We start from the raw sequence: 60,948 nt of genomic DNA, 5'->3' as shown, positions 1-60,948 counted from the left end.
GAATAGCTTCTGTTTGAAGGTTTGTTTTGTGCTATCCGCTACATTTGTAATGGTTTCCGTAACAACAACATCATGTTCTGGAAGTGTTTCGCCTCTGTCGTTTTCTGCATATTCGACCGTGATAACAACACCAGCATCTTGAAGCACGTTATCATTGTCTTTATCTGGGGCTGGAAAAAGCAGCATTGATAGTACCAACATTTGGTGGTTTGTTCCTGTCAGCATAACCAGACTTCCACGTAAATCAAAGCGGTCCACGAAAAATTCAATCAGGAAGGGCAAACACATTTGTCCAAATCCAATCCCGGCCATAATAACACTTGACACGAGCAGGCGGTGTTTGTTGAAATGCAGCCCGGCTAATATGTTAGAGGACATCAGCACAATTCCAAATCCTAACCCTAAAATGAATGATATATGTAGCAATGATGGATATTGAACTCATTTTTACCGGGTTTCTATAAAAGTAAAAGTAAAGCGGCAAAATGGAAAACAATCTACATTTTCAGCCTATGGAATCGCAGATGGGCAATCATGTAGTTCTAGACTTATTCATTACGAATTTCGACTGTTGCGGATATATACAGGTCCGCCCACTGCCACTCATCCGATATACATCCCCTGTGGCAGATTTGGCGTTGACAATGTGTTATCCAATGAGGTTGTATTCAAGGTCAGTTGAAGTAATATCTTAATGATTAAGAAGGACTCGTTCTCTACTCTCCCTACGCCCCTTCTTAATCATTACAATTTTACACCATTTCATCTCACTAGCACCTGTATATACCGCGGTTATATTTACATCAGTTAAATATTAATTTAACAATTATTTAGAGTATCATTACCCAAATAAGGCATTAAAGTGATCGTATCAATGCTACTGGCAAAATTTTAAACATCCCTTTTTAACAGTAAACTAATGACATACAAGGGAGATAACTAGTCGACTTGTGTTTGAATTTGTTACATAGTTTTTACCACTTAATCCGCCATAGCAAAGCGTCACAACGGCAATATTTGGTGCAAAAGAAGCCCCAAAGAAACCAATATTTACAAGACAGGCTCCAACGACTGCAACCGTCCTGTGACTCCATTTCCGGAAAGCCATCCCAACAAGGGGTGCTGTGTGTTAAAATAAAATGACACAATTGTAGGAGGATGTAACTTATGGCACCTACACGCTATGTTATTTCCGAATCCTGCATTACAAATAATATCCAACTCGTTTTAGTGTAAGCGTACTGAACAATGCCAAATATTGCATTTCTGAGTCAAGATTACAGTTAAAACATTTGAATACCCCGGTCCAAAAGGGCTGGGGTGGGGTGTCGGTATTAGTCACATCCTCTTTATAACAGTTGACATGAGAGTAAATTGTCTTTTATGTACAGGCAACTAAGCAAGTGTTTATTGGCATTAGGAGCACGGGAATCAGCATGGAAAATGTAGTTATACTACAATTAAAACCGCAGGGACTGCACCAGCAGTCATTAAGTAAAAAATAAACCTATTTTGACGCATAAGGCAATGAATGACCCAAACGACACACGCTTCAAAAAAGCTTTACCCAAAAATGATGACAATATCACCGTGAAACGGTCAGTTAAAAACATGTTCACTGGAGCATGCGTATGCCTGCCCTCGGCGTCATTCTACAGAATATAGAGGCTTTCTGCGACCAAACGTTCTATATTAACTAAAAACACATGTTTCCAGATAAATTCCCAAAATATGAATTCTGAAAAGAAATCATCTTACAAGGAAATAGTGATGTTCCTAAGCAGACTGCTCCCAGTAAAGAGGCCGCTGCTGAGTTCACGTCAAAAGCCTCTTGGAAATGAAGGTTGTAAATTCCCATTGACCTTGTTGTGCCCAAAACTATTGTCTGAAAATATATGTAATAACATCGATTTAATAGCCCATACATATTTTACTTGCGTTATACCATGGGTTCTATTCAATTTACGGTTTCTTTCAGAAAACTGAGAAAACTAAATTCTTACATGGTAAGAAGTAAACGGTGACAAGTTTTTAATTAAAGTCACAAAACAATCTACATTTTTAGCCTATGGAATCGTAGATGGGCAATCATGTAGTTCTAGACTTATTCATTACGAATTTCGACTGTTGCGGATATATACAGGTCCGCCCACTGCCACTCATCCGATATACATCCCCTGTGGCAGATTTGGCGTTGACAATGTGTTATCCAATGAGGTTGTATTCAAGGTCAGTTGAAGTGATATCTTAATGATTAAGAAGGACTCGTTCTCTACTCTCACTCCGCCCCTTCTTAATCATTACAATTTTACACCATTTCATCTCACTAGCACCTGTATATACCGCGGTTATCTTTACATCAGTTAAATATTAAACAATTATTTAGAGTATCATTACCCAAATAAGGCATTAAAGTGATCGTATCAATGCTACTGGCACAATATTATTTTAAACATCCCTTTTTTAACAGTAAACTAATGACATACAAGGGAGATAACTAGTCGACTTGTGTTTGAATTTGTTACATAGATTTTACCACTTAATCCGCCATAGCAAAGCGTCACAACGGCAATATTTGGTGCAAAAGAAGCCCCAAAGAAACCAATATTTACAAGACAGGCTCCAACGACTGCAACCGTCCTGTGACTCCATTTCCGGAAAGCCATCCCAACAAGGGGTGCTGTGTGTTAAAATAAAAGGACACAATTGTAGGAGGATGTAACTTATGGCACCTACACGCTATGTTATTTCCGAATCCTGCATTACAAATAATATCCAACTCGTTTTAGTGTAAGCGTACTGAACAATGCCAAATATTGCATTTCTGAGTCAAGATTACAGTTAAAAACATTTGAATACCCCGGTCCAAAAGGGCTGGGGTGGGGTGTCGGTATTAGTCACATCCTCTTTATAACAGTTAACATGACAGTAAATTGTCTTTTATGTACAGGCAACTAAGCAAGTGTTTATTGGCATTGGGAGCATGGGAATCAGCATGGGAAATATAGTTATACTACAATTTAAACCGCAGGGACTGTTATTAAGTAAAAAATAAACCTATTTTGACGCATAAGGCAATGAATGACCCAAACGACACACGCTTCAAAAAAGCTTTACCCAAAAATGATGACAATACCACCGTGAAACGGTCAGTGAAAAACAAGTTCACTGGAGCATGCGTATGCCTGCCCTCGGCGTCGTTCTACAGAATATATAGTCTTTCTGCGACCAAACGTTCTATATTAACTAAAACACATGTTTCCAGATAAATTCCCAAAATATGAATTCTGAAAAGAAATCATCTTACAAGGAAAAAGTGATGTTCCTAAGCAGACTGCTCCCGCAAAGAGGCCGCTGCTGAGTTCACGTCAAAAGCCTCTTGGAAATGAAGGTTGTAAATTCCCATTGACCTTGTTGTGCCCAAAACTATTGTCTGAAAATATATGTAATAACATCGATTTAAAGGCCCATACATATTTTACTTGCGTTATACCATGGGTTCTATTCAATTTACGGTTTCTTTCAGAAAACTGAGAAAACTAAATTCTTACATGGTAAGAAGTAAACGGTGACAAGTTTTTAATTAAAGTCACTTTTAAACCATAAACATGGGAACCAATCCTTCAGTATAACTACAAAGAAAATTTGGTGACTTACTGTTCTTACATAGAAATTTAGAGGCTCATCAAAATAAGCTTCTAGTAATGGATTTAATAACGAATATTAACAATTATTATTTGAACAGTTTATAATGCGCATGGTTTAATTATCAATTATATGGTCATAAGAAAATGACGACGCCCTGCACCTTAGGACGCGCAGCAAAATTCGTGATCGATTTTATCTGTTTAATACAAAAGTTAGATTTATAATTGACACTGTAAACAATTCGGAGCAAGTGACAAAACAGAACTACTTTGTTGCTATGATTATTAAGTTCAATTACCCAGATTGAAAATGCTGCAAAGCAGACTGTCAGTCCTCTGAAGTTAGTTTTGGAAGTAAGGCACACCATCTGTAAAACAAAGCTAATATGTATTGAGTTGTACACAAATCGTACGCCTTTTTTTGTTTTCCATTAAAAGCAAATGCGTTCCACATAGTAATGAATTGAATAAATACGTTTAAATGCATTAAATGAAAATTTCTTTTGTGCATCTACTAAGTATTAAAGTTTTGGCACTATTTTTCCCGCCTATGCATCTGAAAACTGTACTGTCATCACAATTTTACTATTTGATATTGAAACTTCAGAAAAAAATAATACATTTACAGTTTGAAAAAAATATTCTGCTTATAGTGGAGTGCAAACCCACGTAGGTACATTCAAGGAAGCATTCGGAGCTCCTCGGCCATTTTTATCGAAAAAAAACCCGGATGTATGCCGGTACATCGGTAGAAGTAGTTCGTAAAATTTTGAATAATATTGTTAATTATATGTAGTGTTTTAGCTCGTATTTGAAGGTCTGAGTTTAATTCGATTTCCAGTGAAGTTTATTATTGCAAACATAATTAAGATTCCGAAGGGTAATGCCATTAAGTTTTACTGCTAAGTTGAAATTACTACGCGATCTACTTGCAGCGTAGTTTAAGTGTACTGATTTATGAAATTGAATGCCGTCACATCCGAGGTTGTTATTTTATGAAAATGGCCGAGGAGTTCCGAATGTCAAGTTAAACTTAAAAAACTGACAACAGAACCTCACGCTGCGGATTGACTCTTGAATGCCACTGACTTCTAGACAAATTCCCTATATTTTTTATATTCTATAGACAATTGACAAATTTACACGCGGATTAGCACTGATGTCTTGTGCTTTACGACCCCCAACACCATGTATGAGGGTAGCCATTAGATCCAGCATTTTAAGTCGTTTTAAAACCATAAACTATTAAACTGTTCATATAGCTGCCTATACGCGAGTACGCGGCTGTATCCGCATGATTCTGACAAAAACAATTAAAAAAGTTGCAGTATATGCGTACATAACTACATGATACTTAATCCAGTACTAAATAAAGCACCTAAGAGCCCTCAGAATGCACCAAATTGCACAGTGGTTTTCAAACATTTTCGAGGGGGCATGCACCCAAACCCCACTAGCACAAATATGACTCTATATGAATAGAGAGCTAGCTACGCCACTGCGTGCTTCTGCAGATGGTTACGACCTCAACTCCATAAAGCAAAACGTTTCCCTCGAACATTAAAATTTTATTTGAAAGGATCAAATAAAAGCAAACTCATAAGATGATTATCGTTTGTTACAAAAAGAAAACCATATTGTAAATTTTAATGTAAGTATAAGGAGATGAACGTACAAGGGCGTACGTTTGGGTTAGTACCAATATGCTATATGTGGTGGCAGTTGGAGAATGTCATTTTCGAAAGAAAAAAACAACAACACATATTCATGCTCTCTGAACGATAACATTGAGTGAAATTTAGAAAAACTTTAACTATATAAACAATTCATGTATGTAATACCACTTACCTTTTCAATATGTATTGCTGATTTCAAGCTTTAACCTTTAGTTTATTGATTGTACGCCCGGGCAAACTGGTGTATGCCTAGGTACCCTGCTGACCTGGAACTAAAGATGACATTATAAACTTTATTGCAAATTAGCATTGAACATGGCGGTTCTGCAACAATTGATACAGAGTCAGTAGTAAATGGTTTATTGCGTCACAAGTTCTCTAAAACTAGAACGGCAATGAAAATAGAACATTAACTGTACGTTTAGGTATATTTGCCCTTATTAAACTAAGCTAACCTCTATTGCGAAGAAAGCTGATAAATGTAGATCACAGAATTGGTGTCGATTATGAAAGGCCATACCCTAGGCGGGGATCAAATCTCAACACGGCCATTTAAAACAAAAGATCACGTTCACAACCCGTCACCTTATAAAACTAGATCACGTTCACAACCCGTCACCTTATAAAACTAGATCACGTTCACAACCCGTCACCTTATAAAACTAGATCACGTTCACAACCCGGCGACTTATAAAACTAGATCACGTTCACAACCCGTCACCTTATAAAACTAGATCACGTTCACAACCCGGCGACTTATAAAACTAGATCACGTTCACAACCCGTCACCTTATAAAACTAGATCACGTTCACAACCCGGCACCTTATTAAACTAGATCACGTTCACAACCCGTCACCTTATAAAACTAGATCACGTTCACAACCCGGCGACTTATAAAACTAGATCACGTTCACAACCTTCACCTTATTAAACTAGATCACGTTCACAACCCGGCACCTTATAAAACTAGATCACGTTCACAACCCGTCACCTTATAAAACTAGATCACGTTCACCACCCGGCGACTTATTAAACAAGATCACGTTCACAACCCGGCGACTTATAAAACAAGATCACGTTCACAACCCGTCACCTTATAAAACTAGATCACGTTCACAACCCGTCACCTTATAAAACTAGATCACGTACACAACCCAGAGACTTATAAAACTAGATCACGTTCACAACCCGGCGACTTATAAAACTAGATCACGTTCACAACCCGGCACCTTATAAAACTAGATCACGTTCACAACCCGGCACCTTATAAAACAAGATCACGTTCACAACCCGTCACCTTATAAAACTAGATCACGTTCACAACCCGGCGACTTATAAAACTAGATCACGTTCACAACCCGTCACCTTATAAAACTAGATCACGTTCACAACCCGTCACCTTATAAAACTAGATCACGTTCACAACCCGGCGACTTATAAAACACGGCGACTTATAAAACTAGATAATGTTCACAACCCGGCGACTTAAAAAACTGGATCATGTTTACAACGGCGACTTCTAAAACTAGATCACGTTCACAACCCGGCGACTTATAAAACTAGATCATGTTCACAACCCGGCGACTTATAAAACTAGATCACGTACACAACCCGGCGACTTATAAAACTAGATCACGTTCACAACCCGTCACCTTATAAAACTAGATCACGTTCACAACCCGTCACCTTATAAAACTAGATCACGTTCACAACCCGTCACCTTATAAAACTAGATCACGTTCACAACCCGTCACCTTATAAAACTAGATCACGTTCACAACCCGTCACCTTATTAAACTAGATCACGTTCACAACCCGTCACCTTATAAAACTAGATCACGTTCACAACCCGGCGACTTATAAGTTATAAAACTAGATAATGTTCACAACCCGGCGACTTAAAAAACTGGATCATGTTTACAACCCGGCGACTTATAAAACTAGATCATCTTCACAACCCGGCGACTTATAAAACTAGATCATGTTCACAACACGGTGACTTATAAAACAAGATAATGTTCACAACACGGCGACTTATAAAACTAGATAATGTTCACAACTCGGCGACTTTAAAAACTGGATCATGTTTACCACCCGGCGACTTGTAAAACTAAATAATGATCACAACCCGGCGACTTATATAACTAGATAATGTTCACGACCCGGCGACTAAATAAACTAGATCACGTTCACAACACGGCGACATAAAAACAAGATCACGTTCACAACCCGGCGACTTATATACCTAGATCACGTTTACAACCCGGCGACTTATGAAACTAGATCACGTTCACAACCCGGCGACATATGAAACTAGATCACGTTCAGAACCCGTCACCTTATAAAAATAAATAACGTTCACAACACGGCGACTTATAAAACTAGACCCCGTTCACAACCCGGCGACTTATAAAACTAGATAATGTTCAAAACACGGCGACTTATAAAACTAGATAATGTTCACAACACGGCGACTTCTAAAACAAGATCACGTTCACAACCCGGCGACTTATATACCTAGAACACGTTCACAACCCGGCGACCTATATACCAAGATCACGTTTACAACCCGGCGACTTATGAAACTAGTACCCGTTCACAACCCGGCGACTTATATACCTAGATCAAGTTCACAACCCGGCGACTTATATACCAAGATCATGTTTACAACCCGGCGACTTATGAAACTAGTAATCGTTCACAACCCGGCGACTTATAAAAGTAGACCCTAAAAAAAGAATAAGTATTAAAAGATAGTTAAGTGGCGTGAAGGGTGGATTTTATGACTTGGATAAATGATGTATATAGGTAAAATATCCACCTACGCAAATAATATTCATCAATGCTCAAGTTAGTAAAGGTACCTAACAAGAATTTGCATTTACAGTCAAAACTCGTTCTGTAGAAATCTACTACCTCAATGTTCTTGTTATTTCGAACATTTTTCGATTTGTTCTGCTAATTTATAAACTGTTTGTATTTCGATTATATAGAATTTTCGTTGTCTCGAAGCATTTTCTGAGGTACAAAAAAAATCGACATAGCGAGTTTTGACTGTACAATTAATGGGACCGACACACAACATGTTTGACCAACTTTGTATATTTGTTGAGATGTTTTACTTACTTTTAAATATAATCCCCAAGCACCAAACAACAACTGCTAGATCAGAGTGGTGTCCACCGCTCACTCAAGAGGTCGTGGATTCGATCATCACCAGCGGTTCGTTCTCAAGGCCTCTCAAAACAGACACCAGTACTCGTTTCTACCCAGGAAACGGACTCGAGAGTTATTCTATAAACAATCGGTTATAGTCACAGTTGATCTAAAAAATAGTATAAACTATAAGTGCCAGAAACTTATTTGAGGGGAATTATGAACACAAAAGCTGGAAATAATATTAATTCAATATCGTTACTAAATGGAGCTCGATCGGTCAAATTTATAAAGAATCATGAAAAAGAGCTCTAATTTGACACGAAATAATACTATCGATGTATATCCTATAAAGCGGGAATGAGTACCTTCCAAAAAGCACGTACAGTAAAAAAACCAACTATTTTTATTAATACAAATGTGTTATCAATAATTATTAAGACAATATAATTCCACAGAGACATCGAACTTCAATGAAATTCTTTAATGCCAATTGTATGATAGCGGTGAAAAATAAGTGTGTCCAGTCGTTATTATTGTAAGTATTGCCAATATATACATACATCTACCAGAAGACGTTATTCTTACAAAATGGTGAAGTTTTACAATTAGATTTGTTCTATATACCATGCATTTAGTACTTCAACCTATATACACAATAAAAACAATAAAGCACAATGCAATAAATGCCAACGGGTTGAGCAAAGGTTTTGCCAATTTAGGTATTCTTCTATTCGGAAACATTTAAATACGGACAGAAACCCAAACGATTGTAGAAGCTTTATGGCACGAGGCAGATGGCACTGAAATACAGAAAAAAAGCGCAGGGTTAAACAATGAATTGCTCACATTGATATTTCTTTAAATTCTTCTCCGAAGCAAGTACTAGTTGACATATGAATTAAGAAATAACTCAGTAATTCACCGGTATGATAAATGTCGCTCAGATCTAATTGGAAGAACTTCTTCCCTGAAGTAACAAATCACTATGATTTTAAAGGAAAATATGAGTTTAATTTAGAGGAAACAACTTTCGAGAGATGGTGCACTTAACGAGTGTGAGTCAAGTTCATTGCCTTCAGGATTACGATGTCCATCTTGTAGCCATAAGGTCAATCAGTCATATCTTAAATGTTACAATTATTTCCCAATTGACAGGAGCATCCTTAATGAATGTCATTATTGTCAATAACGCTGTTCACTGAGAGAATTGTTTGAACATGGAAATTCGTCGCATTGAAACCCTTGTCTATGGAAAATGTTTCTTACTCTCTCGAGCTGCTTATCATCGAAATGAGAAGGCTTATGCTGTCGGAGGTATTGCCAAGATCATTTCTATTTAAGCCAAAAACTGTAAAGCACAATTCTTCATTCTGGAATTTTGCCGAATTTGATATTTGATATTTCTTGGACTATTTTTAAATGAAGTTTGCTGGCTTCAATTAATTGTTTAATCTGTATTTGTTCTAACTTAATATGCAAACAACTTTATATATAAAAAACTAAGGGCACAAAGAAAACAATGAAATGACTATAAACAAATCAGATGTATATGACAGTAAGTAAATCAGATACATATGACCATTGAAATATCAGATATGTCCAATATGCATGACCATTAACAAATCAGATATATCAGATATATATGACAATTAATAAATCAGATATAAATGGCAATTAATAAATCAGATATATCCGATATATGTGGTCATTAAAAATCTGATATACTTGATATATATGACCATTTAAAAATCAGATATATCAGATATATATGACAATATTATGACCATTAATAAATTAGGTATATCATATATATATATATATATATATATATATATATATATATATATATATATGACCATTAATACATCAGACATATTAGACATATATGACCATTAATACATCAGACATATTAGATATATATGACCATTAATACATCAGACATATTAGATATATATGACCATTAATACATCAGACATATTAGATATATATGACCATTAATACATCAGACATATAAGATATATATGACTATTAATACATCAGACATATTAGATATATATGACCATTAATACATCAGACATATTAGATATATATGACCATTAATACATCAGACATATAAGATATATATGACCATTAATACATCAGACATATTAGATATATATGACCATTAATACATCAGACATATTAGATATATATGACCATTAATACATCAGACATATTAGATATATATGACTATTAATACATCAGACATATAAGATATATATGACCATTAATACATCAGACATATTAGATATATATGACTATTAATACATCAGACATATAAGATATATGGTTGGGATCGAGCCTCCAACCAAATTAGGTATCAAAGAAGTTTGAAAATGAATGTATGCATATTGCATTGAAGGCGATTTGACTACGATTTCGTTTTAAATTATCAATGTCATCATGATTGAAATAAAAGTCATTGTGTAAATTTCAAATGAAAATGATATTAAGTTAAATAGAGTAAAATCCGTCAGAAGCTGTATTCGATTACATGTCATTTAGGTGTAAGGACATGGACACATCCTCTGTACCATAATGATAGTTTTTTGTGCAAGGTTTTATTTTACATGTAAACAAACCTTATAATATCGGAGATCATTTTCCCCCACCAATACCTGAATATCTTGTAATTTTGCACATGAAAGAAATATTAAGTTTTCTACCGTCCCTGATAAAAAGGTCAAAATATTTGGCAATGCAGGATAAAAAACACTCTAAAGTGTGTCAATGAAGTAATATTAAAATACAAAGTACAGTATTTAATATGATATCGTATTTACGTAATAAGTGAAACAAAAATGCCTTCGTAGGACGAAATATAATACTTTCTGTCAAAAAAGTTACATTATCCATGACATTAATATGTAACCATTGTTTGTTTAAGATTTTATGTGTTTAAACAGGTGGGCTGGATTGTTAGACAAGACTCAATTAAATAATCGAACAGGACTTACCAAGACTAGTGAAACTGGCTATGCTATATTGAGGTTTATTTGCAAAAATGAGTTTTTATATGTTGTTAGTTCAGCATGATCATTTCTAAATCAATATAATAATACATAGTGGTGAAGGGTTTAAAGCGCAGTGGTTAGTGTACGCGCTCTTGGTCGTTTCCTGCCTGGGCGCATTTGCGTTGAGTTTGTGGTCACCAAGCCGGACAATCGAGTTTCTTCCGGGGAATCCGGTTTTCCACACAAGACAAGACCACTTCTCAAGTAACATCGTTCCAACGAGAGTAATAAATATTATCATTTTTCTTTGTAGTAACACTTGTTCTCAACGTTTAATATTACCATGAAGCTTAAAAGCTGTTCTTAAAGTGAACAAAAATATGATGTTTACACACACAAGTTTTAGTATTAGCCTTTTGGTTGTCGCTGTACGCCGTACCGAGCACAAAATTATATAAACTACAAGAAAGGTAAGTACATTTCAGTAAGATCAGGTCACGCTCAGGTACAATTGAAATGGGTCTCAGGGCGACGACGATAATATCAATAAGCACCATTCAATGCCAAACTGTGTGTGTGTGTTTTCTGACTATGACTGGTGTTAAAAAAATTCTACCGACTTCGGATTTTTGGCGATATTTAAATTTATTTTTCCCGAAAAGACAAAAAAGGTTTGAATCTATTATCTAATCTATAAAGTTATCAGATTTTAACGAAGTGTGGTTTACCAGGTTAGTCTTTGTGTTTTAATGTAGATACAGTCTGAGAAAATGAACAAGCAAACCTACCGTGAATTTGTGTGAGAATATAAACAAGCAAACCTACTGTGAATTTGTGTGAGAATATTAACAAGCAAACCTTTCCATGATAAGTGTGATAAAATGAACAAGCAAACATTTCCATGATAAGTGTGAGAAAATAAACAAGCAAAACTTTCCATGATAAGTGTGAGAAAATGAACAAGCAAACCTTTCCATGATAAGTGTGAGAAAATGAACACGCAAACCTTTCCATGATAAGTGTGAGAATATGAACAAGCAAACCTACCGTGAATTTGTGTGAGAATATGAACAAGCAAACCTAACGTGGATTTGTGTGAGAATATGAACAAGCAAACCTACCGTGGATTCGTGTGAGAAAATGAGCAAGCAAACCTACCGTGAATTTGTGTGAGAATATGAACAAGCAAACCTTTCCATGATAAGTGTGAGAAAATGAACAAGCAAACCTACCGTGGATTCGTGTGAGAAAATGAACAAGCAAACCTACCGTGGATTAGTGTGAGAATACGAACAAGCAAACATTTCCATGATAAGTGTGAGAAAATGAACAAGCAAACCTACCGTGAATTTGTGTGAGAAAATGAACAAGCAAACCTACCGTGGATTTGTGTGAGAATATAAACAAATAAAACTATCCTAGATAAGTTTCAGATTATGTACTCGCAAAACTACAGTGGATAAGTGTGTGATTATGTACTGGCAAACCTACCGTGGATAAGTGTGAGATTATGTAATGGCAAACCTACCGTGGATATGTGTGAGATTATGTACTGGCAAACCTACTGTGGATAAGTGTGTGATTATGTTCTGGCAAACCTACCGTGGATTAGTGTGTGATTATGTACTGGCAAACCTCTCGTGGATAAATGTGAGATTATGCACTCGCAAACCTCTCGTGGATAAGTGTGTGATTATGTACTGGCAAACCTACCGTGGATAAGTGTGAGATTATGTAATGGCAAACCTACCGTGGATAAGTGTGAGATTATGTACTGGCAAACCTACCGTGGATAAGTGTGTGATTATGTACTGGCAAACCTACAGTGGATTAGTGTGTGATTATGTACTGGCAAACCTACCGTGGATTAGTGTGATATTATGTAATCGCAAACCTACAGTGGATAAATGTGTGATTATGTACTGGCAAACCTACCGTGGATAAGTGTGTGATTATGTACTGGCAAACCTACCCTGGATAAGTGTGTGATTATGTACTGGCAAACCTACCGTGGATAAGTGTGAGGCTGTGCACACGCAAACCCACGTTATGAACTCGCAAATCTATCATCAATAAGCGGAGAGAATGTACTTAAAAAACTATCATGGATAAGTGTTAGATTTTGTACTCGCAAACCTACTGTGGATTAATATGAGGATGTGATCACAAACCTCTCGTGGATAAGTGTGAGATTATGCCCTCGCAAACCTACCGTGGATAAGTGTGAGATAATGTACTCGCAAACATACAGTGGATAAGAGTGAGATTATGCACTCGCAAACCTAACGTGGATAAGTGTGAGATTATGCGCTAGCAAACCTACCGTGGATAAGTGTAAGATAATGTACTCGCAAAACTACCGTGGATAAGTGTGAGATTATGCATTCGCAAACCTATCGTGGATAAGTGTGAGATTATGTACTCGCAAACATACAATGGATAGGTGTGAGATAACGTACTCGCAAACCTACCATGGATAAGTGTGGGAAATGTAATCGCAAACATACAGTGGATAAGTGTGAGATTATGTACTCCCAGATCAACCATGGTTAAGTGTGAGATTGTGTACTCTCAAACCTACCTGAGGTAAGTGTAAGGTTTTGTACTCGCATACCTACCGGAGATATGTTCGAGGTTGTGTTTTCGCAAACCTACCGTAGATAAGTGAGAGGTTGTGTTCTTAAGAACTTCCGTAGATAAATGTGAGGCTGTGTACTTTAAAATCTACCTTAGATAAGGGAGTGGTTTTGTATTCGCATACCTATCGTAGATATGTTTGAGGTTGTGTACTCGCAAACCTTCAGTATATACATGCAAGTGTGATATTGTGTATTTGTATTTGTTTAAATTTGAACTAAAATCGTTCGTCTATGAAAAGGCAATGAATTAATTATGTATAATTGTATAAGATACGCACTTACTAGAAATGCGTGGAATATTTTACTATTAGATATATATATATATATCTACTACAGATATTAAGGTGACCATATATATATTAATCTAGGCATTATGGGGACCGCTGGATTAAGGCGACAAAAATTGGTCTCCTTAATATTTTCAGTCCAGATTTGATGTATCAAATGTCAATAAAAATGTCCATTGACAGTAAGTTGATAAGCTTGAATGTTTATTTACGAGATCATTTCATTGTTTTAAATCTTATTATCTTTTAATATTAAAAAAAATATTCTTAAACTTTTGTGTGTGTATATTTGTGTATCCATAAAAATAGCTATTAAGGCGACCAGGGAAAAAATCATAATTTTGGTCAAAAATAGCTATATACTAAGCATTTTTTATTTGTTTTACTTTATTTAAAGCCTATTGTATATTATCCCGAAGTTTCATTCCATAAAAAACAGAAATAAGGAAATTCGATATTTCGTGTACCATCAGCATCCAAATTTTCAAGTATACAGAAATTTAACTTTCCGGAATATAACGGAAATTTTCGGGTATCTCCGTGGTACCATCTCCGTGCAATTATGCAGTATGGCGTTCATCTCTTACGGAAAGAGAATGGTAACTTGGTAAGTGTTTAAAATACATATTCAACGTTTTTTTCGTTTATTTTTATGACTTTTGTACAGTAGTATAAATCGTCCACCCTTTGGATGAAAAGCAAATGATTTATCCGGATTTTGTTCATCCGAAACTAAATCACTAGTATCAACATCCGGTGTAAGTTTTGCTTGTATTTTGCCTTTTTGGAGAAACTCGATTGATTAACAAACTTGGTTTACCACTACATCGTCGCTTATTATTATTTGGTATGTTCCAATCTAAAAAGGGATTTGCTCCCTTAACATCTCAGATTTAAATAAATAAAAGACGAAATGATACATTCAAATTATGCCTTACATTTTGTTTGTCAATGTCATGTCATTCTCACCAGCTTTAAATAGCAGAACAGAACGAACACTATCACCAATTCGTATTGTGGCTCTTTGCATGTGTCTTAAATTCTCATATTTGATAATAAATGCAACAATAAAATATTTCCCTTATTCTGCCACAGTTATGCACCAGTCAATTGCCCCCAGGCAGGTCTTGTTTATACCAGGGATAGCAGGGGAAATGGGCCATGTTTTTACGTTCCAGGTGGACCGGCAGTGCTGAGTGAATGCAGTGTTATTGTTTTTGCGCTGAAAACAGGGAATGGGCCTAACCTAGGATGTCCCCAGGGGCATTTGACGGGGATCTGGTCATTTCGTAACCTTACCATTTCGTAACTGCTGAATCTTGGTTATTTCGTAACCATTTTGTCAGTCAATTCGTAACCGTCAAGAAATCAATTGCTCATATGGTAACCACCATTTAACAAGGTGATAAATAGTACATTTAGCACCTCGTTAAGTGTATTGTTTGAACCTGGATGTATATGGCACAGCAACCAAGACACCAATTGGAAGACATTACTCAAATTCTCACTAGTAACAAGCCAATAATTTATGTTACTCAATAGTTATTAGATATATATATATATATCATGCTAAATTAGAAATGATTTGTTATACTACCAAAATATGTTAATTATTTTCTTACATTTTGCTTACTTATAAACAATAATTTAAGACTGATCGCAATGTATTTTTGAGTAAAATTACGTGTCAAAATAATTCTGTGTATTAGGAATTCGCGAATCACGTGTGACTTTGTTTTGACAGCCGGTACGTCATTAAATATTACACCTGTGATGTTATGTTAACACGATAATCGATAATGATGATTGCGCTGTGGATTGACTGTCGCGCGATAATCAAACGATAATCAAACTTGTGAAAAGAAAATTGATTAAAACATTTATTTGTTTGTTGCAGAAAATAAAGAACTAGAAACGGTTTTTTAGTGATCATTTTGAAGGGTTGTTTTATCTAAAGACTTCTATGATTGAATCAAATTAGAGCGGTGCTTTAATTAAACTATCAAACATACTAAACAAGCATTAAATTAAGTTTGATTGCAATATAAGTTGTATTTATCAATCAAGTAAAAAATGACATTTATATTTCCATAATAACCTGGTAGTTATTTGTTTATTTGTTTTAATTCATGGATAGGTTTATTGCGAGTGTCATGGAAAGCTGGAACTTTTCAGTACACAACATGCAAACTGAGAATGAACTGTGTGTGCCGGCTTTGTGAACAAAAACGCAAGGCGGCTATGGTAAGTTGCGTCAAGATATCCTTGGGACCCCCCCCCCCCCCTGGACACGCAATACAATTCGTGTTTCGCTGATCTGTTGGCTGGGATCAAATCATCCATTTGGGGATTTAGATATGTTACCCCAGCCAACAGGCTGCATGTTTAATTTTACTCAATACTAAGCTTTGTTTTAGTGCGAACATCAACATGTTTATCTAATTGCAGTTGCTGCTTGGGACAATAAAGTTAAGTCAGCAACCGTCTACCAGACTGCAAGATTCATCTCTTCCAAAGGATGTCGTACCTTTCCAGGTGGGTGTGCATTGATTGATTGATTGATTGTGAGTTTGTGTAAATGAATAACTGTGAAACCATAACCAAATGTGAGGCTGTAAAGGTGTGTATGTGCATGTTTCACATATTCTCCATCCTGGTTGGCATACTGGACCGTCATCAGACACTCTGCCATGAATGTTAGAGAGTTTAAAGCTATTTCTTATTTTTCTGTGTAACTATATTGATGTTAGATTAAATTTACGCCGCCGTGTTACTGAGTAACAATTTGAAATTGGGCCAAAATCATCAAGCTAGAGCTTTGCATAATCTTTTTCAAACTTCTGCGAGATTTCTGCCCTTGACAATATTTGCTCGCAGCCGCACTCAAATTTGCACTTCGTTCAGTATTTGAAAGCTTACGGATACACTTTTTTGTTAATTTGAGATCTTAATGTGGCTACTTCTAAGTGAATAGATGCTCAAAGTAACTAGATGCTCTGGGTGTTCACTGGGTGACAAAGGCTACCCAGTATTGGTTGTTTCTTTTTTTCTGAAAAGATGTTTCTAGTGAATTGCCCAGTTGCAGTGGTTTTGACGCCACAGAACCAGCATAGCTCCATGACAGATATATATATGTTTTCGTCAATGATGTCAGTTCTGCTTTATTGGAGGCCTCACAATTTCTGTGTGGAAATGTCATCTGATACACTCATAACGGCGTATTTCTAGCATAGCTTTCACAAGTGCATGGCCATTCTCTGTCATTTTCAGATACACTGTGTTTTGTGTGGATAAGAAATGCAGAGTGGTACCACCAATCACCTAAGCCACCATTCCCCTAACAGACAATAGGCTCATGGGGACAGTTCCTGCAATTTACAGAAAAGCTCTCAATTGTAGCCCTACGAACATCAGGTAAGCGATAAATCTGGACTTCAAGATATCTCTGTACTCACTGTAAGTTTATACTTCATTTGAACAAAACATAGGGCCGAATTCAGAACAATCACTCTCACTCACACTCAATGAGTTAATTCTCTGTAATCACATAACGGTCGAGATATTTTCGAGTGAAAGGTATATCTGTATTCACAGGTGTGAGTGAGACTCAAGTGTTTTGCGTGAGTGGGACATTTGTGAGTGCTCGGCTAGGCCACTTGAACCGCCCTCGAGGATTGGTTGTGAATAGGAATTGAATGAGCGCGTATGTGAAAAAAGTACATGGCAAGTAGAAAAGATGAAATATATCAAATATTTGGAACAAATAAGGGACATGCTCGTTCCCAGACAATATTTAAGAGACCGGGATAATCCATTGAAGTACATGTTCATTCAATAACGTGGCCATCTATAAACAAAACAAATTCAAAAGGATGCGCCTATCATATATTTGTTTTGTTTCGCAATGATCTTGAACCCCCAGCAATGTTGATGTTTGCAATTCATCAATGGCTGCAAAGACAGGCAGCTAAAGGTACATGAAGTTAGCGGCCTAGTGGCGTGAGATTGGCGGACTAGCGGCCTAAATTTGTTATCTATTTCAAGGTTCAATGGTTTAAATGGGAAATATGATAAATCAATGTTTTTAGTCGTACATTAGCGGCCTTAAATTGTTTTCTACTTCAGAGCATTTTTATATGAGTTTTCTTCTAAATCAATGCTAAAATAATTGTTTTCCTATGCAAAATACATCACGCTTTAGCGGTCTTGCGGCGTGAACTTGGCGGCCTGGTGGCCTGGCGGCCTAAAAATCCCCAAAACTCAATCCAGAAGCCCAGGAAAAGGGGGAAATGCTGATATTCGCTAAAGGATGTTGATTTATGAAAAGGACATTTAATTTATCATTGTTTTAGAAAAGAACGCATATAAAATGCTTTGGAATATCAAACAATTTTAGGCTGCTAGTCACATGAGGCGGCTAGGCCGCCAGGCTGCTAACTTGACGCCGCTAGGCCATTTCATAGCGTATTAAGGGAATTGATATGTATTTTTCAGCCTACATTCAGCTGGATTATTATTACTATTATTATTATTATTATTATTATTATTATTATTATTATTATTATTATTATTTTCATCATCATCATCAGCAGCACCACCACCAACAGCAGCACCACCAACACCAACACCACCATATCATCATCAACATCATTATTATTATTATTATTATTATTATTATTATTATTATTATTATTATTATTATTATCATTATTATTATTATCGTCATTTTCATCCATTTTCCCCTACATTTCTTGAGTTGTTTTTCACTCCGAGGTGTTATTTCCCCATAAGAAGTAGATTCATTCGCTAATTCTATCCATCTGCTATTTTTTCAACTTCCATTTTTTCAACTTCCATATATTATTTTCAAACGCCCAAGACCGCTTTATGTAGAATACAAAAGCAAGATTATATATGAATACATATTTAAATTACGTGATACAATGGAAAACGGCTACATATTTAAAACAGCAACAACAATGACAACAAAAAACATGCATTTAAACGTATTTTGCAACAGTTATTTACAACCCAAAACGTTTATTTTTATTAACCAATTGTTTTTAAATGTAAATTTCAGTTTCAGAATAACACTTATTATCATTTGTTTGTTGCCATAACTAACAATAAGGTACTCAAATCTCAAATAAACATATGTTTACAATGTTTAATGTAAACATCACCATAGTCAAACAGATAATCCGATATGATCATGTAAACATACGTGTATAATTATATACTGTATTGCTCACTTGATGAAGTGGAGTGTTAGCGAGGCGTGTGAATACAAACAGATCACTTGAGTGTCACTCCCCATATTCCACTCAAGTGATCATTTGAGTGTCCCTTACGGGAATGTGGTTGGAGTGGGAGTGGATGTTCTGATTTCGGCCCTTACAATTTCAGCATCAAAATCCAGGTTTAGATCCCAGACCGAACTTTGTCTCCTTAATTAAACTTAATTTCAGATGTTCTATAAGCCACATACATGTTCACTACTTATGACGGATAAGAACTTTCGCAAATTGATTATAAATGCGTTTTCCCAGATTTACACCCTCCTCTTGCAGATACTGCCGATGGTGAAGCTTGGGTGCACCGGGCCGGTTTTCCAGCCGTGTGGAATCAACATCTCCAGCTGAACTGGGGCCGGGAATTATATAAGACTCCTTAGCAGCATGGTGAGCTTTTGCGTATTTATTTCCAGGCTCATATACCCGGCCAGACTTCTGCGTTTAAGCTTTCCTTTCGTCATTTTTTTAAATAACGTATCTCAAGTCTTTCAATGAAATCACAACTGTGACACCTTTGGAGACTAGATTTAAATTAAGGAACCATTATGTGTAGAAAGCCTTTTGGGTGATTTAAAATCAAATTAGTAAACAGGATTCTCATGGTTCATGGTTTATAATTGGCCTTGTGGACCTTTCATTCTTTACTTTGGTAACAGCCGCTTAAGTATGTAAGAAGGGGGGGGGGGTACAGATGTGATAGTAAACAGTGTTTAATATGGTATATTTGTTTTAATTTGATCACCATTTTGAATGTAATGATTGTGTTAAATCAGGGATAAGTAACAAGTTTACCACAAACACTGTAACATGTTTTTTATTTCAAATAAATCTATAAATTATCTCTGGAGAATTTAGTCTGATCTCCATTTCTCAGAAAATGTAGCTGTCTAAGTGCCTATTCCATCAATGAGTATCACTGTCTTTAAATTGCTGTTGCGGTACAGTTTAAATAGCAAAAGTTTTATGGCCCTGCTTGTTTGCAACTCCTCATTCATTTTTGTACAGCGAGAAAAGTAAGGGAATTCTAGAGATTTACTAGAATTATGGATTGTTTTTCTTGAGTTACACAGTACATAAGGAGGAATAAGTGTGTACACAACTCCTCATTTTATTCCTGTTTATTATTTATATATGTAACATAGATGTGTACAAGACTTAGAAACATGACATAAAAGAGCTCACTTTGATAAATTTTCTCAGAAAAAGATATCTTTACTGTTAAAGTAAGAACTTTTACTGCATAGTAAGTAATGTCTTCTGCTCATCTTTATGACATCATTACATGGAATGGAAACTTCCCAAGATACATTTCCACATGGCGCAGCTCATTTATATATATTGCTGATGGATTGTTTAGAAAGGGACAGTTTTAATTGGACAAAATGTTTTAATCGCCATTTTACAGAGTGCCAGCCAGTCATTGCTGTTCTTTGCATTGCTGAGGAGGACAGTCCTGCCAACATAACAGTTTGTTCAATAACAGGTAAAAAACTGGTCTCACTTTACATTTTCAACCACTGCCAGATCATATAATCTTATATAATGATAACTCCTTCTCACAACTGGTGTTAAATATATAATGATTAAACTAACAATAAAATGGAAATTATGCTCTTTAAACTCAGAACCATTATTGACTGTCAGATGCTACTGGTAAATGAACTGGTCTTGATGTCCTTTTCTTGAGATAATAACTATTTGCATATTACCCCGGTACTACTATTGTACATTCAATAGAAAATCGTCTTGTTTGTATCGTTAAATGGCTTTATAATGTTCCCCACTTCCTGATTCTTGAAAATTACGTGAACAAATGACAATCCTACTAAAATTTAAAGTTTGATTAAATTTCGGACAAATGTGTTTGTTTTAATTTGCCTTCTGCTTAAAGTAAGGGTATATATACTGGGCAAGAAGTGCTGAATTTCATCGTGACAGTGATTATCCATAGTTTGAATTTGGTTCGGACATGTTTGACTGGAATTTAAAGACATTTTTTTGTCATCATTTTCGCATACATTGGTTCATTCCAAGATAAAAAATATAACCTTTTTCAAAATGTTCAATCTGTGAGAGTGCAGCTTTAATAGACCTGTAAAGACTTTTCGATGTGAAACTAAACTCTCAATCAAACTTTGGTAAAAGATCAAATGCGGGGGTCCGTGTGCGGCATAGACTGTGTTAATATTTATTTAATATGATGAAGAGCTAGTTAAGTTATTTTTGTTAAAAGTCTTCATTTGAAGCAAAATATGTTGCAATACCCTGTATGAATTTTCTTCACTGGATATTGATTCATAAAAAACATTGCTCCAGGGTGCGGAGCTATTTTTTGCTATATGTCTATATGGAAAAATCTTCTCCTCAGAAGTCAACTTTGTTCCCAAATGTGCAAGGCACAATCGGTGAAAATAATTTCAATAAAAGTCACTGATTATTATTATTGTTATTATTATTAATAAACTTTTACTATTTCAGGAGACAAACAGAAACACAAAGGTGCTATACATTCTGATGGAAAAACAAAAGCATCTCCCATCATTTTGGTGTGGCTCAGATCAAGAGGAGAATTTTAAGAAAGGTAATAACTGAGCAACAAAGAACATGCAAGTTGCACTGGTTAGAGTGTAAGACCCATCTCCCTTCATAAGAATTGATAATCATCACTGTATTAAATCAAGAAATTGAAACGTAAGTGTCTTGTCTTTTGCAGTGTTTTTGAAATATAATATAATTTAAAAAAAACTAAATTATTTAATATGATTGTGAATGTGTGATGTTTTCTTCTGATCATTCACTCTCAAAAACCAGATACTAAAAACATATTTGTAGATTTTTTTGTTTTACTTGTAAATATAGTTTTAAGGTTGTATTTTAGGCAAAGCCTTTTATTCTGCTCAATACAAACTTAAATATTGTAAGAGTTATGGCCCTTTGTAATTTTTAAACAAATACATTTTTTTCATGTTTTTGTAAGCCCATTATTAAGGGACTTTTAATATTTTCACCAGCTGCATTATAAAGTCAGACCAAAAGTGTTCAGTAAGTGTCTAAACAATAACTAAGTTAGAATCCTTTCTCAAATCAAGTGAGCGATATAGGACCATCTCTGTGTTTGTCTGACTAAAAAACAATAATCAATCTTTGAGTTAAATTGACAAATATTGTTGTAGAATGTTTAGTGAAGACATACAATTGGATTACTTTTGTGTCAATAGGATTAAGGTTTCTGCACATAAAAATTATTTAGAATTGCATTTGGGTCAGTCGGTTCACGTTCAATATTACTTGCAGTATAAGTGGAAGCAGTGACTTAAAATGAATTACCAAACAGTTTCTGCTCAATTGCTTTGAGTTAACATACGAGTTATGAAACTTGGAATACTAGTTCTTGGTGGCATAAATGAAAGACCTTGTTTTGTCACATTGACTTGTTAGCAAGCACTAACTTCCTCTAAATTCTCTTCAGGTGATGGTTGGGCACACACAAGAAGACATAGATCACAGGTGTCTAGCCATATGAGTAGATAGGAGTGTCACACTCTGCCAAACTTACTTCATCAGACGAGCAGAAAGCGTCTCAAGATCCCGCACTGCACACTAAGACATAGTCTTTGACTACAACAAGGTGATGAAAGTACAGAGAGGTCCAATTGAAATCAATTCTGTGCTGCGTCATTTCTTCATTCTGGAAGTCGATGGACGTGGTTTATCATGGCATAAAGTGTGCAGTTTTCCGACTATCAGCAGTCTTGTTCACCAGCTGTGCAACTTGAGCTGGTAGCTTTATTGCTTGAAGCCACTGCATAAGAGGGGGAAGGTGCAGGCTCATCAAAAAGTCTCAAAAGTTGAAACTAGGAAAAGAAGTTTATCAAGAGTGTGAATCTATTTTGAAAACAATCGTTACAATGATTTGGTTTCCTTTGAAACTTGATACATACTATGAATTGAGATGCTTAAATAAAAAACCGCTATTCAAATATCAGGAAACTGCCTTTTTCATACTAAAGGGTAAATGATGTCGCCATTTCCTGTATGTATTTAAATAAGATATGTCTCCACAATTAATATTTTTAGGGAATTTTTCTCAACCTAATGACTGAGATTAAATTGTACAGCGTTATATGAGCTTAATATGTGTTTTCTCATTCTTTAAAATTGGTGAAAAATTGTCAGAAGATAATTAGACCAGTATCCATTACTGCAATCATACAATCAAATATACAGGGACAAGCCCACTGGGCATATAATATAATTAAACCCTGTTCAGGGGCACGAGGCAAACAGAGTTACTTTCAAACGTTAAAGCTGCACTCTCACACTTTAGATGTTTTGACAACCTTTTTCATTTTATGTCTTGGATTGGAACCATCCAATTTTTGCGAAAAATTAAATCCCAGATTTTTCTATTTAAGTTAAAACATTGATGTTTTTTTATGCACTTTTCTTAAACCGTTAGTAACATTAATTTTCGAACGGAAATATGAAATCTGCGATATGATCTTTTGTCAGCAATCTTTTATCATTGGTTTGCAGATAATTACACAAAAACTTAATCATTCCAAGACAAAAAAAGTTGTGGAAACGGTATATCTGTGAGAGTGCAGCTCTTAATGTTTAATTGCTTGATTTTACTTCTGTATTAGAAATTACAGGGACTGGGGTATATTTTTAGTGTTTTTATTGCTTGTTTTTTATTCATACAGTCATACTTTATTCTTCAGGGCACAACTTACAAATAGACAAAACTGGAAAATGGTCATATCAAAAGGTCAAAGATAATGCATGTTGAACAATTATATTGTTCATGGCTTGTATTTTTGGTATATTTTGTTGCATATGCTATAGAAAAGTTGAAAGTTAAAAATAAATTCATAGTTGAAATGATGGCTTTGAATGGTATGTCAGATGAGAAACGGCACTATTAAGAAATAGGTATAATGGTACTTTATTTATTTTAATCAATTTTAGATATTATGAAAATTATTATCTTATTTAGTACATGAGACCTTTTAAACAGTTATTGACAATATAACAATGTGTATATGAAGCTTTAGATCAACACTTAAAGCTGCACTCTTACAGATTGTCAGTTTAGACACAAAATTGTCTCAAAATCGGCTGATTTGGTTAGCATTCCTTTAATTCAGTCATATTAGATAATTCACAATAGAACCAATCAAAAATGTTTGGTAAAACTGCCGAAAAGTTCATTTACATTAAATTGTTCGTAATGCTTTTAGTCATTGTTCGTAATGCTTTTAGTCATAAAACATCATTTTTTTAACATAAATATGATGAACTGCAATCTGATCTTTTTTCAGCAGTCTTATATCACTTAAAATTGGGTCTAGACATTTCTGCAAAAAATACTCCATTCATAGACAAACAATAAAAGAGTACCGGTAGTCAAAACGATCAATCGGTGAGATTGCAGCTTTAAATACACCTTTTAAGACCGCTGTAAAATTCCAATGGTTTGCCTAAATCTTTAAAGCTAGCATACTGTTTAATTGACAACCATACTTATTGTTTAAAAGTGTCATGATATCTTTGTACAATGTTTTTATATAATTCATTAAAGAAGTCAAAACAAATTTGTTTATCTTGTAATTTGTTATCTATTATTTAAATGACTCAGACAAAAATGGGAACGTCAGTGCTAGTTCTTTTACTATTAACATCCCATGAAGTTTCTATTGGTGTAGCAGCAAGGTGTTACATTAAGGATGCATCATTTAAACCAAATTCTACATTCATATGCACATCATACAGGCGTGTAGCCGCCTATACGTGAATACGCGGCTGAATCCACATGATTCTGACAAAAAAATCAACCAAAGTTGCAGTATGCGAACTTAACTACATGAATCTAAAATAGGTTATTTTCCAGTACTAAATAATGCACATCGGAACGCCCAGAATGCACTAGATTGCACCATGGTTTTCAAAATTTTCTGAGGGGGCACGCCCCTGAACCCCCCAGCACATTTATGAATTCACATGAATAGAGGGGTAGCTACGCCCCTGACATAATTGAAACCACAGTGTGGCTAAACAACACTTGTATGTTTATCATACGCAGTGATCTCCCATGGAAATGCAATCGTCAAAGAATCTGAAGGGGCTGTTTATATGGACTAGGTTTGAAATGCACCAAGTGTTTAAAAAGTTGATTTCAGTCACGAAGAGAATCAACCATACCCCACACTTGTTGGAGTAAGATGAAATGTCCACTTTCCGCGAGAAAGAAAGTACATTGAAAATGTTCATTTGATTCAATTGACTTTATCTTTTTATAAATATGTTGCAATACATAAAATACGTTATTTGTTATAATTGTTTACCCATGTTGAATTTTATTTGGCAAATTTATAAAAGATTTAAATATTAAGAAACTCAGCCGCTAAAGAGGATATGATTATGACATACTTTTTTTAAATCTTTCGAACATGAGTTTTTGAGTGAATATAAGCGAATGTTTTGAAAATGCATCTTTTACTTGGATTTTATAGATTGTTATTACGAAATAAAGTATGGCGAATCAAACGAAGTGTTAAAGCCAAGCTATTGATGGCTGAAGCCCTTCAATAAATGTTGATATGTGCTAAAATATAGTCTTTGAAGTCCAAAATTTTGAAATGCGTTACTAACCCGATTCAACAAAAGGCTGTTGCACAATCAGTTGATTGACATAATCTCGTGATAAATCAATAACTTCCATTAAGGTTAAAATATTCAACACCTTAGTATGAGTCCCTGTGGGCGAGAGGATAAGCGATCCGTTTTTTATTCTATGTGTTATCTGCACCCCCATGTGCTTGCTCCCAACTTGAACAAGATTAATTTTTAATACTTTACTGTAAAATGCAATTGAAGTATAAAAGAAAATCAACCTGGTTACTATTATTTCTGCAATTTCAGTACCAAGGAGTAAAATAAATATACATGTAAGTGTTTTCAGATGCATTACGAGGAAAAATATGTTTGGTGCCAAAACATGAGAGAGTCTCTTTAAACGGAAAAGTTTTGGCAGTCAGATGGTGATAAATATAATGCATAGCATCATCGCTCTGGAGAACGAGAACGTTGTATACAGAGTATGTTTTTACTGAACATGCGTCTGTTTATTTTGATGCCATAAAAGGTTTAAACTGTTTAAAGGAACTATAACATTATGAAACAACAAATCTGATTACAGATATCAGTGGCAGATCCAGGAATTGACTTAAGAAGGGGTACGTGAAACACATGGGCTTAATCTTTCCACATCCGCCCCTCCCTCAGAACAGAAATTGAATGGCTTAAAATGTTGGACCGGGGTGGGGGTTAGACTCCCCTAATTTATAGTCCGAAATAGTGCATTAATATCTTAATATTGTATTTTTCCCGATATTGACGGAGAACGTATTATAAACGGACGATTCAAAGGGGTGGGGGACGGCGCGCGCGCTGGGACCGATCCCCCCCCCCCCCCCTGAATCTGCAATTGAGTACATGCATTAAAACCGTCTCCGTAGCCTATTGGTTAAGGCGTTCTATACCCTTCATTCAATTGACTTAACACTTCACACAATTGTTCAGGACCATCAGCCAATGAGGTTACATAACTCCATAATACAAGTTATGGCCCCTGATTGACTTCGGTTAAAGTTTTAGGCAAGTAAAATTTAAGGGGAAGTTGGAATTTAATAAATAAAACTTCCATGGGTCACAATGAACCCAATGAACAATGTTCTTTTATCATGAGCTAACTGTTCAAGCGTTAACAGACACATTCCTGTGCAGACGAAACTTTTATTGTTTTTACAAGCACAGAACTTGTATTTAGCATTTACAGTTTCTATATAATTCAACTGAAAGTTCTATTTAACCATAGTATATCAAATATTAAGTCACCATTCACTAGCGGATTGAGAAGGGGGCGCAATTGTATTTAAAATCGTCCAAGTTTACTTTTTGTGTCAATATATGAGAAGAAAATAAATACGCACATAATGCATCATTTCCGACTACGAATTGTTAAAAATTTCTTGATTGAGTAACCCTCAATCCTCCTGCAAACGCCCCTTAGTAACGCCCCCTTCTAACGACAATTCTTGGATCCGCCCCTGGCGTTTATCAAACGGTACACATACCAAGTGACTGAAGCTGAATTTCATTTAATGAATGAGATGGTCTGTAAAAGATTTCCGATGATTATCCTATGAAATTTGCAGTCCTCCCGTTTCGACCGGTCATTGTTTGTGGATTTATTACACACAATTATATAAAAATACTATTACAAAGTTGTCTCTTAAGGTTACGGGAGCCTTCACTGTCAAAAGTAAGATATATATAATTTGTCCCCCTAATGCCATAAAATATGGATGGTCCCCTTAATGCCTCAAAAATAATATAATATATACACTGGTCTCCATAAACCCTTCGACATATATACCTGTCCCCTTAAAACCTGCAACATACTTACAAATTATTAAGGAGACCGCAAATTACGTATATTTTTTGTTGATTAATTTAAGAAGCCTAAATCTTGTACACATAATAAATGATCATTTCAATACTAAATTATCAACAAAAAAGCAAAATAAAGTATAAAACAAAAAATATACAAATTGTCTCCTTAATGCCGTAAAATACATACGGTCTCCTTAATGCCCTAAGTAGATATATATATATATATATATATATATATATATATATATATATATATATATATATATATGTTAAGTATTACATAACTCTAGTAGGAATACGATTTTCGGTATATGAATATGCCATCGCCGCTAGTAATGGATGGAATACTTTGAAGATACTCTTTTATAAAATGTGAATAACCAACATGAAGACTAGGTTGAATATACCCATAAAGGATATAAAACATTTGAATTTTAACGGTTTTCTTTTTAGATTTCGGTCTTTTTTAGGGGTTGAAATCGAAAACGATTCTTTGCTATATTTGTCTTTAAAAATAACATCGAAACACGGCGTTGATTCATTCTTACAGATCGTGATAATCGCATAAAATGATTGGCTTAACAAGTTGTGTTTGCACTCAGACACGGCGTATAGAAGAATAAAGAAAAGGCAGACAAAAAAACGTATAGTCCTTCAAACTCTACACACTTTGTTAAATATATTACCGTAATTTGTAACAAAACAAACTAAACCAAGTAATTCACCGCACAAACTCAAGCACCATTATACTTATAATAGTATTCCTAAACTGAGATTCAATCCATTGTGTTAAATAAGGGTACATCAACATAATTATAAACTTGCTGTATGACAATATGTTCACAAACTATATTTCAACGGCGTTATTCCCGAATGACGATACGTTCGCATGCAATTTTGCGTACTTTTCTGAATAACTACAAATATACGTGATATTTTATGTATTTTAGGCATATTATAAAAAATGTTGCTTTCAGTTTAAGATCGCAATATATTTCACCTAGCGAACACCATATGTGAATATTCCGTTTGTGTTCACGCGTCAAAAAAGGTCACGATTAAACTGTTATGTTCTAATATGGCAAATGTCTTTACCTAGGTAAGGATAAATATTCACATGGATAATACTTCCCTATAATTGCTCGTAAAATTAACTTATCAAATTGACCACTTCCAGGTACATGGAATGATAATTTCAAGACCAGAGTATGAAAAATACTACTATTTTTTTAATAACATTTTCTTCTTTTTAAGTTTATTTATCTATTTGTACTATCTTTGCTGTCAACATGAATTGCTAAAATTTCAAAAACGTTCAATTATAAAAGCTACCACACTCTTATTTTATCTGATACCTTGGTAGTAAACACGAAGCTAATACGTGCAGTTTAAATGTTATCTAACGGGATTACATTTTTTCTATTAAATTGCTGCAACATAATATCGCTTTGTGAATAAGAGTTGTATTAAATATAGTCACTGATATGTTACGAAAATAATATTAGCTTCATCATTATGTATAATGTTCTTTACAACACACACTTATGGCATTTTTTTTTTAAAAGTGAAGTTCTCAATTACCATATAAACGCGTCAAAAATACCATAGGTGCAAATTTGCGCAGATGGCAAAAACGCAACATATCGTAATGAAAAGATGATATAACATTTTTATAATGTACCTCATACTGACATACAATACGTGTTCTACGCAGTTTAAATGAAGGTCAAAATCATTTGAATTAGAATATTGAAATATGATGAACGAGATATCGACATAGCTGTTACTTGTATCGTTTTTTTAAAAAAACAACAAATTATAACATTAACAGAATCACAAAACAGTTTCATCTCTTTTCCTATATTAAAAGTCAAGACAACCATTCAATGCCCCTACTTTAGCGCACTGAATTCTCCAAACTCAATTAGGACGCGATTTCAAATTGTCTCTTGTAGACAAAAATGGTCTCTTGCAGCCCTCTGCATCCTAATTATGGTTTAATACTGACAAGGCGACTCACTATCAAACAAGCTCAAGACGGGCTATTAAAAGTCAAGCAGGAGCTTGTTCAACCTCATTATGGCCAATATCTTCCATACAGTCACCACAGACAGACTGTTCTAAAGTCCACTGTTGTGTCCAATAAACCTTTTGTGCCAAACAAACAATAATGGGGCTCTATGAAGCTCTATTAAATGCCAAATTGACAATAGTTTTGTAACACTTGAGACCATTTAGTGTAAAAAATCAAGTCAATTCATTGCCATGTAAATCTAATTTGCTGCAATAAATTTTATCTACCGTTAAACATACCACTGTAGGGTTCTTCTATATTCAACTAAGCTAAAAAAATCACAAATGCGGCCACAGTTGAGACCATTATGAGTCAAGCAAACACCAAAGCAGCATAACAATCGGCATTCTTAACCACAGAAAGTCTTCTACACGAACCCTTCCAGGGTCTTACGATTCCGTTTGTGGCAACAGTCAAACATATGCATAGATAAACAAACTCCAGAGGGTTTTAACTTAAGCCAGTCCAGTTCTCTATGATCTTCATTATGACTACTAAAGAGCACATTCAGAGCCAAACAAACGCATGTGTAGCTCTAATTAAGCCTACTCAATGCTAAATTGACCACTTTTTGGCAACCATAATGCCCATTTAAAACCAAATAAGCTCATGTGTAGATGTCATAATATATTATCAGTGCCAAATACACCACATGTTGGTAACCCATGATTAGGCCTATTCACAGCCAAATAAATCCATGTGCTTCTCGCATTGTGCTTTATTAGTACCAAATACTACACATTTTGGCAATCATAAAGCCCATTCTTAGCCAACCAAACCCATGTGCCTCATTACGACAAGTACTCAATGCCATGTGGTGGCCATATTGGATTTGGCGGACATACTGGATATTTCCTGAGACAGGTCTTTACCGTAACCATAACAGGGTAGTTTACTGATATAAAGGAATTCTCAATTTACATTGATATTATGCCAAGTTGGGTACAATCAACTTTGTATTAGCATAATACAAGAAAATTATACAGAAAATCATTTTTGTGGCCTTTTCATACTTTTACCCTGAAATAGCCTTGACCTTGAGAAAGTGAATGAAACATGTTAATTTATGATACATTGGAAACACGAACTATGTACATTGTAATACACGTCTCCATTTATTTAAATGTCTGACAAATTTAGTGATCGAAAATACTCAATTGTGATGGTCATTTAAAAAATACTCCAGTTACTCAGTCAATGATCGTACCGGTGTCCCTAATTCGGTCTTCAACGTGCTTTGTTTGTTTAAAAAACTCTCTTATTGGTAAACAATATAATTGTGTAGGAGTTGTATCACTGTCAGAACTTTACTCATTGGCATCAGTGCTAATTGCAATTTAGGGACCTTTGTTGACAGTTTGTATACTCTCACAACAACTGTCAATTAAGTTGTTAGGGTCAATTGTATACATAGCAGAGATTAGAACAGAACATAGCAGAACAGAATGTTTATTTAACTTAAGCATATACATATCGTTATAAACACAGAATGAAAAAATAGCATGCATGTGATAAATAAGTAATGCATGTGATAAATAAGTAATGCATATGGATAATTTTGTAACTATAACAACAATACATATGATATACACAAAACTAACAGCAATATAATGTGAGAATGTCTTATATAATATATCATATATTTACGTCTCTTATCTTAAAACCCTTAATACAGAAAATAGCTAATTTTATCAACATAGTGTTTTTTTATCAGAATTTAGTAATGATATACATTTAATCATACTGGGATTTCTAACATAGTATCTAGGAATATAAGTCTGTCGGATATTACCATACATTGGGCAGACAAGAACAAAATGAAACTCGTCTTCTATATCGTTTAAATGGCACAGTGTGCATTTTCGATCTTGTCTAGGGATGTTGTTATGTCTACCTAGTTCAATATACAAATTATGCGAGGACAATATGAGTTTAGCTAAAACATTTCTATATTTTATATTATCCAGTAATACCATGTAGTTAGACAATTGGAACGTATTTTTAACTTCCTTATATAAATAGAATGATGAATGTGTCTCCATGGTAGCTCACCAACTAGTTATGTATACATCTCTTAATCTATTTCTAAACATGCGGACAAATGAATTTATATTAATCGACTCAGGGAATAACCACACATCCGCATAACCCGCTGACTGAAGTATACTTCTGACATTAGAGACCCAGTTTATAGTCTGTGGATTATCATCAAGATCCCTGTATTGCCCTGAGGATACAATTATCTTTTTTCTCTTTGTATAATTTAAGGAAATACTTAATAACGCGAATATGTCTCTAATTAGCGGATATCTGCCTAGCTTTCCATAAAGTGACAATGAATTTGTGGAGCGCTTGACATTAATAACCCACTTGCAAAATTTCCTTGTACTCTATCTATCACCTCTGGCTGAATATAGCCCCATACTTCTGAATTATAGTTAAGAATATACAAAAAAAAATGCATCAAACAAGTTGAAAATTATACCAATAGGACCCTGGTTACGTTTGATTAAAGCCTTCAGCGAGTTCATAGACCGCAATGCCTTGTCAACCAGTGTATTAGCCGCCTGCATGAAAGATCAACCATAGGAAATTACTACACCGAGATAGTTGAAGGAATTGACAGTTTCAACAGCTTGATCGTTGTACGTCCATATATCATTTCTAGCTAACCGACCACCTTTTCTAAACATCACAAGAGGCACAAGAAGATTAGAGGCACTGTACATTTTAAAACGTTACATCGTCTGTTGGTCGTCTGTAAATCGCGTATTTGGTGAATTTTAAATATTTTGTTTTCGAATACTCGGGAAGCGAAATAATGCTCGGGTTCTAGGGTACCCGATCCCATCACTAATATTTTGGCAATTCTTACAATTTCTACAACTGGACACACTTATTTATCACTGCTATAATTTCGTTGTAATTAAAGCATTTCATTAGCGTGCGATGTCTCTCTGGAATTATATTAGCGTTATATTCATTGATTAAACATTTGTATTAATAAAAAAGAAGTATATTTAATGTGTTTTCATTTTTATTGTACTTTAACTTGGTTTAAAAATAACCTCGTAAACATGTCGTTGATTCATTCTAAGAAATCGATATAATAGCATAAACATGTATTGATTGGTTTAACACGTTCGTGCTTGCACACAGAAACGGCATATAGTAGGAGTTAAAAGAAAATGCATAAACATTAAACATAATTATATGGAAAGCATATGTCTTTTCTAAATCAAAAATATGTTAAACATTGGCTAACTGCTAGTGGTTAGAATGTCCTCATTGTATGGATATCGTAGTCACCTTCGGTACCAACTAAGTATCATCTTCTAAAGATTAATTTACAATGAACAACTAATTACCGTAATTGTTAATCAAACAAGCTTAGCAATTTAATTCACCACACAAACTCAAGCACCACTTTTATTAAAATAGTATTCCAAATATATTTTGAAGTGCTTACATGCGTGCGTTTCGTTTTGATTAAATTGAATTCATTTTATTGTGAAAGAAGTTAAATAATGGTATATCAACATAATCATGAACTATAGTAATCGGAATTAATATACCTAAGGCTCTCAAAATCACTTGAATTAATAAAACATTGAGTGCAGTTAAAGTTCGTTCTTTACAACTTCTACAACTCGTTCTTTACTTAAGTTCAATAAGTAACATACAAAAACACCAAAGAAGGCGTATCAAAAGCTATGCCAAGACGAATAATGGTAATAACAATGTTGCTCCCTCACCCCATCCCCATGTAATAGTCTACGTCGTAAACATATTTATCAAATATTTCGCGAATACTGGAAATATATTAAAGATACACTCTTACTCCCATATTAGATTTACAACAATTAATGTTATTGTTTTAATATTCCCAAAAGGATGAATATAATGTCGAAAACAATGGTTCTTATGACGGAAACCAAGTTTAATTAGAAAGAAATGCGCATAAAACATGGTTTTTCTACCTTATGAGACAATTTAGTAGACCACAGTTAAATTTTTAGCATTCACCAATCACTTAATATTTTTGCGCTTTCTGCTTTCAAATACACGGTTATAATCTTGTTATCAGTAATCAATACTTCCATAAATGCATTATTTAGTAAGTAGTTAAACGTTTATCAGTCAAAATTGATGTTTTTCATACAAGTGATTGAATTGATTTTGAATAAGAGCGTCACTTTAAAGTTCTGGCAAACATCAAATGCTTTAAATTTTGCCGATTAGAATAAATATTCATGATCAATTCAGAATAAATGCAGGTTTATACCATTTCTGTCAGTGAAACAAGCATCTCGTTTAAACAGTTCTTTCTTTGGTATTCATATTGCTATATGCAACGTATGCAAATAATAGGCATTTCGAAAATGTGAATGAATAGTCTGATGACATGAAGCGTACCTTTCCGATACAATCACAAAATAAGAGAACGTATACTATACCACATAATCCACTTACATCTGTAAAACAAGCACGTCATCTTAACAATTATTTTAATGCTATTAATATTGCTTTATGCGAGAAACATTCCTTAAAGACATCAATGTATTGTTATTTTAATAGAATTCAGTATCACAGTGCACTCTTTCATCAAATCACAAAATAAATTGCCTTCATCTAGGCATTAAAGGGACTAGACACCAGATGATCCCCATATCGGGAAATGCAGTATTTCCTCAAAATAAGCCCAGAGTTTTCAATACAAACTAGTATGAGACCGATAATACATCATTTTACATGATTAAATAAAATAATATTTTGTTGCTGTCTCAGCTGAGACATAGCGAATAATGGATTCCCAGTTTATAGTGTGTATATTTAGCATGTGATCGTCATGTACTTGGAAGACAAACCCAGTAAATTACGAATTGAAAAAATATGTAAAATCATCAAAAAATTCATGCGTCGTAAGCGATGTGATACATCAGTCTGTAATGTTCAATTGCACACAACTACATCAATTTTATGTACGATTTTATCAATTTTCTTGCAATGGTATCATCTGGTGTCTAGTCACATTAACTGTTTTGATTTATGGTATTGGCCTATGCGAGCGTTTAGGATAAAGCTATATTCTATAATAAAACACTTGGAGTTGTTTCTCATGAGAAATGAATAACCGTTACACACACCACAAACATTGTAAATAAAGAAATTATATATTGAATAGTTAATACATATCCATTTCCATGGCTGTATTGCACTTCTGAGTGTTGAGGGATTGATATATTATCGTTATTTGTCGAATTGAATTGAAAAACGATTTTAGAACAGCGAGAAAAAACAGAAACGGGTTGAAATATTTCCATACTTAAAAGTCTAGTATTAAATCATCAGTTCTTTTGAACTTATGTAATGAATTAATGTTCTAGTTAAAAGTTAATAAATGTCTGTCGGTCTCTAAAACAATATCAAACTTCCATAGAAAGTTTAGTTTTTGTTTAAAACGTCAATGAATTAAATTTGTCTTCATCAAAGTCATCATCAACTCAGATTCCATGGGCTGTACATGTGAAAAAATGTTGCATTTAGATCACACCGTCTCAAAGAGATTTTGTCAAAGACGCTCGGCGTTTTCTTAAAATTCACCTTGCCAACGTGGGCTTTTCGAATTTTATATGGTCAGTGTTGAAATACAGATTTTTTGTTTGCTTGTACGTTTTGTTTGGTGATTTTATATGTTTTCTTATTTTTGAGCAGAATCCATATGCTGCCGCTGGTCTTCGTTGTAAGTTCAATATTCAAATATGCTTGGTAAATTGTGCATTTTTCTTTATCTTGATCATGTTTGCAATCGCAGTTTTACAAACTAACAACTGACGACTTGACGTGTACAAGAACGTAGCGTGTACTGTTACCGAAACGTTATGACCACATATTCGATACGGACATTCTTTCGGAACTTTGTAGCAAAATTTGCGTTGAATACATCACAACAGAAATCAACATAAAAACGTCATACAAATGAATTATATTATACGACAGGACGGCATCAACACAAACACGTCAAATATATTAATATTATATTCGACATAACGAAAACTTACACAAATTAACGTATCGTATTATGATAAAAAACTAACTTAAAGATGCACTCTTACTCCCACATATGTTTCACCATATTTAATACAATTGTTTTATTTAACCAAAAGGATTAATAAATATCGAAAACAATGTTTTTTTTGAAGGATACTGTGTTTAATTTGAAAGAAAGTTGCAACAAACACGATATTTCTACCTTATGAGACAATAGTAGATCGCAGAAAATCTTTTAGCATTCACCAATCATTTAATATTTTTACTTTTACAGCTATTAGATACACGGTAACAAACTTGTTATCAGTAATAAATAATTTCCATAAATGCATTAATTAGTAAGTAGTTAAAGGTTTATCACTCTAAATTTATGTTTTTATACATGTGTATGTATTGATTTTGAGTGTCACTTTAATAATATTAATTAAATTAGTTTATCTTTCAACACATTCTTTTCCGATTCATCGATATATTTACTTTGCTTAACACCCTATAACACAGTAAAGCAGTATGTACGATCTGGTTCTCTCCAGCATATGTTAATTTAATTAAAACTTTCGTAATTCTTTAGTGCATTACTTCTAAGTATTAAAAGGTTTGGTTATTCAACAATAGTCTGTACATTATTTAGCGGAGGAATATTTGGGCAGTCGAGAAATCCATATTAGACATTACTGGATTATTCAAGCAGGGAACGGGTTCAATTATATAGTTCAATAGCACCGTATGCGTTATATATATTGTATACGTCGTTCCCAATACCGAAACATACTGCCTTATATATACAGGCTCGTACACTACAATACTTTACTTCAAACGTGACTGGGAAATTAGAATAATTTCTATACGAAGTTCTGCAAATGTGTCTCATAACGGCATGTAAACTTACCGTGTGCCCAAATCTGTCTGGTATCTTGCACGTGATCAGTTGGCGAGCACCGTTGACCCAGATACCTCGGCAACAACCCGTGTCGCTGTGTATGTACTTATTTTGACATCACGCCGCGTTATCTATACAAAGATTTAACCGTCTAGTCTAGTAAAGGGGTTGAACGTACATTTCGGAATCGGAAGGTCGCAGCATCAAATCCCAGTCGCGGGTACCAATAGCACTATTGCCTGACGCACAGCTTTATATAAGGATTGTACTGAGAAAATGGTTTGATTTGGAAAGTAGTTACCTCATTACTACCTGATGTCCATTATGCTATTAAAAAACACAATTTTAGTCATGATGACGCCACGGCAGTTATACAGTGAAAACAACAGGGACGAGCAGAGGAGTATAACATCACGCATACTCCCTGTCTAGAGGCACGAGACAAGGGTCCAAACGATACTAAACGAGAGAAAGACACGCTTAAGGACCACAAACACACCACACACTGAACCACTGCAGTAGTAAAGAAGACCTTCATAAACTCCAACCAATAAACAAATTGTACAAAAGCATTCATCCACTTATGATTATCATCGTATTTGAATGTGATCTAAGAAGAGGCGTTGAGTCTCCCATTGGGGAATTTGTATCAGAACAAACAAGGGTGTTGCATACAGTTTGGCCGGTCTCCACTGAACCAGAATTGACCCGATTTCTTCTCTTATCTTGGTCGGGCAACGTTTCAAATGTCATTCAACGCTAATACACAACCACGTCTTCAGTGGTAATGTACTATTTGACAACGTATTCAAGTATTGGGATAGATTTTCCCTAAAAATGGTTTATTTTCAAACACTGCCCGGGGGTGATTGGGCAAACATTGGATCCCGAGATGGAACAATACTCTCCTGCTTAATTTCTCGTCAGGTGTATCGTTTTCAATATCTTTTAAAATTCCAGAATCTGGCTCAGTTGAATGACTTTGCTTATCAGTGTTTAGACATTTTTGTTCAATGTAAATGAATTAGGTTAATTGATATATGAAATAACTTGTTTGTGTATGAATATATTTTAGTAATGACGCAATTATATCGCCTTATTTGCTTTATTATAATTAATAAACATTTAAGAGCCTGGCCATTAGTAATTGTACTTTAGTTCCAATGAAAAGAAATCTTTATTTAGATTTACAATTGGAAAATAACATATATATTATATATGTTATTTTCAGCAGATTGTATTGCCATTAATATCTCCTGTCTTTCAACCTTTTAAAAGGGATGCAATCAATAATAGCAAACACCAGATCTATCATGTATTATTTTCAAGGTAGATTCATTCTTGTTTATCGGCATCAACCACTATTATTACCATTATTAGGCTCATATTAACATATCATGCCATTGAAATCGAGCAGCATGTATTCTTTTAAAAATCTGCTAAAGCTTACATATTCTTTTTCATTTTTAAGTAATAATAATCTAAACATCACGTTAGCATGATTATTATTTTAATGTACATTTCCCCATTCCGTTTCGTATGCATACTAAGTAAGTTAAAGAATAACAATAATCCTACTTCCTGACTGGCTAATCATTCGTGATAAAGCAGCTGATTCTAACATATTTGATAAAAACTATTTGTTGATTTGCATGAAATAATCTTGAAGATTGTTAAGAATATGACATAAATCATACTTCAGAAAAAGTTATTAAGATGATTATTCAATATGTTGTTTTTTGACGTGATTTGGGACACAACGTCCACCCCGCTCGTAGTCTTCAACAACATAAACTTACAAGCACAACCATTTATTCAATTTTGCAAACGCCGAACGAAATCTGAGAGTAAAAAACAAAGGGTCAGTCAAAATGCTTCAAACATAAGTTTCAAAATACCAGAGAAAGAGTTATTTTCCTATATTTGTTAATGTTGCAAAACATCTGATGTTTTTCTTGCGTTCTCCAGACCATAGCACAACAACGATAGGCAAACACAAACACCTTTATATTTAATGAAATCCACAATACAATAGACATATATTCGTAGCGTGCGTTTAAAGTTATATCTCTCCCATCAATTGCTTTCAAATGAAGCAATAATGAAGTGTAGCTTTAAAAATCGTATCTTCAAGTGTTTTGATAAACACATTGTCTATCTTAGACATTATTTCTTCTTTTAGAAACATAGTAAAGTGAACTCATGTAATCCTTTATTTATGAATTTTAAAGACAAGTGCATTGCTGTTTACTGTGAGTCGACATTTGTGCAGCGGTAATTTATAACGCATTTCCGTAATGTAGCACATAGTCATATAGTGAAAAAATTGTGCACATTGGGTTAAAATCTTGAATTTGGTATACATGCAGAAAATGTGAATATGATTCAAAAAAGCTCAGGACCCACTCTGGATTCATCCAATATGGCCGCCAAAATCCAAGATGGCCGCCATTACCCTAATTGTGTTAATATATTACTGTGGTACTGTGGTACTATGTACTGCGATCGGAATAAAGGCATTGTTTAGTGATTTACAATACCTTTTAAGATATTTAAGGTGAACCGTTTAAAATTCATAACAATATTCCCCGAGAAAGGTTTTTTGTTGCCATGGCAACCATGATTTCCTTAAAAAAGATTAATTTACCGATTTTAAGAGAAAAGATAACTTTATTATGCTTTTAACAAAATCATGATTGAAAATTAACATTTATTGAATATGTTGCAGTAGTGCTGCTTATATGAACTTAATTTCGTGAAAAGAAGACCAAGACATCCAAGATGGCGTTCAAGATGGCCGCCATAAGCATCTTATTGAGCATTGTTTTATCACAAAAATGAGTGTATGTTTAAAGAAAAGGGTTTAATGTTTCAATGTATATTGGTCATGTCCATTATGTTTCTTAAATTAACATTCCGCACTGACTACCTCAAAATCAAGGTCAAGGCCATATCAAGGTCAAAGTACAAAAAATCTACAAAATTTGAATTTCTGTATAACTTTCTAATAATTTATACTAATGAAAATTAATTTGTACCCAATATATATAGCCGTAATTGTACATTTAATATTCCTTTACATCAAATTACTATTTATCCATTTATTGCAAACAAATCCAATATTGCCATCATAAGGGATTGAGTACTAGGCCTAATTATAGCACTGCAAAAAAGGTTTGGTTGGCCCTGCATGGCCTTTATGATTACCAAAATGTGTAGCACACAGGTTTATTTGCCTCTGGCTTGGCATAATGGTCGTCAAAATGTGGTTTGTCCAACACTGGATAGGTTTAATAAGAGCTGCACGTTTGTTTGTTTGGCTTTGAAATGGCTTTCTTGTTGCCAGAAATGTGGTCTTTTTTCCTCTGAATAGGCTTAATAAGAGCAGCACATGAGTTTCTGGCAATAAAAGGGCTAAATGATTGCGAATATGTGGAACTAAGTACTAAGGATGCTTATTAATATCTGCACATAAGCTGGTTTATATTTAAACTGGCTTTATGTTGCCAAAATATGGACAATTAAGCACTGCACAGGCTTAAATAGAGCTAGTTTTGTTTGGCACTTAATTGGGTTCATGATTCCCAAAATGATGTTCTATCTTAATCATAATTAGAGCTCCACATGAGTGTTTGGGGCTCTGATAAAGCTTTATGGTTGCCAAACTGTATATGCATAATGAGAGGTGCACCTATGTTTGTTTGGCTCTGAATTTGGTTAAAGGTTGCCAAGATGTCGTTTATTTAGAACTTGGCAGGCTTAATAGAAGAGATACCAATGGGTAATGGTTGTTAAAATGTGGTTAAGCTGGCACTGATAAGGCTTAAATTGAGCTGCATATGCGTTTGTTAAGCTCTTAATTAATGGGTTTCATAGATGCCAAAGTGTGGCCTGTTTGGCACTGAGTCGGCTTTGTTAGAATTGCACATGAGTTTGTTTGACTCTGAATGTGCTGTATTGTTGCTAATATGTGGTTTATTTGCGGCACTTAGTATAATTCATTATAGCTGAATAGTGGTTTGTTGGACTCTAAAATTGCTGTATGGTTACCAAACTGTGTTATTTGACACTGTTTAGGTTTATTTAGAGCTGTGCACAAGTGTGATTTTTTAATTAAACATGAAGTTTATGGTTACCTAAACATGGATTTTTGGCCACCGAGTGGTCTTATTTAGAAATGCACATGTGCACATATTCAGCTGCATAAGAGCTACACATAAGTTATTTTGGCTCTAAGTTGGCTCCATGGTTGCCAAAAAGTATGGTCTTGTTGGCACTAAGTATGCTTAATTAGAACTGCACATGAGTTTTGCTCTGCATGGGCTTCATAGCTACCATATGTCATATGATTGGTACTGATCAGGTTTTAACAGAGCTTTTTATTTTGGTTTTAGTTCGCTTTATGGTAATAAAGAGGTCTATCTGGCATAGAGCTGCTCATGTGGGGATTTTATCTCTGTTTAGGCTGTCGTGATACCAAGTAGGCTTTATCAGAAAAGCACATGTGTTTACTTGTTCTGAAATGAGATTACAGTTGACAAAAAGAAGTTATTTGGCACTGATAACGGTTCAGTAGAGTTGGCAATGGGTTTGATTCGCTCAGAATCAGGTTGGTAAAATGTGATTTATTTGGCACTGGATATACACCTTAGTGAATGGTCTTCTTTGTTGCCTAAATGTGGTCCATTTGGTACTAAGGAGGCTGAATATATGATTTCTTTACACTTAAATGGTCTGAAATATACCAAAATAATGTTGTATTGTGAAATTGAAAGAGCGTCATCGAGCCATCGTATTGTATTAGTTGCAATATGGACTGTCAAAAGGTTCTTTGGACACACAGTGTACATGATAGGAGTAAGTCCTGAGCTCAAATATGGTTTGAGGTACTCAGTGGACTAATAGAAACACATTTTGGCTTTCTAAATACTGATCAGACATAGGCATAAATATTCTTGTTTTTTTATTATTACATTATGTTGAAAAAGCACTGGATAAACTTGAAAATTGATACGTCCTGCTGGTGGATTAGCTTATTTGAAACTCAAAAAAATATTTGTTTATGTAGCTTGTTAAGCAGTGTATGGGCTAATTTAGGGACACTTTATTGTTAACTTGACCTGTGTGTTAGAAGAAGAGGAAAACACAATTCATTTTGATTATTTTTATTTTTTTTTGATAATGTTTGACACTCAAAAGATTTTGACCTTAAGTTATTGAAATGCTTAATATTGTATGTCAAATTGAAGTACATTATAAAACTGCCATCAGTTCACATTTATAGTGCATCGAAACAGTGTTACATCATAACCTCAGAAAAAGCTCTTTTATGGAGCGAGATTAACTTCGATAGCATTTATTTAGAGAAGTTCTAGTTGCTTGCAGCTTGCATAGTAATATAAAAAAAACGTCGAAAGGTAACTGGTGATGAACAAAAATAGATAATTTTATACATTGCCAATTTCTACAGACCCTTGTGTGAGCAAACAAAACTTAATTTACCCACAATGACATTAATAGACAGAACATTTTGAGTTTTCTTTTGCTTTTTTTTTGGTGTGGCAATGACCTTGACCTGGACATTGAATAGGTCAGTTATTTAGGTCATTTTATTTTGATACCAGCTTAATTATCCAGACGCTTAGATAAATAACAAGTTGTAACCACCCTTGGTATGTTCTAATGCTATGAAAAGTTGGCTTATCCAAATGATATGAAAATATTGCCAAAAATATGACTATGAAAAGTATATATATATATGGAAAAATTTAATGCTTTGGTTTTTTCATATTCAGACCTTGAAACGATCAATACGTTGGCCTTAAAGTGGTCAATGCAGTATGATTATTTAGGGTACATAATGAAAGAAGTAGTAACCATTTGAATGTTAACTATGTCGAATAAAAGAAAATAACCATATTCATACATTATGATTTAACTAATATTGACATTTTATGGCGGCCATTTTGAATGCCATCTTGGATTTCTCAGCTCGCGCCATGCTTTAAATATATCTGTTATCACTTGCATACACTACAACCGAACATTTTTGTGTATACAATTGCTTGTCCAATGCACTTTAAAAGATAAATTATTGATCCGACTGTCACTCTATCATTTCTAGTCATTTTAAATGATAATTATTAGCATGAGATTAAAAAGCTTTTTGTTGCTATGGAATAGTTTTAGAATTATTTTCAACAACATATACTTCACAGAATGTTGAAAACATAAACATATAACTTGCACATATTTACAAACTGTTTTCACAGAAGATTTAAAGAACTTCAAGAAGTTTAAAGGTTTGGATAGATAAAAAAATACACTGGATGGCATATTTAAATTTTAGGGAAAAATGGTTGCCATGGCAACAAAAGCCAATTCTGTATAGCGAATAGGTATGTTTTATAAGTTTTTTTCCGTAAGATTTAATGAAAAAGTAATACTACGTAAATTATGCATTTACTGAGGTCATGTCACAATTTATTTTCTAATACAATTCCTCTTTACAATATTAAGTGTCATGGCGGCCATCTTGGATTTTGGTAGCCATCTTGGAAGAAATTGAGATGGGTCCTGAGCTTTTTTTAATCTGAACATACATATGTATCATTTGACAAAGTTTAATACTTTTAACCCAAAGTGCACAATTTTGTGAAATATTGTCACGCTATGACTGGACTACATGGAAGTGTTATTGCGATAACGCCTAATGTAGGATAAAGTGTTGTTGGAATTGCTTTCATCATCACCTTCTTTAGCACTTACGCAAAATCAACCAAAGGAATATCCATCATATGGACATCTATTAACGATATTTTCTTAATCAAAGTCGTTCAAGCCTTATCGCCTTGCTGAACGCATTGTTGGCTGGACTGAAAGTGGGTTTTCCCCATATGGCACTATTGGTAGCGTTGAAAATATTCTCTGCGTCTGTTGGTCATAACCATGAATACGTTCCATGGTCTCCTAAATTACCTTATATATAATATTAATGATGGAACAGCCCAGTATTCTGATATTTAAATGTCGTCAGTTTCAATGTCAATGAGATTTACAACGTAACGTGAACAAAATAAAACAAAACAAAACCCATAGCAATTTGTCATGAAAATGTCAGTGTCTTCTCCTCAGAAACTGCTGGCCTATTCTTTTATTTCACTACAATAAGGGGGGGGGGGGTAAGTAAAATATGGCTTCCATGTCGCTTGGCTTCTCTTTTTCGATTATTGCGTTAATTAATATACAAAAAATGGGCCAACTTTAATACTTTTTTCCAGAGAACATTACTCATAACATTTTTTAGTACGATATGGCAACCAAGAAACATTTGACATTTTCATTACATGCCTAGAAGGATGCCTATGGGACTTCATATAGATTTCTGATCAAGTGTGGAAAAAAATATTTCAGAAAATCGTACTGTTGGTGACCTTGGACTAAAGCTTTTTGAAGCCATCTAGATAAGTTTAAGACATGCCTGCATGGGGCGGATCAATCTTAAATATATAATAATTAAAATAAGGATTTTGAGTATTTGCTTGTGAAAAACTACATGCTCTACTTCAAATGGAACTCGCACAACGATTTTTAGCATCCCCTTGTAATGTTGAACATATTTGTCGTTACAATTTGTGTACCAAAGTATGGGAGATTTCTACATACTCTATGTAATCATAGAATATACCACTGATTGGACCATCGTGTAAGCTTCGTGTGTTACTACATATTGTCTAGTTGTTAGCATCACGGAAATATTGCCTTTGGCATTAAGGAAAAGATCCTTTTGAAAGATTGAGTTTTGTTTTTGCTAAAAGCAAATTATATTAACACATTGCTTCCAGAAAAGATCATTAGTTTTGTCTCAATTTATCTCATCAATTTTTTTTTATTTTTAGTGTTTGTGTACTTGATGTATTTGGGTGTATGTACAGAGCGAATTCAACTAGTGGTCCGATAAGGGTATAAGTCATATTAGATTATTGAAGCAAAGTGCACAAACAAAACCCCGGTTCTTAAACGTGGGCAAATGTACAGCACTGTCACACGCGACCCCCATTAAAGTACCTGCTTGAATACGATTATTATTTTTATAAGTGGTGCGGAGGTGGAATCCAACCCCTGGATTGACCATTAAGTGTTATAGACCATGAATCCGTATATCAACCGACTAGACCGACTTTTTTGCTGTAACCGATATATTGTGAAGCATAAACATAACGGCCTCTTTATTTTCAGTGTTTGAGAATAACTTATCACAGTTTTCAATTATATTGAGTAAATCAATACAAATAAACGCCTATGTCCAGACCGATAAATGGTTACAAAAGAACGAGAAACACAAGGAAACCTGACGAGAGGTTGCTGGAATTCAATCAAGACGAACATAAAATAAACCCAATCAAATATTGAACCAAACTGCAGATCACAATATTGTTTCGTACTTTCAGGATATTTCAGAGTCGCCTAGAGAAACATTTGGATCGTTGACCAGTCACGAGTCACCGTCCTTAACCATACGTGTCCGCTCCAATAAATAAATAAGTACGGACGATGTTATAATTACAATCCTTGGGCTATGGATCGATCCAATTATTCAAAGTTCTAAATTAGCATAAACCTATTATCCCCGGTCTAATTCGAGGTTGCAAAAATAAGCTGTTGCTAAATAGTTTTCCCTGAACTACGTATAAAACGAAGTAGGTATGGGGAAAATGAAATAAATAGAAGAACTACGTTTTGTTCAACTGGGCAAATATTGTTTAGCATTTGTTCAGTTGTTCATCTAGAATGATTTAACGATGGGTATGGTTGAGGTTGGGATGAGTTAAACCGATAAGCATTAAACACCACAAGTTTAGCAATTCTTATAGCTTCCGTCCAAAGATGTTGCTTTGTTTACCCTTCTACTAAAGTATTTATTATAATCAAATTATTTGCAAAAACATAAACCATTTAATTATGCTATGCATGTTTATTTTCCCTTTAACGAAGCATTGTTTTTCATCCCTCGGTTTTTATAATAGTAATCTATATAGTGATCGAAATCACATCTAAAAAAATCTGTTGAATATTTATCAAAGTGTGTTATTGACTATAATACAGACCATAACGGCTGATTAACCGTTTAACTAAACATAATTTAATAGCAGTAGACTTAGTTTGTGTAAGAAAGATAAAATCGAATAAATATTTTTTGCTATTCAGATTGCCAATTTGCATTCTTTGTCTCAGATGTTTTGGAAATTGGACATGCTGAATTAACTGTTCATGTAAAAAAATATAATGGAGAATGAATGAAAACGTCAGGCTCAATATTGATTTAATATCGTTTGAGGCAGATACTCTTCATTTGTTTGTTTTTGTGTTGCTTCTTTGCTCGTTCACTTATTTCATGGCCTATAACTTTTATTCTTTATAACATAACCACATCATGTATTAGTCTGTAGGAATGATTTTGCATTTTCAATATTCGTTTCGAATAGTTCTATACTTAACTTTAGATGTGCGTCAGTAACGTCATTTCATCGCGATATATATGTTTTCATGTCGTTCGAGAGATTATTGAAGACGTGATTTGCGCTCTGGAAGAGCTCTCAGTTCAACAGTTGATGTATAGGGCCCAAGATATGAATTTCCGTTCCCTGAGTGGCCTTTGTCTCTGTTTGCTTGATTTGTTTTTAATACAAATTTTCAGGAACAGTTGAGAATAAATCCCCGAACAAAAATTAACGACTATCAAAAGGAACAGCAGTAATTCTGCGCGTTATGCCTAGCGGTTCATGCATTTTGAACGTGTTTCCCAATTAAAAATACAAGGGCAATATTAAAGATGTCAATGTAACAATAATAAAATATTGACATGGATACAAATTAACAACACACGGACGCCATTAAAACAACAACTTGTATATCATTGATAATCATTCAACCTAACGGGTGAAACAATCCTTTTGAACATTCAGAAAATGCAATTTTAACACTATGTTAGTGTACAACTCCCATGAGTACCAAATAGGGATGTCGATTTATAACCAAAGAAAACTACGCTAAGAGAATCCCTACATATTCGCATTAATTGCTTTGGTTCACGGTATTGGTTTTTGCAAGCCATACAAAGCAAAAGCAATATTCTATTATAAAACCTTTGGAAATGTGTCTCAGAAGACATGAATAAGCCTTGCTAAGCGAACATTAAAAAAAGAACTGTATAATGAATAGTAATAATACATCTATTTCAAAGCCTGTATTGTATTATGCACAGAACGGAATTGATATTTGATTATTTTTTCTCGAATTGAATTAAAAGGAAGATTTGAATAAGGTGATGAAGGATTAATTTCAATATTCGATGGACTAATGTTACAGTAATATGTTTTTCAAAGGATGTGTTAAAATAATGTTTAGAATATCAATTCATAGTAAACGACTTTAGGTTGCTCAAATTCTCCAAACGCAAAAAGATTATGCTCACGTTAAAATGCCAATGAGTTCATCTTGGTTGATGGGGGACGTTTAATCAAAGACTTGGTATCAAAAACCGGATACAATGGGTTGTGCATGTGAAAAAATGTTATATATTAAATCTCGAGAACAACTCATGGAGAAGTGCGCTCCGAGGATCACACCCTCTCAAAAAGTTATTGTCAAAGACACTTGGCAAATACTCAAACTGAACATTGCAAACGTGGGGGTAAAGACATTTGTTGGGTCAGTATTTAGTGTCTGTATTTTTGAATTAGTAGTCTGGTAATTTTTTATAAATATTCAAGGTGTTTCTTATTTTTTAAACGTCTTATTTTGTGTTTAACGTGTTTACCACTGCCGTTTAACAAGTTATCGTCGAGCAACTAACACGTACATGCTGGTAAAGTTGATCGCTATCAAAATGTTTCGATCCGAAATTTGTTTTGGAAACTAGTAGAATTCTTCGCAAGATAAGGGCAATTTATTATCATAGTTACTAAACGAAAGGCCTACAAAATGTCTATTTATGCTTTACTCGGTGTAGGACATAACGTTCTTCCTCCACAACTATTTTCTTTACATATCCATAATAACACCAATCTGCCACTAATTTTTAGAACTCAATTGAAACTACAAAGACAATTTCTGACCATATATTCGATCTCTTATCAAACACTTGCAATTCGAAGATTTGCGACTGTGCTGCCTTCTTTATAGTTAGATAAAAACAATTCAGTATCATAGTTGCCAAATTGGCTGTCTTTCAAATTGTCCTTTATGCTGTAATAGTTCTCTATTAATGTAATTAAATTTTCCCACACTGATAACTTGTTTCCCTGCTTAATGCATTTTTGTTTAATTTTCCCACTATGATAACTTGTTTCCCTGCTTAATGCATTTTTGTTTAATTTTCCCACAATGGTAACTTGTTTCCCTTCTTAATGCATACGAAAACTTCAAACATATTATAAGAGGGAGAAGCTTAGCAACCACGTATGAAATTTAACGTTGGCCTTGTTGAAAGGCGCAATGTAATCTCTTTGCAGTGATGCATAACATAATCATTTCATACGTTTATAGTAATGTTAATATTTAATATTGTATATAATATATAGCTGGAACATTTTTTGTGTATGTATACACATAATGCAATTGTATTACTTTGATTGTTAAAATGTCAAACAAGTCTGGGGCCGTATTCATCAAGCAACCTTAACTTATTTCTTTTCTTCTTTGATTATTTCTGAAAAATTGTAACAGTCAAAGTTTTGAATTTTTAAATACTGGGCTTGTCCCAGTAATGTAAATTGTAGCCTTAAACAAACAGAAAATGTCAATGAAAACGTAAACGTAAGTTTCTTGTAGTATGACTACTATTCTGTAACTGAAGTGTACCGATTTTGTACTTGTACATGGTTATATTACAAAACCTGTCAGAGAATTGTTTCAGCGCCCTTCAGACCATAAAACAACACCGACATGACACCACCCTCACAATAGACAGAAATTCGTGCATTTGAGCTCATTTCTTTACGAAAAATTGTGTTCAACTCAGACAATTCAGAAGTGCATCTATTGTTCCTGATAGTTGTTTCTATAAACTGTGCATTTTTATCATAAACACATTGTCCATCCTTTCTATTTTATCTCGTTCTTATAGCATGTTATTGAATAATAATGGGTATCAGAGATCAAGTGCATTGCTGTTTATTATAAGCCGTCATTTGTGTAATTCATCTTTTTGCATTTCTGATATACCAAATAATAACATTTTAATCTTAAAAAGTTAACATTAGACTAATTTAGGATATTGTGTTTGGCTGGGAAAGTTTTTTGATACCATTTTTATGTGTTCATCTATGAACGTTCCAGCTATATAATCACTTGATTAAGAACTTGCTACCGGAGGAAAGAAGTATTGGAAGCTTTGAAAATAATCTCCTATGAAACATTGTTTCAATATAAGTAGTTTTGTTATTTGCCGCTGTTGTTTTTCTATTGTAAAAGCTGAATATTAATTTGACACAACTGTTATTATAGCTGACGACTATTATGAAGACATCAGATAACGGCCACCTTTATTGCCATTCAACAACTTGATTCTGAATACATTTAATCAATCGATAAAAAACACCTATGTCCAGACCGATAAATATTTACATACAGCCGAGAAACTGAAGAAAAACTGTCGAGACAAAGCAAAAAAAGTTCAATTTATTATAAAAGTATTGCTTTCAAGTATTGATTAAACCCTTACAGTGCGTGATTACATTGTACTTTCAGGATGTTTGAGAGTCGTCCAGAGCTAATACAAATATTTGGAGCTTTTGACGGTCAGGAGTTACCGTTATTACAACATTCAGGGTTACTACACGATCACGCATCACGTGTCATGGCAACAGTGGATGCTGTTGTAACTCAACTTGAAGACAGGCATACACTTGCAGTGACTCTAAGGGATGTAGGCCATATTCATCGGAAATACAATGTGCCTAATGACCTCATTCCGGTAGGAACGATATTTTGCATGAGTGGTGTTTCCAAACTAGGATAAAACATTTATGGAAGTGAAATCAATATTTTTCCTTTTAAAGTCAAACCCCTTTCCTTGCTTGCCCTTAACTAACGAGGTGTCAATTTTTATGCTTTAAAGCAAATGCATGCATACATATCTGAAAGTGTACATGGGTAAACGATTTTTATATGTTTCCGTAAACAAGGCGACGTGGAAACGTTCCAATATTTGTGTTTTCATAACGAGACTACAATTTCAATACCAGGAACGCAAATTTTCACTTGTGTCATCCGGAAAAAGTATTTCTGTTTACTATTAGAAACTCGCTTTTGTTAAATATCGATGATAATACACACTAAATGTATAGAAATTAACTTCCGTTTCCCTTTATTTTGTAGACAATACTTCCGCATTTCCTCGTGGCAATCAAGCCTCAAATTGATGCCACGTGGTCAGATGAAGTCAGTGAATCGTGGACGGCGCTGTTTGACATTCTCATATATTACATGACAGAAGGAGAGCTGACTCAGCGCGCGCCAAAAAACTCTGGACACAGTGTTTGTCAGAACGCGGATAAGCATGAGCACAATGGCAATGGAAGTCGACATAAATCATAGCAAGTGCTAACATTAGATTCTGTCGATACATTTGTATATTGTCATTCCATGTTGATCTAAAAGAAATTTCTGTGGAGTGTAATTGATCACATATTGAAATATATTTTACATTTTCTGCTTTTCATTAGAATTATTAATTTATCTTAAACGCACTTGTACACTTATGGCATTCAGGGAATTTCAGTGACGCTTATTCACATCCAACAATGCTAGTCTTTCGAAAGAACATTGACAACTTTGAATGCTTTTTTGAAAATGGTATACCTCTTAAGACAGCGTTAGCAGACTTTAAAATAGTTGAAGTCATCCAAACTGTGAATCACATCGATTATGTTGTATATATTAATTGTTTTCAATTAATCTTTTTAAAAACGTTTTAAAACACACTTAATACCAAGACGTAATAACCTTTTAAAGGGCATACTACTTTAAGTAAAAAAGTAAGATGTGCAAGCATTTCAGAATGCCAATCGAGCCATCTCAATCAGCCCTGACTATTATGATATTAACAATGAAAAACTTGAAATGCATTGGATATAGCCAGGCACACGATATCCGTGTTACATTTCTGAACAGTGTTTCAATTGATAGTTGCTTCTCAAAATCATTTGAACAATGTTAACTACAAAGACCCAACTAGAGGCCCCGTGGCCTAAGATAAAACCACGACCAGGTTTAAGTTACGATAATAAATGTTTATCTCATATCAGGAATACAAACCCACTACAAGACAACCAACATTTCACAAATATAAAATAATATCCAAATTGAAAAATGTTTTGGTAACTGCCTTGACACGGTCCAGTCTAAAATGCTCGATACTTCTTGAGTTAAGTAGCTTATTTCCACTTGCCGAAACTCAAACCTAAATTTGATTTTAACAAATGAAAAATGGTTAATTGTGAGTATAAAAGATAAAAGTGCTATTTAAAGCTGAAAAACTATTAATCTTTCAAATCATGCTCTGAAGGATTTAAGATGTTTCGAGAAATTGAGGTCCGATAAAAATATAAAGATATAATAAAAAAAAGATATGTTAATTTATGATTTATGTGTATTTTAGTGCTAAATTATCCTATACTTTCGAATTTTAATGTCAGCCAAAACAAATCTGCAACAATCTGTTAAAGTATTTATATTTAATACATAGCATTTCAGTAATGACCAAGACGATAAGCGTTTTGATAATGACCTGAACAAATCATATCGATTTTAAAATGACCAAAACAATGCATAACGCTTTGAGAATGACCTAAACAATACATAATAAAACAATAAAAAACACTTGACGAATGATAAAGACAGTACATACCGCTTATGGAATGACTAAGACTCTAAAAAGCGCTTTAGGAACGGTCAAGACAAAACATGGCTCTTTAAGAATCCTTAAAGCTTTAAAAGACTCAATAACTACTTTTCGAGGAACCGACGTTAAATTGTTTTTTGGAAAATGCTAAAGCAGAAATTATATCAAATACATCACTGAGACGACGGAACACAGTTTAAAATAACATTAATTTTTCGTTAATCATTCAGGGAAATTATAAGTTTACCTATTGTTGAGATATTTAAATACGCTTAACCGCACACAATTCGCATTACCAATTTATATACGTTAGCTTCCTGGACCTGGCTCAAGTCCCCTTTACTCATTTATTGTTTAAGTTCATTAACACCGGGGATGAGCAAAAAAAGTCACGTGACCACAAATGCAAACGCCAGTAGTATTTTGGCTCGATTGATCGCCAATCAAGGTAAGTTTCTTATCGATATTTTTGTTATACGCGAGATTTCGTTCAAATGACATAGCGCAAAAAAGAATGCATTGTTTTGTCTTTCGATCAGTGTATTGGTCACCATTCATGTCTGAATAGTTTCCGAAAGCACTTCGATACAAATTGTGTCCATGAATGCAAACGCACGTAGGTAGTGTTTTAATGTCACATATTTTGATAAATTGCTACATTTTATTCAAATGTTTGTTTTTCAGTCGTTCAATAATTGTTTTTAATTGTTTTATGAATACTTTGTGCGATGCAATATGTACAAAAATGCATTTTCTGAAGTATTTCAAATTTGGCAAACGTACGTAGTCTACCTAAAATGGCAAACGCACGTAGGCATCTTATAATGAGGAAACGAATATTTCGTTAGCCTTCAAAAGCTGAAAATGTGTTCAAGATATTGAAGATACTTATCCGCTTTATTATTAAATATCCATCATAATGAAAGTTATATAAATTTATGATACGTAACAAACATTGACACGATATTATGCGGGAGTGTTGCGGGAAATATGAGTTCTCGAACAAACTCTCATCCGGCATTGCCGGTGGTATACAGACTTAACTAACTTAAAAATGCTTGTTAAATGTTTATCTCGAACATTTAGAACAGCTGTTGTAATGTCACATTTCAGGAACCACACGTTTGATACAAAGAGTCGGAGTACAGTACAGTACGGGACTGTTTTGATAAATAGAAATACATTACAGAAGGGAACCATTGGTGTGTGCTGGGAGCGGGCCAGACGCAACGATTCTAAGATGCTTATAACAGATCGGATGGGGATAAACGTTTCATTTGAACATAATTTAATGAACTTTTTATTTAACCATTCTTCATGTTGTGATGATAATACTGTCATGATAATTGTTAATGACAGATATTGTGATAATGATAACCATAAAATGATATTGCGATAATACAATGACAATGTATGCTCTACCCGGAACAATGTTTATATCACTGAAAATACCCTTTGAACTGTATGTATAAGTGCTGTTTTACAGAAATAAAGACACTATAATGGAAATGTTCTTCATTTATTCTATAACTCTATATCTTAGATTAGTTTTATACATTGAATAAAACGATTGACAATAAAAGCGATCAAAGATAATCAGATAAATTCAAAGATAAGTAATCAAATAACATAACGATTAATTAATAAACAATACTTTTGTTATGATCTGCCTGAGATTCTACTTTCTTCCACATCAGATAAGGTGACCTAAAAATTTGGCAAGGGCCAAGATAAAACAAGTACCCGTATGAAATTCATTTTTTTCAATCGTCACAACACAATCACCTCCCTTGTAGACGACTGTCGTCTGTGGCATCATGGAAACATTGTCTCGTGGCAATTTTAAAAATCAAAATTGATTATTTCTCGCTTCAAATGGAGCAATAAAAACGTTTTCGCGCTCCATTCAAGAAGTCCTCTTTTTAGAACTATGACTATTTAATCATAACACAAACATAATCTGAATCACTGCACAAATATCCATAACAACCACGAATTATTACAAATCTATACGCGCATTATTTTCACTACGCACAAACGATTTCCAGGTTTTTCCAGGATCATCCCAGCTCGTGTAAGATAGGTTCATCCCACCCCTCTCGCAGGGTGTTTTGCGGAAACACGGTAAACCCCGCTTCCGCAATACACTCTAGGTTACACACCACCATTGTCATTTCCTCTATAATTCAATGTAAAATTATTATTTTTAGACAACATTTAAAGGCATTTATTCAAAATTAGCATGTCTGGTTAACCTTTACTTTGTATTATGTAAAAGCGTTGTATGAAAGAATATGTAAAAGTAACACCGAAAGTAAGCGTACAGACAACCTTTTTGCTATAAGTTATTATTAGCTACAAAGTTTGGATGGGCTCCTGAATACTGAAGTGAAGTAATTTCATTTACCAACAGATACTACTCATTGCAGTCTTCCACCCAAAATCATTTAAGGTCCCTTTGCTACAAAACTAATTATGGTAAAAGTCATTTACTTGATTTGCTTAAACTGTATGGAATTCTATACCGCTTTTTATTCGATAAACATCATTTTTGATTGTATTCAAATCACAATTCAAATTACACTTTGTGACAAAACGTCATTGTTTCTCTATAGAGAATACAAGGACAATGATGAAATGTTAACATGACGATAGGGTATGATGAAATATCGACGGGATTACATAGTGCTATAACAAGGACGCCGTTTAAACAATAACTTGCATTTAACTGAAATTCATTTAGCCTTATGCGAGAAACAATTTCTAATGAACTTTTAGAAAGAGTAATTATAAAAGTATTTCAGTGTTGAACTCACATCAATTCACTCAATAACACCGTTTTTAACCAAAAAACCTTAATTGCTTCAATTTTATTCATCTTCGCATTAACTGTTTTGGTTTACGGCATTGGTTTTTTCGAGCATTTAGAAAAAGGCAATATTCTATCATAAAACCTTTGGACTTATTTTTCAGAAGACATGGATTAGCGTTGCTACACGAACATTGAAAAAAACTATATAATAGAGACAGTAATGATTCATTAATTTCCCAGCCTGTATTGTATTTCTGCACAGAACGGAATTGATATGTGATTTTTTTACGTGAATGTGTATTTCAAAGGTGGTGTTTAAATAATGTAAAATCTTTGTAAATGACGTTCGGTGGCTAAAATTCTTACACGCGTTTAGAGGAATGTGGTCTCTTTAAGGGCCTTCAACAGTGCAAAAGTCGTTTGAAGGACGAAAACAAAAACAAACTGGTAAAAATCAATTGTATTTAGATCAGAGGTTCAAACCTGTGCAAGAATAATTCATATATATCCGTTGCAACATGTGAAGCTGTAAATTAAGGAGTTGAGCAATTTTTATGAAATAAGTTTTCATCAGATGTCCTTTTAAGAAATCGCCTAATTAATTAGTTTGGAAATGAATTGAGATGCTTTATGAATACGACCCCAGACTCAGCCAAAACGTAACATCTGCATTCTGTGTATACATGCACAAAGTATGTTCAAGTTAATATATTTTATGCATAAAAGTATATTGAATGTTAAAACAATGTCTTAGGTTGAATCAGTTACATTGAAAGAAATATTCATGGCATGGACATTTCTCTTAGCGTGATTAAAGACAATGAAAACAGGAGCTTTATTACGATCAATACCATTTCATTCTTTTAGACGTTATATAACCAGAAAAAGAGATTTATTTAATATCTACTTGGATTTGGCAGATCGGATGTGATACTTATGGTTATTCATTCAAGGAATAATATGATTTGTGAGATTTTAATGCAATTCAATCCAAATGCGCGAAATATGGCATATGCAATGTCTTTCAAATGAGCTGCTGGTTCGAGTTTTTGACGTATTTACTTACAACGAGGTCGGGGATAAAACACGTCACTTTCTGATTCCAAAGCAACCGCTCAACCACTTATTGTCGGAGCGATTAAATATTTTCATATAGCCGATGTTTTTTATATTAATTTACAACAACACTTTACGGTGTCGAGCATCCGGGGATGTCGGCGTTCGTGAATAAGATTTTGTGCTAGATACTAGCTGGTATGTGTCAAATCGGAGGTGAAAAAGGCCGTTTGGGCAAGACATTGTAATTTGTTTTTATATCAGAAACATTACGCGAAAAGTATAATCACAATGTATTTAATAATTGTATAAGGCATTTAAAGTGTCCGTATGCATTACGCGGGGAAACAATTTATTGTTAAAGGAGAAAGAACGTACATTAATAGAGAACGAGTAGAGCTTGAGAAACAACGTAATAGACCGTCATTTGACAACTATAATAACAAATTGCCCTTCTTTTGCGAAGAAGACAACGCACTCTCAAATCGTCTACGAGTTTCCCCAAAAAAAAATCGGATCGAATTAGTGATGAAAACATTGTGATAGCAGTAAACGTATAAATGTTCAGTCACTTTTATAACAGCTTGTAAAACTGCAGTGGATAACATGGTGGAGATGAGACGTATAAACAAAGCAGAACACTTTGCATATTAAAATGAAGAACTTACACGTTAAACACCCGCAGCTGATCATCGATTTAGCTGTTTATTTTAAAACAGATAAAAACATAGACTACAAAATTAATACAAAAACAGACATTTAATGCTGACCCAACAAACGTCTTCACTCCTACGTGTGCAATGTTTAGTGCGATAATTTGCCAAGTGTCTTTGACAATAACCTTTTGAGAGGTGTCTTTTTCACATGCACAACCCATTGTGGTAAGTCTTTGATAAAACGTCTTCCTTAAACCAAATATATTACAATATCATCTTAAGGGCCTTTTACAGTGCAAAAGTTGATGGTGATAATTTTAGTGTAATGAAGTGTTCGATTGTTCATTTTTTAAGAATTTAAAGATAAGCCAAATAAAAATTGCAAAAATCTATGAAAGTTTAAATTCAATTCATAGCATTTCAGGAATGACCAAGACAATAAATAGCGCTTTAAGAATGACCTAGACAATTAATAGCGCTTTAGGAATGACCAAGACAATACATGGCGCTTAAAGAATGACGTTATCAATTCATAACGCTTTAGGAATGACCTAGATAATTCATAGCGCTTTAAAAATGACCTTGACAATTCATAGCGTTTTAGGACTGACCTAGACAATACAAAACACTTGAAGAATGGCCAAGGCACTACATAGCGTTTTTGAAATGTCTTAGACAATATACAGCGCATTAAGAATGACCTAGACAATACATAGCGCTTTAAGAATGACCCCGACAATACATAGCGCTTTTGGATTGTCCTAGACAATACATAGTGCATTACGAATGATTTAAAGAATTCATAGCGCTTTAGAAATAATTAAGACAATACATAGTGCTTAAAGAAATAAATATAAAATTGTCTCAATTACAACTTTTCGAGGAACCACCGTTAAATTGATTTTTGGAAAATGCTAAAACAGAAATTATACCATATACAGCATTGAGGCGACGTAACACAGAATTGATTTACATAAATAATTCGTTAATCATTCAGTGAAATTATAAATCACCAATGGTTGAGACATTTACTCCTCACCGCACACATTTCGCATTTCCCATTGATAGACGTTAGCTTCCTTAACTTGGTTCGATGCTAAATTCTTTTTCAGTTAAAGCTTATTACCACTTTTTTTAACATATTTATTGTTTATTGTCGAATCGTAAGGGGTTTGAGTGGATTTATATTAACTACTATTTTATTCATCAGGTATATGTAAGGAAAAGAGATTTCCTTTCTGAAAAGCACATAATTTTCTCAAATTGACGAGATCTTCTTAGATAATTGGTGTAGTCCTTCATTTTCTGATTTATTCCGTTTTCAATAGCCATAGAAACGTTAAGATATTACTTTAACTGCAATGGTACGGATAAGACGCAATTATTTTTGTTAATATTTTAATATCTTTTAGCTGCAGTTTGGTTTAAACATATTTTATTCAACATATCTATATATCTATATATACATATAATACACGTTAAATATAATTATAAGTATTTGCATTAATATATTGAATCGGATTGAAACGAAAGCATAGCTTATAAAGTTTCTCTCCGTGAGAATTAAGTTACACGTTATGCAGAGTAATGAGAAGGTTAGACAATTTTAATTACATGTATATTTGTTGTTAATGAAAACATGCAGAATATTATCTTAAGAGAACGAAAGAAAGCGTTTGAAATAGTGTATAAAAATGATGATTTCGGTAACAAAAAGAAGAAAAGAGAGCGTGGATGATAACAAAAGTAGACGGAGCGAGAATATATGTAAGTTTGATGATAGTTAGATTGATGATAGTTGGGTACCTGAACCGTTTGGTAGAAAGGGTCAAGTCTGGGAATATAGCATAATCAGAAGCGTTTCGAGTTTTGTAAGAAGTTATGAACAAAACTGAAGATTTTTGAGTTGCCCTCGTTGTTAAGGGTGGGATCACCGTTGAGAATGATATCAATGTCGACACGTGTGATTCTAGACATATCACGAATTAAGGTTTGTCGAATATCCGTATACAAGGGACAATGCAGGAAGAAGTGAGTGCTACTTTCAACTTCACCACATTCGCATAGAGCAGAAATTATTATGTTTTTGCAAAAGCGGTGATAGTTAAGGGCACTACAACTAGTACGAAGTCGAGCGTGGAGTACCTGCAAGCGACGGCTACTGTGTAATAGTATGGAGGGCAGACTGAAGATTGATTTGAAATAGATCTCTTGAAAGAAGCAATAGAAGGGCTGTCCCGCACATCCCGAGAAAGTTCATTCCATGCACGTACCGAAGAAGGAAGGAAAGAGGAAAAGTAAGAACTAGTACGTGACATAACCGTTCTTGTATTAGATGCATTGCGTAGTGGATAATTATGAGAACCAACAGTTTGGGGTGTAAGGGATGATAAATACTCAGGTACAAGGCCGTTGTCCATTTTATAGAAGAGACATAGTTTGTAATTGAGTCGTCTTTCTGAAAGAGTAGGCCAGCTCAGTTCCTTGTGAAGAACGGAAATAGATACTAGCTTTGTAGCCCCACAGACGATTCTACCGGCCTCATTTTGAATCTTTTTAAGTTCATTTTTTTCATAGTCTGTACATTTATCCCACACTGTATCAGCATATTCAAGAATTGTGCGAATGTATGAAAAATAGATAATTTCTAGACATTTTCTGTCCAAACGGAATTTTAGCTTTCGCATGATGCATATGCGTTTGAGGGCCTTACTTCTAATGTACTCAAAGTGCTCGTGCCATGTACAGTCACTGGAAAGGACCAAACCAAGATGTTTGTGCGAGTTAATTTCTGAAATTTGTTGACCATACATAGTTAACTCGGGGTAGAAACGAGGTTGTCTTTTTCGGGAAAACAAAATTGACATTTTGCAGGGTTAAAGGTTACTAACCATTTATCAGCCCAAGTACTTATGCTATGAATATCCCTCTGGATTATTTCAGTGGCCCTCAGGGGCTCATCAACCAGAATGTACAGACTGGTATCGTCTGCGAATAACCTAATATTACTACCAATATTAACAACAATGTCATTTATGAATATAAGAAATAAAAGGGGACCTAGAATGGAACCTTGCGGAATTCCGGCCTCAAGTTGGGCCCAACTAGACATGGAGCCAGGGAGAACTACGCGTTGCCTACGATTACTGAGATAGTCACGGAACCACGATAGTAAGTTGCCATGGACACCTGTTTCTTGAAGCTTCACAAGCAAACCCTTGTGCCAAACTTTATCAAATGCCTTGTTAATATCAAAAAATACTGTTCGAACTTCAAGGCCATCATCTAATGCCTTGCAAAAAGTGTTGTAAAGGAAGGTAAGTTGATTAACAGTGGAGTCACCTGGCCGAAAGCCTGTCTAGAAACGAGGTTAGAAAGTTTATATCACGAAGATGGTTAAAAAAATGTTTACCAGCCTTTAGATTGGACAGACCCAGAACAAATCTTTTCCGAAAGATTAGAATAGTAAGTTTCCTTTGCACTCCGAATGGCCAGAGTGGTTTCGTTTCGAAAACTTCGAAACTTATCCCAAAGTAGAGTTGAGTTTTTACTCTTAGCATCTTTATAGTACCGTTTACGCTTGCGAATGAGATTTTTAAATGCAAAGTCATCCAGGGAACGTCGTCTGGTCGAATAACGACTGTTTTAGTTGGGATATATCTTTTGGCGTGATTCAAAATTGCGTTAGTTACATTGTCAGTGTATGTGTTAATATTTGCATCAGAAAGAGAGTCCCATTCAGTATTGTCGAGACGACCTCGTAGCTCCTCGTAGTTACCCCTGTCGTAATACCATACTTGCCTCGGAAATGAGGTTGTCTTACACTTAGCGAATTTAAGTATTCCAAATATAGGACAATGGTACCGAATATTGGATGGGAGAAAAGGATCCCCAACACCCGAAGATATTAAGCTATTAGTGTTTGAAGCGAAGATCAGATCTAGTGTGGATGAGGTATTTTCAGTAAAGTGGGTCGGCTCGGTTATAACTTGCGAAAGTCCATAGACAGAACATAAGGTTTGAATACGCCTGGAAGAACTTGAGTTGCTTGAGTTGTAACTAAAATCACCAGTTATTATTACATCACTGATTCCTGTATCAATGGCAAGTCCCACAGAGTCCTCTAGCTGCAGTTTAAATGAAATCAAATGTTAAATATTTCCGACAAATTCATATCAAACTTATTAAATTGATATTTAATTATCACATGGAATAATTGTTGCAGATAGCGGGAATTGATTCTCGGTCTTGCCGGTGTGCATTCGGGGACATATTTATTTCTATATCTTCATCTTCAATCTATTTTCTCATGCTGCTTTACAGCCATCGATTCATATAGTGATTAAATAGTATAAATGGAT

The 60,948-nt window shown here is 34.4% G+C and overlaps 1 protein-coding gene and 1 long non-coding RNA gene across 5 annotated transcripts; both read left to right on the top strand.

The window, feature by feature from the left end:
* Nucleotides 1-11,424: 11,424 nt before the first annotated feature.
* Nucleotides 11,425-50,825, top strand: LOC128245534 (neuroglobin-like). Of its 3 annotated transcripts, none has more exons than XM_052963734.1 (3): nt 11,425-11,740; nt 49,909-50,134; nt 50,539-50,825. In XM_052963734.1, exons 2-3 carry the CDS (start codon nt 49,910-49,912, stop codon nt 50,755-50,757), a joined length of 444 nt encoding a protein of 147 aa, XP_052819694.1. In that variant the 5' UTR covers nt 11,425-11,740; nt 49,909; the 3' UTR covers nt 50,758-50,825. The 3 variants fall into 3 exon arrangements, with proteins under 3 accessions (XP_052819694.1, XP_052819693.1, XP_052819692.1); XM_052963733.1 differs by having other exon boundaries at nt 11,425-11,760; XM_052963732.1 differs by lacking the exon at nt 11,425-11,740 and adding an exon at nt 12,068-14,062.
* Nucleotides 14,479-25,386, top strand: LOC128245535 (uncharacterized). 2 transcript variants are annotated; one of them, XR_008263173.1, is made up of 7 exons: nt 14,479-15,009; nt 16,851-16,937; nt 17,673-17,816; nt 19,973-20,083; nt 21,102-21,179; nt 22,175-22,277; nt 23,166-25,386. It is a non-coding gene; the product is annotated as an uncharacterized LOC128245535 (long non-coding RNA). The 2 variants fall into 2 exon arrangements; XR_008263174.1 differs by lacking the exon at nt 14,479-15,009 and adding an exon at nt 15,191-15,249.
* Nucleotides 50,826-60,948: the final 10,123 nt, after the last annotated feature.

Source organism: Mya arenaria, chromosome 9 (assembly GCF_026914265.1).
Source record: "Mya arenaria isolate MELC-2E11 chromosome 9, ASM2691426v1".
Lineage (NCBI taxonomy): Eukaryota > Metazoa > Mollusca > Bivalvia > Myida > Myidae > Mya > Mya arenaria.
Note: the sequence above shows the minus strand (reverse complement) of the source record. Positions and strands in the feature narration are given on the sequence as shown.

What these genes read in the sequence shown, in the direction of transcription:
- LOC128245534 (XM_052963732.1), top strand. Translation starts at nt 14,022, where the DNA reads ATGGTTAAGTGTGAGATTGTGTACTCTCAAACCTACCTGAG. An exon ending in TACTCTCAAACCTACCTGAG is followed by an intron (nt 14,063 to 49,908) that starts GTAAGTGTAAGG and finishes TTGTACTTTCAG; the next exon opens with GATGTTTGAGAGTCGTCCAG. An exon ending in TGCCTAATGACCTCATTCCG is followed by an intron (nt 50,135 to 50,538) that starts GTAGGAACGATA and finishes TTTATTTTGTAG; the next exon opens with ACAATACTTCCGCATTTCCT.